The sequence below is a fragment of the Schistocerca nitens genome, chromosome 2 (assembly GCF_023898315.1).
Source record: "Schistocerca nitens isolate TAMUIC-IGC-003100 chromosome 2, iqSchNite1.1, whole genome shotgun sequence".
Classification (NCBI taxonomy): Eukaryota; Metazoa; Arthropoda; class Insecta; order Orthoptera; family Acrididae; genus Schistocerca; species Schistocerca nitens.
In genome coordinates, this window is record NC_064615.1 from 665,757,037 (window position 1) to 665,829,125 (window position 72,089).

Consider the following 72,089-nt stretch of genomic DNA (forward strand, 5'->3'; position numbering starts at 1 on the left):
TTGGTTCTGAACTGAGAATGCAACTCAGACCGCCATTAATGCGGAATTTGATCCCTTCGTGACAATACAGCTCGAGTACAATTTGTTGTTTGTTCAAAACGGCAGATTCCTCAACATCTCCACATATTACATGTGAATGGGTTCGAGACCTGGCCCCGCACTAAAGATTTCATTATGTATTATCAAGCTCTAGAGAACACCTATCTGCTGGTGGATAATAATTTTCATTTTTAATGTTTTTTCATTTTTTGTCAACACCAAGGATGTCAGACGTTTTTGGCTCCCAGTGGGACACAGAACTACACTCCTGGAAATTGAAATAAGAACACCGTGAATTCATTGTCCCAGGAAGGGGAAACTTTATTGACACATTCCTGGGGTCAGATACATCACATGATCACACTGACAGAACCACAGGCACATAGACACAGGCAACAGAGCATGCACAATGTCGGCACTAGTACAGTGTATATCCACCTTTCGCAGTAATGCAGGCTGCTATTCTCCCATGGAGACGATCGTAGAGATGCTGGATGTAGTCCTGTGGAACGGCTTGCCATGCCATTTCCACCTGGCGCCTCAGTTGGACCAGAGTTCGTGCTGGACGTGCAGACCGCGTGAGACGACGCTTCATCCAGTCCCAAACGTGCTCAATGGGGGACAGATCCGGAGATCTTGCTGGCCAGGGTAGTTGACTTACACCTTCTAGAGCACGTTGGGTGGCACGGGATACATGCGTACGCGCATTGTCCTGTTGGAACAGCAAGTTCCCTTGCCGGTCTAGGAATGGTAGAACGATGGGTTCGATGACGGTTTGGATGTACCGTGCACTATTCAGTGTCCCCTCGACGATCACCAGTGGTGTACGGCCAGTGTAGGAGATCGCTCCCCACACCATGATGCCGGGTGTTGGCCCTGTGTGCCTCGGTCGTATGCAGTCCTGATTGTGGCGCTCACCTGCACGGCGCCAAACACACATACGACCATCATTGGCACCAAGGCAGAAGCGACTCTCATCGCTGAAGACGACACGTCTCCATTCGTCCCTCCATTCACGCCTGTCGCGACACCACTGGAGGCGGGCTGCACGATGTAAGGGCGTGAGCGGAAGACGGCCTAACGGTGTGCGGGACCGTAGCCCAGCTTCATGGAGACGGTTGCGAATGGTCCTCGCCGATACCCCAGGAGCAACAGTGTCCCTAATTTGCTGGGAAGTGGCGGTGCGGTCCCCTACGGCACTGCGTAGGATCCTACGGTCTTGGCGTGCATCCGTGCGTCGCTGCGGTCCGGTCCCAGGTCGACGGGCACGTGCACCTTCCGCCGACCACTGGCGACAACATCGATGTACTGTGGAGACCTCACGCCCCACGTGTTGAGCAATTCGGCGGTACGTCCACCCGGCCTCCCGCATGCCCACTATACGCCCTCGCTCAAAGTCCGTCAACTGCACATACGGTTCACGTCCACGCTGTCGCGGCATGCTACCAGTGTTAAAGACTGCGATGGAGCTCCGTATGCCACGGCAAACTGGCTGACACTGACGGCGGCGGTGCACAAATGCTGCGCAGCTAGCGCCATTCGACGGCCAACACCGCGGTTCCTGGTGTTTCCGCTGTGCCGTGCGTGTGATCATTGCTTGTACAGCCCTCTCGCAGTGTCCGGAGCAAGTATGGTGGGTCTGACACACCGGTGTCAATGTGTTCTTTTTTCCATTTTCAGGAGTGTATTTGCGACATCACTGTAAGTTCAAGATGTTATTCCGAGCTGTTGGTGGAGAAAAATTCGGTAGCTGACGTCTCTTTGTGTGTAGTCAGCAACGATATGTGTGGGGCTCTATTCCCAGTGAGCACTGAACTCTTCGTCATATTATTTCTAGTTTAAACATGCTCACATGTCGCTGCTGGTGCAACAAACCCATGTTTATCGTTCGTTTTCTCTAGAATATAACAGTGATAGGTGCCGGGTTGGAGTCCTGGGAAGGAAAAAATTAATATTTCGTCTCGTCATTTCAGTTAAAACGTCTAGCTATTCCCGAGAAAATCCGATATGTCACAGTTGGTTGTGCTTCGATATCAATCCGATTAGTTTCTGGGTTCGAATTCCTGTCGAACACAAAGCTTTGCCTCACGGCCTTTCAAGTAAGTTACTTGTGAACAAGCAATATTTGACATCTCTCGTAGTTCGTTAACAGGGACAATAGATGCTGGGTAGGAATTCGCGTCCGTTAAAAATGTTTGCGTTATGTAATTTAAAGTTGATATTTGCTAACTGATACTGTCTAAAATCGAGGTATATCACTCTCTGTATGCCTTATCAGGAATGACTGTTAGTTTGCGTCAGTCACGAAATCTTTGCTTAGTCTGCCTGACCTGGGTTTGAATCCATAAGCAGAACGAGACGGTTCGTCGTGTCATTTGAAGTTCATACATATTCTCAACTAACTGCACGTGAACAACTTAAATTTTTAATTTCATTTTGTGTTAAATAATAAATACTGTATGTTACTTTGAAGAGGAAATCAGGAATACGACGAACTTACTACGTGCATTACCTATCTGACGTAATAACGAGAGTGGTAGCATTTCAGGTACGTCATTTATTGTAATAAGTGTGAGCTTACAAGCTTTAAGGACAGTCTTATCTGTGATAAGGTGTTCCCTGATTTTTGTAGCATCATGGTATTACTTTACATCTTGAATTACTGCGATACAGAGCAGTGTTTTCTAGTGGTGACATGTTGGAACCATTTTCAATAGTCAAACGACTGTACCAAGGAGCGATTAGAGCACCTGCTAGACAGCCGCGTTATGCCGGTTGCATGTGAATCAGGCGAAATGCAATTCAGGTCGTTCGGATACTTTTGAGCACGACTGTACCTCCATGTGAGGAAACAATGGGTATCTCTAGTACTTTTTGTATTATGATTTTTTAAAATAAGGATGTTTCAGCGCCGCAGCCTGTATTTCATGGAACTGTTCTTAAATCATGCTTATGTCGTTTCATCGGACTCAGAATGCGTTGATATGAAACCTGAAAGTTTCGAGACGTAATAAAAAATATATAAATTTCAGTTTGCTTGCTACATTATTTACTACATTAAAGAGCCAAAGAAACCGGTACACTTCTCTAATATTGTTTAGTGCCCCCGCGAACACACAGAAGTGCTGCAACACAAGGTGGAACGGACTCAACTAATGTCTGAAGTAGTGCTAGAAGGAACCGACGCCATGATCCTGCAGGGCTGTCCATAAATCCGTAAGATACTAGGGGGTGGAGATCTCTTTTGAACGTTGCAAGGTACCCCAGATATGCTCGATTATATTCATGTCTGGGGAGTTTGGTGGCCAGCGAAAACGTTTAAACTCAGAAGAGTGCTCCTGGAGCCACTCTCTAGCAATTCTGGACCTGTGGGGTGTCATATTGTCCTGGTGGAATTGCCCAAGTCCATCGGAATGCTCAATGGGCATGAATGGGTGCAGGTGATCAGACAGGATGCTTAAGTATGTATCACCTGGTAGAGTCGTATATAGATGTATCAGGAGTCCCATATCACTCCAACTGCACACGCCCCACACCACTGCAGAGCCGCCATTAGCTTGAACAGTTGCCTCCTGACATGCAGTGATCATGGATTCATGAGGTTTTCTCCATACCCATACACATCCATCTGCTAGCTACAATTTGAAACGAGACTCGTCCGACCAGACAACATGTTTCCAGTCAACAACAGCCCATTGTCGGTGTTGACGGGACCATGCGAGGCGTAAGACTTTGTGTCGTGCATTCATCAAGGATACACGATTGGGCCTTCTGCTCCGAAAGCCCATGTCGGTGATGTTTCGTTGAATGGTTCGCACGCTGGCACTTGTTGATGAAATCTACAGCAACTGCGGATGGGTTGCACTTCTGTCACGTTGAACGGTTCTCTTCAGTCGTCGTTGGTCCCGTTCTTGCAGGATCTTTTTCCGGCCGCAACGATGTCAATGATTTGATGTTTTACCGGATTCATGATATTCACGATACACTCGTGAAATGGTCGTACGCAAAAATCCTCACTTCTTCGCTACCTCGGAGATGTTGTGTCCCATTGCTTATGCGCCGACTATAACAGCACTTTAAAATCCCTTAAATCTTGATAACCTGCCACTGTAGTAGTAGTAACCGATCTAACAACTGCGCCTGACACTTGTCTTATATAGGCGTTGTACAGCGTAGCGCCGTATTCTGCCTGTTTACATATCTCCGTGTTTGAATACGCATGTCCATACCAGTTTCTTTGGTGGTTCAGTGTAAATGCACCTGTATTACAACAAAGTTGAACGCACATCATTTAAAATTTACTACTAGCTAGAAATCTAGATACTTTAAAATTTTCACGTGGAAGTAAGTAAAATAAACCCATACCTATTTTCAAAATTTACAGAGCAGAACCCACTATCTTTCTGTTCACATGCCATTTTTTCAGTCTTTTTAGAATATTTATACGTTTTCTTGTATAAATATCGTAAAAAGACTGAAAAAGTGGCATTTATACTTTTTGTCCCCCCATGAACCATGGACCTTGCCGTTGGTGGGGAGGCTTGCGTGCCTCAGCGATACAGATGGCCGTACCGTAGGTGCAACCACAACGGAAGGGTATCTGTTGAGAGGCCAGACAAACGTGTGGTTCCCGAAGAGGGGCAGCAACCTTTTCAATAGTTGCAGGGGCAACAGTCTGGATGATTGACTGATCTGGCCTTGTAACGGCCTTGCTGTGCTGGTACTGCGAACGGCTGAAAGCAAGGGGAAACTATAGCCGTAATTTTTCTCGGGGGCATGCAGCTTTGCTGTATGGTTAAATGATAACGGCGTCCTTTTGGGTAAAATATTCCGGAGGTAAAATAGTCCCCCATTCGGATCTCCGGGCGGGGACTACTCAGAGCACGTTGTTATCAGGAGAAAGAAATCTGGCGTTCTACGGGTCGGAGCGTGGGTGGAATTTCAGATCCATTAATCGGCCCGGTAGGTTAGAAAATTTAAAAAGGGAAATGGATAGATTAGATATAGTGGGAATTAGTGAAGTTCGCTGGCAGGAGGAACAAGACTTCTAGTCAGGGAATACAGGGTTTTAAGTACAAAATCAAATAGGGGTAATGCAGGAGTAGGTATAATAATGAATAAAAAAATAGGAGTGCGGGTAAGCTACTACAACCAGCATAGTGAACGCATTATTGTGGCCAAGATAGACACGAAGCCCACGCCTACCACAGTAGTACAAGTTTATATGCCAACTAGCTCCGCAGATGACGAAGAGATTGATGAAATGTATGATGAGATAAAAGAAATTATTCAGATAGTGAAGGGAGACGAAAATTTAATAGTCATGGGTGACTGGAATTCGATAGTAGGAAAAGGGAGAGAAGGAAACGTAGTAAGTGAATCTGGAATGGGGGTAAGAAGTGAAAGAGGAAGCCGCCTGGTAGAATTTTGCACAGAGCATAACTTAATCATAGCTAACACTTGGTTCAAGAATCATAAAAGAAGGTTGTATACATGGAAGAGGTCTGGAGATACTCGAAGGTTTCAGATAGATTATATAATGGCAAGACAGAGATTTAGGAACCAGGTTTTAAATTGTAAGACATTTCAGGGGCAGATGTGAACTCTGACCACAATCTATTGGTTATGAACTGTAGATTAAAACTGAAGAAACTACAAAAAAGTGGGAATTTAAGGAGATGGGACCTGGATAAACTGAAAGAACCAGAGGTTGTACAGAGTTTCAGGGAGAGCATAAGGGAACGACTGACAGGAATGGGGGAAAGAAATACAGTAGAAGAAGAATGGTAAGCTTTGAGGGATGAAATAGTGAAGGCAGCAGAGGATCAAGTAGGTAAAAAGACGAGAGCTAGCAGAAATTCTTGAGTACCAAAAGAAATATATAGAGGGTCTATAAAATGGTTCAAATGACTCTGAGCATTATGGGACTTAAATTCTAAGGTCATCAGCCCCTTAGAACTTAGAACTACTTAAACCTACCTAGCCTAAGGACATCACACACATCCATGCCCGAGGCAGGTTTCGAAACTGCGGCCTTAGCGGTCGCGCGGTTCCAGACTGTAGCGCCTAGAACCTCTCGGCCAAACCGGAAGGGCGATGTACTTGAGGACAATATTACGGAAATGGAAGAGGATGGAGTTGAAGATGAAATGGGAGATATGATACTGCGTGAAGAGTTTGACTGAGTACTGAAAGACCTGAGTCTAAACAAGGCCCCGGGAGTAGACAACATTCCATTAGAACTACTGATAGCCTTGGGAGAGCCAGCCCCGACAAAACTCTACCATCTAGTGAGCAAGAATATGAGACAGGCGAAATACCCTCAGCCTTCAAGAAGAATATAATAATTCCAATCCCAAACAAAGCAGGTGTTGACAGTTGTGAAAATTACTGAACTATCAGTTTAATAAGTGACGGCTGCAAAATACTAACACGAATTCTTTACAGACGAATGGAAAAACTGGTAGAAGCCGTAATCGGGGAAGATCAGTTTGGATTCCGTGGAAATGTTGGAACACGTGAGGCAATACTGCCTCTACGACTTATCTTAGAAGACAGATTAAGGAAAGGCAAACCTACGTTTCTAGCATTTGTAGACTTATGGAAGTGAAACGTGGACGATGAATAGTTTGGACAAGAAGAGAATAGAAGCTTCCGAAATGTGGTGCTACAGAAGAATGCTGTATATTACATGGGTAGATCACATAAGTAATGAGGAGGTATTGAATAGAATTAGTGAGAGAGAAATTTGTGGCACACCTTGACTAGAAGAAGGGATAAGTTGGTAGGACATGTTCTGAGGCATCAAGGGATCACAAATTTAGTATTGGAGGGCAGCGTGGAGGGTAAAAATCGTAGAGGGAGACCAAGAGATGAATACACTAAGCAGATTCAGAAGGATGTAGGTTGCAGTAGGTACTGGGAGATGAAGAAGCTTGCACAGGATAGAATAGCATGGAGAGCTGCATCAAACCAGTCTCTGGACTGCAGACCACAACAACAACAATACTTTTTCTAATAGTCCAGTTCTGTTCTAGACCAAAGCAATAATATACCGTTTATAAAAAGGCCTCGAGGCCGTCGTTGTTCTGCTCAAAATCGCAAATCCCGTTTCACAGATGGGTTCTCTCTCGTTCCGCTGCTGCTCTCTGCTGGCAGTTATTACGAACTCCCAGCTTGCGTTGTTTCATCATGTTGTTCATAGAGTGCAACTCAATCGTCTAATATGCCGTATATTGGTGAGTGGTCATTCTTCGCTACCCGGGATGACCATCAGCGGCCGTTATGGTGGTGATCTGAGGTCAGGTCCCACCATTCTCGCAATGTTGTGGAGAGGCACAGCGGTTTCACTCCGGGAGTCATCGGTGAGGATACATCGGGTCGCAAGTCGCCAATGTGGCGTCACCTAAAAAGGACTTGCATTACGACGACCGAACTCCCCAGAATGGGGCCTCCCGGCCAACAACGCCATACGATCATTTCCATTTCCATCGGTATGACTTCAGACCACAGGTGGTAGTGCTTGAGGGGACTCTTGACGACATGCGTTACTTCTCATGCGACAGTATCGTGGTGCCAATATTCAGCAACACAATGCTCGGTATTGTCCATTGGCATGTGGCTCTATGAACTGTGTGCCTGATGTTATCGTACTCGCACAACCAGCAAGATCCCCAGATCGGCCGCCAATATAGCATGTGAGGAATTGTCTCAAGCATCAAGTCGGTCTCAGTGGCAGTATCCTAGATATGAAAGTCTGTTTAAAACAGATGTGAGCTAGCTTGCGCAAAAGAAATGTGAGGAACTTATCACCATCACAAGAATATTTCCGCTCGTCCACTCCTGTATATTGCCTCCTCCACCAGTCACTGTGCGCGCCGCGTCAGGAAATAGTATAAGAAGGTTCAAACTCGGTACTTATCAAATAAATTGTATAAGAGCATTGCTAACCCACGTCAGGGCAGAGTTCTTCTCTCTGTTTTGCTTCAAGAAAGATGACATCTGTCAGATTTTTTACAAGCATTGCTGTCGCCCCTCCAACGGAACTACGGTTGGTGCAAAATGGTTCAAATGGATCTGAGCACTATGGGACTTAACATCTGAGGTCATCAGTCCCCTAGAACTTAGAACTACTTAAACGTAACTAACCTAAGGACATCACACACATCCATGCCCGAGACAGGATACGAACCTGCAACCGTAGCGGTCGCGCGGTTCCAGACTGAAGCGCCTAGGACTTAGGTTGAGAACAGATAATTTTGTTTTCTTACCATTTGAAATCTCGTTGTCGCCTCATGTTGACATTGCAGTTTGAGGATTTTTTGCTGTAGCATGCGGTGTTAGTTTCATATTTCAGAGCCCACAGTCTGAGCAGCTCGCAACTAACTGCTTCTTTCTGCGTCTTGGATGCAATGTTCATTAGGTTATTTCTCTTCTTAATCTGAACGTGCAAATTGAGTAGATGACGAACTTAATTTTATTCTTCTTTCAGTCTTCCTAACGATGTCAGTCAAAGTTCCGTATAATTAGCTTCAATATTTGACTTTAGTTTTCTGTCCGTTTGTTTTTCAAGAGTCACATTGCAATATTGGTTTTTTATCTGAATAAATGTAGGTAACTGTGATCCCAACTTCCAATTATGATTCCTACTTCCTACAACTTGTCCCCTGATCAGGCAACTTTTATTCAAAAAACCTAATCAGGAATACAATAAGATGCGGTTTTTTCCGTTATGTGCAGTGCACAAATTATTAATGGAATGTTACATGACGCCCAAAGCTGTTTATCGTGCTAACGAGTGGTTAGCACTAGCAAGTTTTTATTTTGGAGCTCAAACTAGTTACTAATGCACATTAGTCTCATTATAACCAAAGTTTTAATCCACCTTTTTGTTTCACATTCGTCGGCCGCTACATTTCACTTTCGTCCTAAATTTATACAAAACAAAACTCTATTTATGTGGCAGTGAAAAGTGAATTTTTGGTGCTCGCAGGTTGGCTAAGTCTGCTAGAACACTCAGCCGTATATTCGTAAAGGAATGAATCTATCGTAGTTTGGCAGAGAAAGTTGACACACAGAAATAACATCACTTTTTTAGCTTTTTTGTAAGATAGTATCCCTTGGTGTCAAAACATTCTCTCCGCTGGCTTCTTCTGCCAGAAAACACGACTATGATCTTGATGTATTTTGCCTCTCCTGACATTGTCGCGCACATACACCGCATCACAAAAAGTTTCCAGCAAGATAGCCGGCGACTCCTGATCACAGGATATACTTGTGATTCCTAATAAGTAACACTGATTTGGTTTCAGCACATCCAGCTTGAAATACACCCTTACCACCACATTTAATTCTCTACAGCCGTCATGGTCACCTCCATCTCGTTTGAGTATCAAATTTGTAGTATAACAATGGTACGTGAATGAACTTAGTACCGCGCACATGGTACGTGTGCTTTCCGGAGTATTATGCACGCGACAATTACTACCTCACCACTTTTTCGCAAAAATTCATAAGTCATATTTTATAGTCACGATGTAGTCATTAGTTCTGCTCTTATCTTCTCGTTGATCGTCACCATGTTACTAAAGATAACATATCAGATTACAGATTAAAGATAACATATTAAACGAGATCACGGCATCGAATTGAACTGACAGTACGGTCTGTCTGGAAGGTGATTTTTTGTTTAATTATTTTCTTCTTTGAGTGTCGTTGTTTCTCAGAAGAGAAACTCCCCATCACACACCACGCAGATTTATTGGTATGATGACCCAGTGGATAGCCCATCACAAACTGAACAAAGACAAAGCGCGAAAACAGGAAGAAGGTGTACTGGACTGTGAAAAAAGAAGCGAAATAGAAACAGTGAACTGTCCAAGAGGTGCAACATCGAAGGAACTACAAGAACCACGGCTCGTGATCCCTTGTTCAAATCTCCCTCGTGCCCATTTTTTCCCACAAAATTATGACCTTGCCATCCGGTCATTGACGTGTCTGTTTTCCTTCTTTAGTGTTGGCTTTCGTAATAAAATACATTGGTCATAGAATATGAGTCATGTGTTAAGATTATATTAAATTTCTTTTTTCTTCACGTCTATGGCCACAAGTTTTTATGTCATCAGACTACCGGTTTCGGTCCATAATGAGCATCTTCAGAATTGCAGCAAAATATGGAAAAACACAAAAACTATTAGCAGCTCGTCTACAGTTTAAAGCAATAAAACAGACAAAGATGAAAAGTATTACTGACATACATGCGCATTTGTGCGCTTTAAATATGATCAGGCATACCTGTTCTATAAAAACATGCCCTTATATATTGGAGTCATAGTGGCATCCTCAAATGCTAAACACAAAATCAGCGTCAGACCGGTAGTCTGATGACATAAAGATTAGCGGCCATAGACGTGAAGAGAAGGAAATTTATTCTATTTTCGGGTCACTGTTAAATTCGCGACCATGTCGCAGCTCCTTAAGAATATATTACTGTCGCAAGTAAAAATGATGAATAGGAAGAGCTGATGAGATAACACGTAGACTTCCAATAGAAATGAAAACAATAAATAAACAGGTGCGAACTATGTTACAACAAAGGAATGCAAGAGTCAAAACTTCCAAAACGGAACGCAAGAGTCATAACATATGGTACTTCCGTAGAACAAATAGGATAGACATACACCTCGCTACTACGAACGGTCGTTACACCATGACACAGACAAATATTTGAATTCAGCGATTCCCCCTGTGCAGTCCAACAGCGTGACCACATAACTACGACGCCATGGCTATTAAGATCAGCTCTTGAGCTTGGATCGTTCACTGCTTCTATTTTGCTTCTTTTTTCACAGTTCAGTGCAGCTTCTTGCTGTTTTCATGCTTGATCAGTTTTTTACGGGCCATCCACTGGGCCATCATACCACTAAATCGGAGGGGGGTGGGGGGGTGATGAGGCGTTTCCCTCTTTAGTATACTTATGATGCAGTCCTTACATACTAATTTTGGGTTTTCCATTTGGCTGGGAGACACAGTAAACGGAAATTTCTTTGTCTCGATTTTTTCAGTCATCTAACTATCCATAGTACAACTGCGAGAAAAGTCTTATATAGAAACATTGTTAAAAGTTAGATCAGTATTTTATGTGTCTCCTCCAGGAGGACCAAATTAACTTACACGTACATGAAAAACTGGCACTTTATTTATTTCACGGCGACTGTACTTACATTTATGGGCGCTCGTGTGGCGCGCAATGAGGAGAACGTTCCACGCCTAGCGATGTTTGCGACACCTGGCAGTGTAAGAGCTCCTCCGTTTAGTACGGTTCAGAGCAACGGTACCGCTGATTGCTGTGTTTAGCATCATGTCTCGCGCACGTTTTAACCTACACAGGAGAAACGGTTCTGAGCCGCGTTCTAGGACAGAATTTTCTGTCGTTTAGAAACAAATAAGGAAACCGAAATGTTTACATTGCTTAGTTTTAACCGAATATCTTGTTAATTACGTTGAAAGCATTTATTTCACTTTAGGTCACCTGCCTTTCTTTAATAACCCACTAAACGTTTCGCCCTTGACCTCTTTTTCGGGCAACTATTGTGATGACACTGAAATCGAATAAAATTATGCTCGCGTCCTACTCAACTAGTCATGCAAATCTATACCCTCTCATACTAAGTATGAAGGAAAGCTGGTTAAAATTTAGCGTTCCAGTGACGTCGTGACCATTGAAGGCGAAGAAATGGCTTATGTGGGCAAGGCTGCCGTACGAACCTCGGTTTCACGTTGAGTGAAAATACGGAATACGTGAGCTGAATTTGCCAGAGGAGGATTTGACCCCCGCCCCTCCCCAATACGAGACGAGTGCCTCAGCTATTGAGAGTTATCACTCAGGAACGTCTTCTCCTGTAGAGAAGACGATGGGAACGCTGTTCAAATGTTTTTCACTAAAGTTCCCGACTGCGGTTCCATAATAACCTCGCGTAGTTCGGAATTTTCAGCAGTTTTACTTACGAAATTAAAGTCTCCTGGTTGGAAAAACGTCAGTGTTTTGACATAAAAACTTACTACAAAGAAGAGAAGAGTTACCTACCTCACTTGAAAGCATGTTTTTTTATCTTTTATTTTTTTAAAGAGTGTTGCCTATGGGAGTTCGGCACATAAGTAATATTCAGCAATAAACTCTAGTCCTATAATTATGATTCTCTGAAACCAACAGCGTTATTATTCGCTTTAATCTCAGAAGAATTCAACTTGTTTGAATGAAGAAGTCGTCAAGTACGTCTTGAAAAGCATGTCTAAGGTGGGTCCTCGATTATTGCTTGGCTAGTTGTTCCCGGCCACGCGTTGCTGCGGCTGTCTTCTCAAATAAAAAAGAAAGGGCATCTTCTTCCCTCCCCCCCCCCCCCGTCTCTGTTCATTCCGCCTTCCCCTCTCTTGTCCACCTCCCCCTCCTCCTCCCTCTCTCTGCCATCACCTCCTCCCCCTGTCGATCTTCTCCTCCCCCTCTCTACTCATCTCCGCTTGACCCCTCTCTCTCCCCCACTTGCTGCCAATCATCTCCTCCCCCATTTCTACGTCCGGTTTCTCCTCCCCCGTCCAGCACCCTCTCAATGTCCATCTCTCCTTTCTACGCCCATTCCCTCCCATACTTCTGTTGATCTCCTCTTTTCCCCCTCTCTCTGACCTTGAGCCTTGTTTATTGTTTTTATGAATTCAGATTCTGTAATAGTATTGTAATCATAAGCCGATAATCCATAAATACAACTTTCCTGTTTGCTAACAGCGTTTCCCTATTACTTTATATTCAGAAAAAACAGAGCACCTTGAACGCCAGGGCAGTACATTAGTATGTTCTGCACAAATGATTAGCATTTGAACAATATCGGCTCGCGGGTTCAAGGTCACCGTCGATATCGCGGCGCAACAACACCCACCGGAAAAATGTGCCTGCGACTCTAGTTGTCGCCATAAAACCGCAGGTAATGGATCAATTTGACTTGAGCAGACGTGCAGGATGCCTCGCAGACTTATGCACGAACCGTACCGTCAAATCAGTGAGTTTGAAAGAGGGCACATTATTGACATCAGAGAATGTGATTTATCCATCCGGGAAATTGATGCTCGTGTGGGACAAAGTGTTTCGGCAGTGCAACGGGTGTATGCAGAACGGTTCACGAAAGAATACAGAGCACGACGAGATGGGTAAGGTCGTACCACCCAGACCCCCCCTCCCCCAGAAAATCGAAACCTCATCCGAATGGCATTACAGGACAGAACTGCGTCCTCCTCGGCTCTGGCGTAACAGTGGAACCGTGTAACACATCGTACACTATCAGGGGTGACAGTCCGTTGCCGTTTATTATGGCATGCCTTACGTGCGCGTCGTCCACTTTTCCGCCTACCTTTGCCGAATATGCAGAAACATGCTAGACGGCAATGGTGTGTGGACCGACATCATAGGGGACAGGGAAAGCATCAGATAATGTTTTCAGATGAATCCATGTTCAGTGTCAGTGTCGTCGTAACTGCCGTCTGCTTCGCGTCTGCTGTGCAGCGAGCTACCTTAATTTAAGTATTAACTGTATTTTTCTTACTTGACACTTCTTCTTCCGTGTGTTTTTGCTTTTAGGAAGCTTTAATTGTCGAATGCTAGTAATAGTGTTCCATAGATTTTGTGTTTGTTTTGAATACAGTCAGAGAGAGGCCCTTTAGTCAGCCATAGTGCCAGTAGTGCTTGTGTTTGTTTTCAGTACAGTCCAGAGACAGGTAGTGCTATTTTCATTGTTTTCTACAAGAAGTGGCTAGCAACCACAGTTTAGTCAACAACCAGCCGCCTTTAGTGAATTAGTAGTCTAGTTAAAAGTTGATTAACTCTCTACAGGAAATTGATTTCTTAGGATGGATAGGATGTGTGACTGCTGGTGTACGGACGCAGGAGGAGCTGGCAACTGTTCGCGAACAGCTGAACGTGTTGATGGCCGCGGTCAGCCGTCTTCAGGCTGCTGCCTCGAAGTGTAGCGGCAGTGGGGAGTCTGGTGCGTCGCATGGTACACCCCAGGTGTTACATGCTTCACCCACTGTCCCTGCTGTCGAGACATCTTCGCGGGTACCGGGCGTGGTTGGGCCACCCTCTCCCCAAGGGGAGTGGCGGGTTCAGCGGCGCACGAGGCGGAGGGTCAATGTGGAGGCTGGCCGTGTGGCATCGCCCGCTCTGCCTGTGAGTGGACACGTGGCCGCTCCTTCAGCAAGGTCCGAGCAGGCACACGGGGGGAGGGGTTTATTAGTTATTGGGAGCTCCATCGTTAGGCGGGTGATGGAGCCCCTTAGGGAAATAGCGGAAAGGTCGGGGAAGAAGGCCAGTGTTCACTCTGTCTGCTTGCCGGGGGGTCTCGTCCGAGATGTGGAGGAGGCCCTGCCGGCGGCGATAGAGGGCACTGGGTGCACCCGACTGCAAATTGTTGCTCATGTCAGCACCAATGACTCCTGCCGTCTGGGTTCAGAGGTCATCCTCAGTTCGTACAGGCGGTTGGCGGAATTGGTGAAGGCGGAAAGCCTCGCTCGCGGGGTGGAATCAGAGCTAACTATTTGTAGTATAGTTCCCAGAACCGATCGCGGTCCTCTGGTTTGGAGCCGAGTGGAAGGCTTAAACCAGAGACTCAGACGATTCTGTGGAGATCTGGGGTGCAAATTTCTCGATCTCCGCTATCGGGTGGAGAAATGTAGGGTCCCCCTGAATAGGTCAGGCGTGCACTACACGCCGGAAGCGGCTACAAGGGTAGCGGAGTACGTGTGGTGTGCACATGTGGGTTTTTTAGGTTAGAGAATTCCCTCCCTAGGCCCGACAAGACGCCTCCTGAGACGCGTCAAGGTAGGAGTGGGCAAAATGCAACAGGGAATAAAAATATTAATGTACTAATAGTAAACTGCAGGAGCGTCTATAGAAAGGTCCCAGCACTGCTCTCATTAATAAACGGTCACAACGCCCATATAGTACTAGGGATAGAAAGTTGGCTGAAACCAGACGTAAACAGTAATGAAATCCTAAACTCAGATTGGAATGTATACCGCAGAGACAGGCTGGACAGTGAAGGAGGAGGCGTGTTTATAGCGATAAGAAGTGCAATAGTATCGAAAGAAATTGACGGAGATCGGAAAGTGAAATAATTTGGGTAAAGGTCACGGTTAAAGCAGGCTCAGACAGGGTAATTGGATGTCTCTATAGGCCTCCTGGCTCAGCAGCTGTTGTGGCTGAGCACCTGAAGGATAATTTGGACAATATTTCGAGTAGATTTCCCCACCATGTTATAGTTCTGGGTGGAGATTTTAATTTGCCGGATAGAGACTGGGAGACTCAAACGTTCATAATGGGTGGCAGGGACAAAGAATCCAGTGAAATTTTTTTAAGTGCTTTATCCGAAAACTACCTTGAACAGTTAAACAGAGAACCGACTCGTGGCGATAACATATTAGACCTTCTGGTGACAAACAGACCCGAACTATTTGAAACAGTTAACGCAGAACAGGGAATCAGCGATCATAAAGCGGTTAATGCATCGATGATTTCAGCCGTAAACAGAAATATTAAAAAAGGTAGAAAGATTTTTCTGTTTAGCAAAAGTGACAAAAAAGCAGATTAGAGAGTACCTGACGGCTCAACGCAAAAGTTTTGTCTCAAGTACAGATAGCGTTGAGGATCAGTGGACAAAGTTCAAAACCATCGTACCATATGCGTTAGATGAGTATGTGCCAAGCAAGATCGTAAGAGATGGAAAAGAGCCACCGCGGTACAGCAACCGAGTTATAAAACTGCTGTGGAAGCAAAGGGAACTTCACAGCAAACATAAACATAGCCAAAGCCTTGCAGACAAACAAAAATTACGTGAAGCGAAATGTAGTGTGAGGAGCGCTATGCGAGAGGGGTTCAATGAATTCGAAAGTAAAGTTCTATGTACTGACTTGGCAGGAAATCCTAAGAAATTTTGGTCTTATGTCAAAGCGGTAGGTGGATCAAGACAAAATGTCCAGACACTCTGTGACCAAAATGGTACTGAAACAGAGGAAGACAGACTAAAGGCCGAAATACTAAATGTCTTTTCCCAAAGCTGTTTCACAGAGGAAGACTGCACTGTAGTTCCTTCTCTAGATTGTCGCACAGATGACAAAATGGTAGATATCGAAATAGACGACAGAGGGATAGAGAAACAATTCAAATCGCTCAAAAGAGGAAAGGCCGCTGGACCTGATGGGATACCAGTTCGATTTTACACAGAGTACGCTAAGGAACTTGCCCCCCTTCTTGCAGCGGTGTACCGTAGGTCTCTACAAGAGCGTAGCGTTCCAAAGGATTGGAAAAGGGCACAGGTCATCCCCGTTTTCAAGAAGGGACGTCGAACAGATGTGCAGAACTATAGACCTATATCTCTAACGTCGATCAGTTGCAGAATTTTGGAACACGTATTATGTAAGAGTATAATGACTTTTCTGGAGACTAGAAATCTACTCTGCAGGAATCAGCATGGGTTTCGAAAAAGACGGTCGTTTGAAACCCAGCTCGCGCTATTCGTCCACGAGACTCAGAGGGCCATAGACACGGGTTCTCAGGTAGATGCCGTGTTTCTTGACTTCCGCGAGGCGTTCGATACAGTTCTCCACAGTCGTTTAGTGAACAATCACAATTGTGTGATTGGATTCAAGAGTTCCTAGATAACAGAACGCAGCATGTCATTCTCAATGGAGAGAAGTCTTCCGAAGTAAGAGTGATTTCAGGTGTGCCGCAGGGGATTGTCATAGGACCGTTGCTATTCACAATATACATAAATGACCTTGCGGATGACATCGGAAGTTCACTGAGGCTTTTTGCAGATGATGCTGTGGTATATCGAGAGGTTGTAACAATGGAAAATTGTACTGAAATGCAGGAGGATCTGCAGCGAATTCACGCATGGTGCAGGGAATGGCAATTGAATCTCAATGTAGACAAGTGTAATGTGCTGCGAATACATAGAAAGAAAGATCCCTTATCATTTAGCTACAATATAGCAGGTCAGCAACTGGAAGCAGTTAATTCCATAAATTATCTGGGAGTACGCATTAGGAGTGATTTAAAATGGAATGATCATATAAAGTTGATCGTCGGTAAAGCAGATGCCAGACTGAGATTCATTGGAAGAATCCTAAGGAAATGCAATCCGAAAACAAAGGAAGTAGGTTACAGTACGCTTGTTCGCCCACTGCTTGAATACTGCTCGGCAGTGTGGGATCCGTACCAGTTAGTGTTGATAGAAGAGATAGAGAAGATCCAACGGAGAGCAGCGCACTTCGTTACTGGATTATTTAGTAATCGCGAAAGCGTTACGGAGATGATAGATAAACTCCAGTGGAAGACTGTGCAGGAGAGACGCTCAGTAGCTCGGTACGGGCTTTTGTTAAAGTTTCGAGAACATACCTTCACCGAGGAGTCAAGCAGTATATTGCTCCCTCCTACGTATATCTCGCGAAGAGACCATGATGATAAAATCAGAGAGATTAGAGCCCACACAGAAGCATACCGACAATCCTTCTTTCCACGAACAATACGAGACTGGAATAGAAGGGAAAACCGATAGAGGTACTCAGGGTACCCTCCGCCACACACCGTCCGGTGGCTTGCGGAGTATGGATGTCGATGTAGATGTAGATGTAGATGTTTGTTTCCAATTATGGCCCCATTTAGGTTCACCACAGACAGGAGAGCGGCATCAGAGTAACTGCATTCACAGAAGGCATACAGTGTCAACTCAAGGCCTTATGGTGTGGGTTGGTATTGGGTACAGTCACAGATCACATTTGGTGCGTGTCCATGGCACTATGACCAATGTGACCTAGGTGCATGACATCCCACGCCGGCCGGAGTGGCTGTGCGGTTCTAGGCGCTACAGTCTTGAACCGAGCGACCGCTACGGTCGCAGGTTCGAATCCTGCCTCGAGCATGGATGTGTGTGATGTCCTTAGGTTAGTTAGGTTTAATTAGTTCTAAGTTCTAGGAGACTGATGACCTCAGAAGTTGTCGCATAGCGCTCAGAGCCATTTGAACCATTTGAACATCCTACGACCTGTACCCATACCCTTTCTGCACAACACCCCGTACACCATTTTCAGCAAGACAATGTACGACAACATGTTGCTGCACGAACACGTGCCTTCTTAGTGTCACAGGATGTCAGCCTTTTGACCTGGCCCTCCAGATCAACAGACTTGTCGCCAATCGAGAAGGTGAGCGATATGGTGAACTGACGGGTGCAGTGCTGGGAACCAATGTCAACCACCACAGATGAACTTTGGAACCAGATGAGTGGAGCATGGATGGCCATACCACAGGACGCCATTGGTACCTTATATGCGTCGAAGCCATCACGCATGGATAAAGTCATCAGGTCCCATCGCGGTCCGTGTGCCTACTAGGCAATAGGACACATGCTGAACCGAGATGACTGAAATGCTAATCATTTCTGCAGAACATACTAATCCTGTGAATATGAACTTCCTATCTCTAGTCGTTCAAGGTGTTATGTTTTTTTCTGAACTATTGAGAAAACTTAGAGAACCAGTATTTTAAGCTGACTGCCGATTGATTCTACAGCTGTTAACATACATTGTGAGTAAGGATACGAAGATAAACACGAGAAATTAGGGCTCATACGGAGGAAATTAGACAGTCGTTCCTCCCTCGCTCTGTTTACGAGTGGAACAGGAAAGGACATGACAAGTAGTGAAACAGGGTAGCTTCCGCCACGTGCTGTACGGTGGCTTGCGGAGTATCTATGTAGATGTAGATATATAATTAGCCTGTACTGTCCGAACGTTAATTACAGTAATATGTAAAAATTTGAAGTAAATCGATCGAGTACTGTTTTGAGGTATTTGGTAACAATATTTACCCTTTATATATTACGTATATATTTATGTATTATGTATACTAAAATGCAGGGCTATTACAAATGATTGAAGCGATTTCATAAATTCACTGTAGCTCCATTCATTGACATATGGTCACGACACACTACAGATACGTAGAAAAACTCATAAAGTTTTGTTCGGCTGAAGCCGCACTTCAGGTTTCTGCCGCCAGACCGCTCGAGAGTGCAGTGAGACAAAATGGCGACAGGAGCCGAGAAAGCGTATGTCGTGCTTGAAATGCACTCACATCAGTCAGTCATAACAGCGCAACGACACTTCAGGACGAAGTTCAACAAAGATCCACCAACTGCTAACTCCATTCGGCGATGGTATGCGCAGTTTAAAGCTTCTGGATGCCTCTGTAAGGGGAAATCAACGGGTCGGCGTGCAGTGAGCGAAGAAACGGTTGAACGCGTGCGTGCAAGTTTCACGCGTAACCCGTGGACATGCTGGAAAATTGGCTCATGCCACAACTGGAGACCGACAGCGCCGACTTCATCTTTCAACAGGATGGTGCTCCACCGCACTTCCATCATGATGTTCGGCATATCTTAAACAGGAGATTGGAAAACCGATGGATCGGTCGTGGTGGAGATCATGATCAGCAATTCATGTCATGGCCTCCACGCTCTCCCAACTTAACCCCATGCGATTTCTTTCTGTGGGGTTATGTGAAAGATTCAGTGTTTAAACCTCCTCTACCAAGAAACGTGCCAGAACTGCGAGCTCGCATCAACGATGCTTTCGAACTCATTGATGGGGACATGCTGCGCCGAGTGTGGGAGGAACTTGATTATCGGCTTGATGTCTGCCGAATCACTAAAGGGGCACTTATCGAACATTTGTGAATGCCTAAAAAAACTTTTTGAGTTTTTGTATGTGTGTGCAAAGCATTGTGAAAATATCTCAAATATTAAAGTTATTGTAGAGCTGTGAAATCGCTTCAATCATTTGTAATAACCCTGTACATAGCTTACGTCCATTTGAATGTTCATTACTGTGCAAAAATTTCAAATAAATCGATCAAGAACATTCCGAAGCTGTTTGTAATAACATTTCCCCTCTATCCATTACATATTTCTTTATTTAGTATATTATATGTATTAAAATAGTTATATATATAATACGTGCGTATTTGAATGCAAAGTTGCGTCAAAATTTCGAAGTAATAATTGAAGGACTTTTAGAGATTTAAAATTTTGAACACAGATCTCCCTCATAATCATTATGCTTGTATGTATATACTGTATGTGGCGCTGCAGTAGGTATATAAAAACACGCGCATACTCGAATGCAACGTTGTGTCAAAATTTCAAAGCAGTTGATGAAAACTTTCAGAGTTTTACGATTTTGTACATACAAAAATTTGCATTTTTATTTATGTAGATTAGATATGGAATAAACGTAAGTCTGACGGGGAAAGAACAGGAGAATACAAGAATTGAGTACTTATCTGCCTACTGTCTTGGAAAGGGTGTACGGCAATATATTGTCATGCTGCAGCAGTGCTTTATGTAGTATGCTCGTGCAATAATTGTTTCATTTCTGATAAGCAGTTCGTAGCAGCTTTCGTTGTCGCACCAGACGGATAATATCGTATTTTGTGGATTAACAACATCTTTCGCAGCAGACGCTAATTTTTGACTAAATCTCAGTCATTCAACTCTTTTTTATGGTGACATGAAACAGCGATGTTAACGGATAACACTTAGAATAAGTCCATGTCATTTGCAAGCTAAATCCTGATGAATCAACAAAGATGCATAAATAGTAGCCAGCAGATTTTTGAGGTTTACAATAAAATCGTATAGTATGTATGATGATCAGGTCCCATACTCCTAGAAGCGTAGGGGACGATGCGGGAGACCCGCACCGCCTAGCGGAGGTGGTTTGCCGTTGCCTTCCTCCGACCGCAATAGGGATGAATGATGATGATGAAGACGACACAACGACACCCACTCATCTCAAGGCAGGGAAAACCCCTGACCCCGCCGGAAATCGAACCCGGAACCCCGTACGCGAGAAGCGAGACGCCACTGCAGACCACGAGCTGCGGACCATAAAATGTTCAAATTAAATTATTTAATCCTCCAGTCCTCTAATTTGTAGCATGCCTGCTGACGCAGGTCTGAAGAAAGGGGAAAGCGTCTCATCAGGCAACGACTCAGTGGTCGTTGGGTATCAAAATGAGCTTTAGGTCAGGACGATAATGCATTACGGAGGACGTAGTCTAAGGACTCCGACGTTATTTACGACTTTGCAGGACACGGAGTTAACAATTCTGAAAAAGATATACAGGGTGTTTGGGGAGGAAAGGTCAATATTTTACACACTGATAGTATAAGTAATTCTGAACAAAATATGTTATATGAACATAGGTCCGCAAATGCTTTGTTAGGGAGGTATGGGTATTGAAAGGAACTTTAATTCTGCAAAATTGATGTGCACAACGTGAACATATACGCAATACAACTGGACCGTAACGTGATTTTCTTGAAAACAATGTTACAGAGAAGTACAGTTATGTTTATTTACTCTGCATTTAGTGCATAATGCATCACAACATGCATGTTACGTGGACTCAGTTGAAAGAGACGTACCATGTCTTTTACAAACGGTTTTAACAGTTGTCGTACAGATGTTGTACAGTTCACAGAACAGGTTCGAAAATGAACGTCAATGCACTTTGCGCTCTAGCGATAACATGTTGTGTTGCTTGTTCAGTTGCCTGTGGTTGGTTCCTAATCAATTCAGCAGCGTCCATGATGCGACGAAGCACTTCATCTCGTGTATTTACCTTCACTTTGTGCACCTCTGATTTCATCCAACCCCATAAACGGAAATCTAAAGGTGTAAGGTCAGGTGATCTTGGAGGCCAGTTAATAGCACCGCCATCGATTAGGGTAGGTGCGGTTGAGATGGTCCCTGACACGTAAGGTAACATGTGGAGCGGCTTCATCATGTTGAAAGTACATTCCAGTGCGCTTGGGTAAAGGAACGTCTTCCACTAGCTCCATAAAAGAATTTTCCAAAAAATGCAGGTACCTCTCTCCCGTCAGTCGCTGATTGATAATAAATGGACCTATCAAAAGGTTACCAATCATGCCGCACCAAACATTTATAGTAAAACGAACTTGGAAATCGCTATCCACTGAAGCCTGTGTATTTTCCCGTGACACTCGATGATTATTGCGTGTGTTGCTTATTGCATGTCGTGAAAACTTCGCTTCGTTAGTGAAAAGTAAGTATGGAAGCAAATGACTGTTCTGTTACCCAGTGACAGAATTGAAGTCGTTGGGCATTGTCGCCAACGTGGAGATTTTGGACACGCTGAATGTAAAATGGATACAGGTTTTCCGCATGTAATGTTTCCCATACACTTGTCTGTGGGACATTCATGCGCAGGGACATTCTTCGTATGCTCGTACCGGGACTTCGCTCTCAACACTTGATGTAATTTCGTCCTGTTCTTGCAAAGTTTGCTGACGTGCACGCTCGGACGAAAAATGTGTACTTGGAAGAGAGCCTGTTGCACGCAAAGCGATAAACACTTTGATAAACACCCTGCGATCAGGTAATCGTCGAGTCGGAAAGCGCCTGTGGTATTATTCTCTTGCAGCGGTAGCACTACCGTCGCTGAAGCCATAAACATACACCATATCCGCGTATTCCTTATTACTGTAGACGTGTGCATTGTTAGCAGCGCTTGTACGAACACAGTTAACACCACACACTACACAGCTAACCGATCTGTCGCCGTTACACTACACAATGCGGCTTACACGGCATAAATGCGCAAACAACGGGTGATTGTACTACGTACGTTACATGACCATAATACGTAGTAGGTTGCATAGTGTAAACATGGCATGTACCCGTGCGTTGTTTGTAACAAAATCACGTTGCAGCCCAGTTGTATTGCGTATACGTTCACGTTGTGCACATCAATTTTGCAGAATTAAAGTTCCTTTCAATACCCATACCTCCCTAACGAAGCACTTGCGGACCTACGTTCATATAACATATTTTGTTCAGAATTACTTCTACTATCACTGTTTAAAATATTGATCTTTCCTCCCCAAACACCCTTATATGTTTGATTCTTTAAGCACACAGAAGAAGGACGTTTTACGAGAGTAACGAAAGTTGGTACACAGGTAATTCGAGGAGATCAATATATACAGTATCACCCAAGGTTAATACGCGGGACTCCAGGGGAAAGGGAGTGTACCATGAATCCCGTAAAACATCAAATCTCCGACATCGCTGCGACTGGAGAAAAATGCTGCAAGAACGGGACCAACGACGATCAAAAAGAATCGTTCAATGTGACAGAAGTGCAACCCTTCCGCAGATTGCTGCAGATTTCAATGCTGGACCATCAACAAGTGTCAGCGTGAGAACGATTCAACGAAACATCATCGATACGGGCTTTCGGAGCCGAAGGCCCTCTCGTGTACTCTTGATGACTGCGCGACACAAAGCTTTGCGCCTCGCCTGGGACCGTCAGCACCGACATTGGACTGTTGATGATTGGAAACATGTTGCCTGGTCGGACAAGTCTCGTTTCAAAGTGCATCGAGCGGATGGACGTGTACGGGTATAGAGATAACCTCATGAATCCATGGACCCTGCATGTCAGCAGATAACTGTTCAAGCTGGTGGAGGCTCTGTAATGGTGTGGAGCGTGTGCAGTTGGACTGATATGGGACCCCTGATACGTCTAGATACGACTCTGACAGGTAAAACGTCTGTAAACATCCTGTCTGATCACCTGCATCCATTCATCTCCATTGCGCATTCCTACGGACTTGGACAATTCAATAAGGACAATGCGATACCCCACACGTTCAGAAACGCTATAGAGTGGCTCCAGGAAATCTCTTCAAAGTTTAAACACTTCCGCTGGCCACCAAACTGCCCAAAAAATAACTTTATTGAGCATATGTGTGATGGCTTGCAACCTGCTGTTCAGAAAAGATCTCCACCCTGTCGTTCTCGTTCGGATTTATGGACAGCCCTCCAGGATTCATGGTGTCACTTCCCTCCAGAACTACTTCAGAGATTAGTCGTGTCCACGCCACGTCGTGTTTCGGCACTTCTGCGTGCTCGCGGGGGCCCTACACGATATTAGGCAGATGTACCCACTTAATCGATACCTCGGAGATGCTGTGTCCTATCGCTCGTGCGCCGACTATAGCACTACGTTCAAACTCACTTAAATCTTGATAACCTGTAGCAGCAGAAACCGATCTAACAACTTCGCCAGACACATGTTGTCTTACATAGGCGTTTATGACCGCGTCGCCGTTTTCAGCCTTTTTACATATCTCTGTATTTGAATACGTGTACCTATACTAGTTTCTTTGGCGCTTCAGTGTATAACAGCTGCAGTTCAATATGAGGACCGTATCATTTGTCAGGAATATATTTCCAACAAACCCTTTGCCTCAGGAGTGTTTAGTAATAATTATCAGACTGGATTATTATACAATATCAAGATTGTTTCACATTTCCAAACAAGGGCTTCCTATATTTAAAAGGGTTATTTACATCTAAGAAGGCTTCAGCCGTTGCGAGATCACACCTTACAAGTAATGTATTCTCCTTTCTGTCTCAAAAAATAAAACGTGATATTAGTGGTACTGTAATCGACCACACCAGAAAAGTTGGAATCATATCGACCCTCAAGACATTTATCCCTGGATCAATATCGGATCTAAATGCCCCAAAAAACGCTGGATGATTCACAGATGGATCGATAAATAACTCCTTTTGTGTGTGCATCCCACTCAAAATGAGATTCTTTGAAGAACACTGAACACTAAACAGGAGCTGATTCTAGTTCGAAGTGCTACTGATAATAGCTCATACATTCTAGGAGATGGAGAAGAAGAGCATAAACTTGTGCTGGATAAATTGATATAGAAAGTACCGTCTATTACTTTATCAGACAAAGAGAACCCGAGATTTTTACATGTACAGAAATCTGGAATCCAGCTGCCATTAAATTGCGGTTCTATGAAGATCTTCTTCCATACCAGCGATGACAACAGCTTGAATCGGAAAGGGATTTTTTAAAGAATACAATGAAGGTCAATGGCTATGACAGTTTGTCCGTAGTCAGGGCTTTTAAGTGAAAGATTAGTTATGCTAATAAGAAGTTGTTTGCTTCTGTGATCACTGTACGGATAAGCAGAATTCTAAGGAAAAATTGTATTCAAATTACTTTCTTCACTCTAAACAAAGTAAAAGACTTTCTGACGCAAAACGGATGCACCTGATTGCCTGCACAGTGCGGGCATCTATGAAATGAAGTGTGGCAAAATATATAGGCGAAACTGGAAGGACTGTTAAAGATCGTATTAAGGAACACGAACGTCACACGCAGTTGAAACGAAGTATGAAATCGGCTGTAGCGCAACGTCACGAGAACTGTGTGCTGGCTAATGAAACCAACGTTTGTATAAGTAAAGTCGGAAAAGCGATTGAAATTTGTAAGAACTCATGTAACTTCAATAGAAAGGGCGGCGAGCCTATAGGTTTCCGCCATCGTGGCTCCCTGCCATCAAGGAAGTGAATATGTGGCCGGGGTGTGCGGATAAAACAAACGACGCCCTGGAATCCACCTCTGCGGTCAATAATATTTTGGATAAACATTCCTGTTTCATGCTCTGCCCGTTTCGTTTCTACCAATGATGTGGACCCACCAATAGCACCAGGAGGAATTTTAACCGATAACTCTTATTGAGCATAAGTGTTGTAACCTCCCCACAAAAATTTTAAAAGTCAATATTAGTGAAATTGTAACCTCCCAGCAAGAATATGAAAGTCAATGTTAAGTGAAATGTTGTCTTCCCACAAAAGTGAATAATAAAAATGAGCCAAGCGTAACCTCCTTGCAAAATTAAAGAATAAAAATTGCGCAAATGTAAACTCCCCACAAAATATCGTTAAGGGATGAAGATTGATCACAAACCCACAATAACATTAATTAAATAATGAACCATGAACAGAATGTAACAACTCAACAGCAATAATTAAACCTGATAAATTTTATAAGGGCAGCTGCGCTGACCTTCGGCCCTGTGAAATAATTAAACCTGATAAATTCTTACCTCAGTAACACTGCATCTATATCTGCTCTTATTTTTCGGCACAGCTCCGTGCAATGCTGGCGTGTATTTAATTTTGATTCTTGGAGGAAATGCATAGGAAATATTCTTTAAACTGAAATGAATGCTTTTTCTTCAACAGAGTGGAAAAATTCTTTAAATTGAAATGATTACTTTTCTTTAAAAGATTTACTTTATAAAAAAAAATTTTATTGGGGCATTTTTTTGAACAAATTAATTACAATTAACATACGTTATTAGCTGAGCGCAATGCTGCTTCACTACCTTCTACAATAATATACATATCGTCCACCACATTCCTGACCAGACTCGTGGGCAGAGCACACCGCGGACGCATGCCGACTCGCCACACACAACTGTATCCGACTTCTACTACAGACAGAGTGCAACTCGCAACTGAACTCTCGCGCGGTCAAGCGCAGACTAGCAACGATAAATAACTCTCTGGTCAGAGATTCTGTCATGCCTCGCCATCGCTGGTAATGAATACATACGTGTTTCAGTGTAGGAAAAATCCCTTTCTAGTGGTTGGCCCACCAATGGTAGCCGCAGGAGTTTCAGCCAGTAACCCCCTTCTTCGGAACTAGAGCGGCAAAAATTCCCTTACTACTCAACGGCTTTGGCCCACTCATGGTAACACAATAATCCCACTTCTCCAGCACGAGCGGAGGAAAACTCCCCTTTACTGGAGACGGCGACACTGGTCTCTGACAGTACTCAAACTACAGTTGACACCACAGGATCTTAAGAAGATCACAGCAGAGGAGTCGAAACGTCGACTGTTTGAAGAATTGTGATGTGGGCTAACAACCCAGAAGACTTTAACTTCAATTTATTTAAATGTTGGGAAACCTACTTTTGAAATATTTCTCCTTGTACGTAAGTGAAACATGGACGACAAACATTTCAACAAGAAGAGAAAAGAAGCCTTTGAAAAACAACGTTGGAGGTTAGATGGGCTGATCGAATAATTAACGAAGAGGTACTGCACTGAACTGGGGAAAAAAGAAATCAGTGGTACAGCTTGACTAAAAGAAGGAATAGGTTGAGAGGAGATGTCCTGAGGTATCAAGGAATCGTCAAATCAGTCGTGTAAGGGAGTGTGTTTATGGGGGAATGGGGGAGGGGTGAACTGTAGAGGGAGATCAATGCTTGAGTACAGCATGCAGGTTCAAATGGATGCAGGGTGCCATAGTTACACTGAAACGAAGACGCTTTCACATGATTTTTCAATATCCACATGTTATTCACGTTGATATAAAAACTGTAAACTACATCCGCTCAAATGTCGAAAACTACCGACAGTTCAAATCCTTCGTAAGAGAAGTATAAAGTAACGAGCTTCTTGGTACACCTTGGGAGTGCTTAGAGAGATGGCTAACGGTACGCAATGTTCTAGGCAGATTTTTTCCAATTACTAGCTCGATTCAAACAATTTCTGCAAGAAAACAAAATATTTTCCTGTACTTGATGTCCCACATATTTCCTATAGTACAGATTTTGTTCAGCATATTTAAACACCAAGCATGACATTACGATGGAGTGTAGGCTTATTTGTGGTACAGCACAGAGAGTGTTGAGCTTTTATAACAAATTAAAATTGTTTCTAAAAGACCTTGAGACTAAAAAATTCTCTCATTTCAAATATCTGAAGAACTTCAGGTGAAATGGAAGAGCATATGTGTAAAATGCCTGGCCTTACTCAAAAGAAAGGGCAGATTTAGTGCTTTGAAGACATTTCGACCTTGATTAACAGTCCAGGAATGTCCGTTTGATGTTGGTGTTGCGCGGGTTGACCGTCCCGTTCCATCGTCATTTATGAAGGATTCAGCAACCGTAGCGTTGGGGCTACTGAAACTGGAAGTGGAAGGAGGACTAAAAGGACTGAAACGACTTAATTTCAACTCCCAATTATTTTTCGAAAGTGGTTACAGAAGAGAAGTACCCAGTAGCTAAAGACTGTGCTTACAAACGTCCACTTGTATGTGAATAACTGCTTAACATTAATGTTCATTAAATCTAAATATGATCTGAACTAGCTGCTGAACATGTAAGTGAACTTGTGCAAACTGCGCTAACCAGTTATCAGCCAAATTTACAACTCACAGCAAAAACACACGAAACAATATATCAAAAAACTAACCGCTTATTTGTTGCTATGTAATGAAACGTTGTAAATGATTCAAGGTTTAAAATGAAAAAAATCATCTTAATCATAAATATTAACTGTTAATCTGTAAACAATGTGGTTCCCGTCTAATGAGTTCGATAAGTGAGCGACTCCGAAAGATATAGTGGCCATGCCGGATGCAAATCAAACTAGGGATGCTCTGGTAAGATGTACTTGAGCGCGTCAACAACCACAAAGGGCTGCCAAAGCACCGGACAACTCATTTTCCCTGAATGACATCGAGTACAAACACAGCTCTTAAACTACCTCAATAAAGAGAATGTCACATTGCTGCCAAGCAAGTGTGCCATCTATGTGTTGTGTTTGTGGTTGAGGAAGGAAGAGAACATTTCAGTCGCCACTTTTTTCTGAAAAAGACACTATAAGAATTTGTATAATAGCATCTTTTGGAAACTGTTACATGCCAATGTGTTCTGATAAACCTTTTTCATCGCTGTTTTGTTGGTTTTGATTTTACTGTGTCCAGCCATCTGCAATATACGAAAAATACTCTTTCTGAAATAGAGAAAGGGGAAGGGGTAGGTGCATAATCATGACTCTCAGGGGCACAGGGATTTGTGGTACTGCAATGGCGTAAGTTGAAAATTTATTCTGGACAGGGACTCGAACCCGAATACGTCGCTTCTATAGAACCTTTGCGTCAACCACGACACTCGTTGAAGTTCGTTATTGATCCGTTCACTCAGTTTTTTTATTGCAGGGGGCTGCTAACCCTCCGACCGAACACGCTGAGCTACCGTGCCGGCGACCATCTCGGCCACCCGGACGCACAGTCTGGTCCCTTTGATCCCACAAACCAATCAACCAACCAACCACCCGGACACAGCTTCCGGCCGCCCCAAATTCTCACTTACCACACGCTGCATTGCAGGGTCTCTCATCCATTACAACCTCATACTCGGAAATTCTTTATTCCTGCCGGGGTTCGAACGATGTTTGTGGATACGCAACGAAACGTGATTCCATTCACAACCGGCAGGTTGCCATGACATACCTGAAAAACGCTGGGCAGGTTCATCGTGTATCGTACTGACACGGTGACACATATAAATTCTAAAAACATGCAGTATCATGTACATAAATGAATTAATGAAGTAAAGTTCCTTTAAGGCTTTATCTCTACTATGGAAGAGCAAGGAATTGTTAGACTTCTACCGCCTCAAAGTAAATAATAATTTTGAAAATCTTAATGTCTGCTGTTGCCAGGAACGTTTTCAAGCTAAATTATCCGCTATGCCCCACGCATCTCAGTTGTAGGAGAGGGGGCCCATTGCTTGTTTTTGTCGTTGAGACCCATATGGTCAAGATCGTCCATGCACATTCACAGTAGCGAAAGCCCGTTCTGCTGAGTTTTTTTGTAACATACTTGCTTAAATTTCACTCGTACCACTGAAAAAATTAATGAAACACCTTCTTTCGTTGCTCCAGGTTAACGTTTGGTCTCCAGAGTAAGAATATCCCCTACAAATGTACACGGTGTAGTATGTGTCGTGTACGACAAAAGTGAGAGAAGGAAACAACGAACAATGATGACGCACTAGTTCGCCAGCCAGGTCAGATATCTGTTCGATCGGGAAAATGTCTGACTAGTATTTCCCTTCAGCTAAAACTCCTGAGATGAACTGACTGCCACCATGTCCACAAAGAATAGCATATTCATACTTGTTTACATACGAGTCACGAAGCAAGGGAAGATTTCTAATTAAATGTATTGAAGAATTCGTCGTAAAAATGGGTGGCTGCTCAGCTGTGAATTGCACTAACCACGGCAGAAACTGTTTTCGCTTGTTTAGATTTCCTAGGACCCCAAACGAAGAAAAATTGGCCATAACTTGGCGCAGTGACAACTGGGAACCAGGACCTAGCGCTCAATTGTGTATAGCAAGTATATGCTAAAGAAGTAGTTATAAACGTATACAGTGAGGTTTCTTACACCAATCGAAAACTATACTGAAGCAGTTCGTCTCAACATTTTTCGATGCCTGGGATATTTTCGCAATTGGCAAAGTGGAAAACAATATTTAATGCGATGTATTTACAGGTCGTTATCATAAAGATACATACACTAACTGAATAACACTTAACCCTGTTTCTTGTTCAGGTACAGTAGGACAACTGGTATATACTGGTTTTTATAGCGGATTTGCCATTTTGAGGGAACCTGCACAAATAACATAAACTTCAAAGCATAAAGTTTTGACACACAACTCAAAAGAAGCAACAAATTTCCTGTCTTATTTCTGTGCCAATGATATGGATATGTACTGAACACAAGCTTTACTGCAAAGACAGAAATATACAAGCCAAACAAAACACAGGTAACAAATGGTTTTCTGTGTCACAATGTTACAGATACTAATTCTGTAAAGGCACTACCACTATGGGCTGCGCACTCACCGGAACCCTTATTACTTGCTTATGTTGTACCTAGATTGAAGACAGAACAACAAAACTGTTTGCTGGTACTTCTCATTACTCCCTCATTGAGTTGTACTAACCTATCATAAATTACGCAAAATGAATGCCTGTTCAGTGATAGGTGAAACTATTAATAAACATTCATTTCAGTGTTACACAAAACTACACATTTTCCCTCCTCTGTACAATAAAAATGCCGCATTTCTTAAACCTACGTATGATTAAAAAATAGCCATCACCTTTGCAAGTACCTGTGTACGGGAAAAATTAACAAATATGCACTGGTTGTTACTGCATAATGCCCATATTTGAAGGCATTGGCGCTGACTTCTTAATATTTACACTGAAGAGCCAAAGAAACTGGTATAGACATTCGTATTCAAACACACAGATATGTGAACAGGGAGAATACAGCGCTGCGGTCGGCAACGCTTATATAAGGCAACAAATGTCTGGTGCACTTGTTAGATCGGTTACTGCTGTAACAATGAGAGGTTATCAAGATTTAAGTGAGTTTGAAGTTGGTGTTACAGTCGGCGCACGAGCGATGGGACACATCATCTCCGAGTTAGCGATGAAGTTCGAATATTCCCGTATGACCGTTTCACGAGTGTACCGTGAACACCGGGAATACGGTAAAACATAAAATCTCCGACATCGCCATGGCCGTAAAATGATCCAACAAGAACGGAACCAACGACGACTGAAGAGAATCGTTCAACGTGACAGAAGTGTAACCCTTCGACAAACTGCTACAGATTTCAGTGCTGGGCCATCAACAAGTGTCAGCGTGCGAACCATTCAACGAGACATCATCGATATGGACTTTCGCAGCCGAAATCCCACTCGTGTACCCTTAATGACTGCACAACACAAAGCTTTACGCCTCGCCTGGGCCCGTCAACTCCGACATTGTACTGTTGATGACTGCAAACAAATTACCTGGTCGGACGAGTCTCGCTTCAAATTATATCGAGCGCATGGACGTGTACGGGTATGGAGACAACCTCATAAATCCAAGGACCCTGCATGTCAGCAAGGGACTATTCAAGCTGGTGTGGGCTCTGATGGTGTGGGGCGAGTGCAGTTGGAGTGATATGGGACCTCTGATACGTCTAGATACGACTCTGACAGGTGATACGTACGTAAGCATCCTCTCTGATCATCGACATCCATTCATGTCCATTGCGCATTCTGCCAAACTTGGGCAATTCCAGCAGGACAATGCGACACCCCAGAATTGCTACAGAGTGGCTCCAGGAACACTCTTCTGGCCACCAAACTCCCCAAACATGAACATTATTGAGCATATCTGGGATGCCTTGCAACGTGCTGTTCAGAAGAAATCTTCACCGCTTGTAGTCTTCGGATTTATGGACAGCCCTGCAGGATTCACGGTGTCAGTTCCCTCCAGCACTAAAATGTTCAAATGAGTGTTAATTGCTATGGGACCAAACTGCTGAGGTCATCGGTCCCTAGACTTACACACTGCTTAAACTAACGTACGCTAAAGACAACACACACACCCATGCCCGAGGGAGGACTCGAACCTCTAGTGGGTGTGGGCGCCCGATTCGTGACGTGGCGCCTCTAACCACGCGGCCACTCCACGCGGCCCCCTCCAGCACTGCTTCAGACATTAATCTAGTCCCTGCCACGTCGTGTTGCGGTACTTCTGGGTGCTCGCGGGGGCCCTACGCGATATTAGGCAGGTGTACCAGTTGCTTTCGTTCTTCAGTGTAATATTTACAAACTACCAGTTAGACAGTCAGCGAGAGCAGCATCGCTAGTTCCCGCTACTAATAAGGCGAGTACACTGTTCGCTTGTTACATATATTTTTACGAGCTTCAAACAGGAGCGACTTATTTTCAGTTATCTGGGTAGTTACTAGTTTATCGACCCTCGTATCATACAGGCTTTTGTTTGTTTGGTTAGAACAGTTCAGTGTCGGTTAGACCGTCAAAGAGAGCAGCACTGCTAGTTCCTCCTACTAATAAAGCGAGTACACCGTTCGCTTGTCACATATTTTTATGAGCTTCAAACAGGAGCGACTGCAGTAATGGATAGGAACTGTGATTGCTGTGTACAGATGCGAGCTGAGATGGTGACTCTTCCCTCACAGCTCCAGGCTGCTTTGGCTTCCGTCACACAGCTTGAGGCAGCTGCCAAGGGGCGTCACTTTGGGAGACCGAACGCGGGGATGTGACAGACATCGAGCATGTCCCACGTGTCCTCCAATCGGTCCACTGCTGTGGCTGCCCCAGGTACTGCCTGCACTGAGGTTGACCCCTCACCCGTGGTCGAGTGGGAGGTCATTCCAAAGTCTGGCAGGCAGCGAAAAACTTTCCGAGGAGCCAATCGTAGGGCCTCACCAGCTCGTTTGACGAACAGGTTTCGGGCGTTGTCAGTGGCTGACGATGTCTCTGAGTCGGATGCAGTCGTCCAGCCTGTTCCAGAGGAAGCTTCTCGGCCCACAAGGTCTGGGCATTCACAGAGGGTGGGTTTGCTGGTAGTTGGGAGCTCCAATGTTTGGCACGTAATGGTGCCCCTTAGGAACATGGCTGCCAAGGAGGAGAAGGAAGCCAGCGTACACTCCAAGTGCATTCTGGGGGGAGTCATTCTGGATGTGGAAAGGGTACTTCCAGATGCCATGAAGAGTACAGGGTGCAGCCAACTGCAGGTGGTGGCTCATGTCGGTACCAATGACGTGTGCCGCTGTGGATCAGAGCAGATTCTGTCTGGTTTCGGGTGGCTAGCGGAAATGGTAAAGACTGCCAGGCTTTCTTCTGAGATTAACGCGCAGCTCACCATCTGCAGCATCGTCGATAGGACCGACTGTGGTCCTTTGGTGCAGAGCCGAGTGGAGAGTCTGAATCAGAGGCTCAGACGGTTCTGTGATTGTGTAGGCTGCAGATTCCTTGACTTGCGCCATCGGGTGGTGGGTTTCCGGGTTCTGCTTAATATGTCAGGAGTCCACTACACACAGGTGGTGCCTACGCGGGTAGCGGGGGCTGTGTGGGACTGGGCGGTTTTTTAGGTTAGAGGGTCTCATGCAACCACAGAAGGGACGCCCGTCTAAAAGTGGGCAGGTAAAACACAGTACGGTAGTTGTAGAACCGATTGGTACTGTAGTTGTAAATTGCCGAAGCTGTGTTGGGAAAGAACCAGAGCTCCAAGCCCTAATAGAAGGCACTGAAGCTCAAATAGTTGTAGGTACAGGGAGCTGCTAAAGCCGGAAATAAGTGCAGCCCAAAATTTTTCAAACGATCTAACAGTGTTCAGAAAGGATAGATTAAACACGGTTGGTGGTGGAGTATTTATTGCTGTCAAAGGTAGTTTGCCCTGTAGCGAAACTGAAGTAGACAGTTCGTGTGAAATAGTATGCGTAGAGGTTATACCTGACAATCGGACTAAACTATTATAGGATCGTTTTACCGACCTCCCGACTCAGAAGATATAGTTGCTGAACAGTTCAAAGAAAACTTGAGTCTCATTTCAAATAAGTACCCCGCTCATAGAATTATAGTCGGTGGTGACTTTAATCTACCCTAGATATGCTAGAAAATTATACGCTTAAAGCCGGCGGCAGGGATAAAACGTCATCCGAAATTGTACTGAATGCTTTCGCAGAAAATTATTTTGAACAATTAGTTCATGAGCCCATTCGAAGCGTAAATGGTTGCGAAAGCATACTTGACCTTTTAGCAACAAATAATCCTGGACAAATAGTGAGTATTGTGAGGAATACAGGAATTCGCGACCACAAGGCAGTTGCTGCTATGCTGAATACCGTAACACCTACAACTATCAAAAAGAAACACAAAGTATATCTTAAATGAAACAACAAGTTTACTGTTACCAGTCACCGTTTTATTTTATTTTTTCCACGACGCGTTTCGAAGGTTTAAACCTCCATCATCGGGTGGATTTACATTAGTTAGTATTACATATGTGTGTATGTTGTGTTACGATTTTCCAAAATCGTAACACAACATACACCCATATGTAATACTAACTAATGTAAATCCACCCGATGATGGAGGTTTAAACCTTCGAAACGCGTCGTGGAAAAAATAAAATAAAACGGCGACTGGTAACAGTAAACTTGTTGTTTCATTTAATGTCAGTAACAGTCACGGTAAAGCCTAACCTAAAAATGTTCGTATTTAAACAAAGTATATCTATTTAAAAAAGCTGATAAAAATGCTCTTAACGCCTTTTTAAGAGACAATCTTCACACCTTCCGATCTGATCATGTAAGTGTAGAAAAGTTGTGGAATGTTTTCAAAGATACGGTATCGACAGCAATTAATAGATATATACCACATAAATTAATAAGTGATGGTACTGATCCCCCACGGCACACAAAACGGGTCATATCGTTGTTGCAGAAGCAACGAAAAAGCACGCCAAATTTAAAAGAACGCAAAATCCCCAAGATTGGCAAAGTTTTACTGAAGTTCGAAACATGACGCGTACTTCAATGGGAGATGCTTTTAATAATTTCCACAACGAAATTCTGTCTCGAAATATGGCAGAAAACCCAAAGAGATTCTGGTCATATATAAAGCACACCAGTGGCAAGACGCAACAAATACCTTCACTGCGCAATAACAACGGTGAAGTCACTGATGACAGTGCCACTAAAGCAGAATTATTAAACACGGTTTTCCGAAACTCCTTCACCAAAGAAGACAAAGTAAATGTTCCTGAATTCCAATCAAGAACAACTGCCAAGATGAGAAACATAGAAGTAGATATCCTCGGAGTAACGGAGCAGATTAAATCACTAAATAAAGGCAAGGCCTCCGGCCCAGGTTGTATACCAATAAGGAACCTCTCAGAGTATGCTAATAAAATAGCTCCATACTTAGCAGGTGAATACAACCACTCGCTCACAGAAAGATCCGTACCTAAAGACTGGAAAATTGTTCAAGTCACACCAATACCCAAAAAGGGAAGTAGGAGTAATTCGCTGAATTACAGGCCTATTTCACTAACATCGATTTGCAGTAGGGTTTTGGAACATGTACTGTATTCGAACATTATGAAGCACCTCGAAGAAAACGATTTATTGACACATAGACAGCACGGTTTCAGAAAATATCGTTCTTGCGAAACACAACTAGCTCTTTATACTCATGAAGTAATAAGTGCTATCGACAGGTGATGTCAAATTGATTCCAAATTTTTAGATTTCCAGAAGGCTTTCGACACCGTTCCTCACAAGCTTCTTCTAACCAAACTGCGTGCCTATGGAGTATCGCCTCATTTGTGCGACTGGATTCGTGATTTCCTATCAGAAAGGTCACAGTTCGTAGTAATAGGCGGAAAGTCATCGAGTAAACCAAAAGTAATATCCGGCGTTCCCCAATTAAGTGTTATAGCCCCCTATTGTTCCTGATCTATATTAACGACAGAGGAGACAATCTGAGTAGCCGTCTTAGATTGTTTGCAGATGATGCTGTCTTTTACCCTTTTACCATCTTGTAAAGTCGTCAGATGATCAAAACCACTTGCAAAATGATTTAGATAAGATATCTGTATGGTGCGAAAAGTGTGAAGTTATCCACATGATTACTAAAAGAAATCATTTAAATTTCGACTACGCGATAAGTCACACAAATCTGAAGGCTGTAAATTCAGCTAAATACTTAGGGATTACAATTACAAACAACCTAAATTGGAACGACCACATAGATAATATTGTGGGTAGAGCAAACCAAAGACTGCGATTCATTGGCAGAACACATAGAAGGTGCAACAGGTCTACCAAAGAGACTGCTTACTGTGGTGTCACCGCCAGACACCACACTTGCTAGGTGGTAGCCTTTAAATCGGCCGCAGTCCATTAGTATACGTCGGACCCGCGTGTCGCCACTGTCAGTGATAGCAGACCGAGCGCCACCACACGGCAGGTCTAGAGAGACGTACTGGCACTCGCCCCAGTTGTACAGCCGACGTAGCTAGCTACAGTTCACTGACAAATACGCTCTCATTTGCCGAGACGATAGTTAGCATAGCCTTCAGCTACATTTGCTACGACCTAGCAAGGCACCGTATTCAATTGATATTGAGATTCTATTAATGTATCATCAAGAGCGATGTTCTACAAATGTGGATTAAAGTTAAGTATTCCAGAAGCTACGTACTTTTCTTTATAGCATTCATTACGTATCCTGTTTCAGACCTCACGCCAGCCTGCGTGAGTTTAAGCGCGCGCCTTTCGGCTTCCTCTCATTGTGTCTAGGCTGTCTTGTCTAGACACAACACTTAAACCACGCTTGTCCGCCCTATTCTGGAGTACTGCTGCGCGGTGTGGGATCCGCATCGGGTGGGACTGACGGATGACATCGAAAAAGTACAAAGAAGGGCAGTCGTTTTGTATTATCGCAAAATAGGGGAGATAGTGCCACAGACATGATACGTGAATTGGAGTGGCAATCATTAAAACAAAGGCGTTTTTCGTTGCGACGGGATCTTCTCATGAAATTTCAATCACCAGTTTTCTCCTCCGATTGCGAAAACATTCTGTTGGCACCCACCTACATAGGGAGAAATGATCATCACGATAAAATAAGAGAAATCAGGACTCGCACAGAAAAATTACGAGCTCGTTTTTCCCCCGTGCCGTTTGTTGTGTCTAGCTCATACAGCATAGACACAATAAGGTAGCTAGGTGCACGCTAAACTAACGCAGACGGGCTTGAAGTTCTGGAACATGAGACTTATTAATGAATAAGAAGAAAAGTACGTAGATGTTAGTTACTTAACTTTTATTCTCTTGTTGGAATACATCTCTCTTGAATATTAGGAAGCTATAAGCACTGATACAAATGGCGCCTTGCTAGGTAGTAGCTAGGGACTAAGCTGAAGGCTATTCGATCTGTCTCTCGGCAATTGAGAGGAAAGCTTCGTACGTCTGGTCGCAAGCTATGTCGTCCGTACAACTGGGACGAGGTCTATTCCGTGTCTTGTGACCTGCCATGTGGTGGCGCTAGGTTTGCGATTACACAGTGGCGACACGCGGGTCCGACATGTACTACAGGACCGCGGCCGATTTAAGTTACCACCTAGCAAGTGTGGTGTCTAGCGGTGACACCACACCGTTCGAGTGTGGAACGGTAGAGAGACAGCTTGAAGATGGTTCATTGAACCCTCTGCCAGGCACTTCAATGTAAATAGCAGAGTAATCACTTGGATGTAGATGTACCACGCAAGTTCTGAGCCCATGTTTCTATAGCCGTATTTCAGTTTTTCTATTACATGAAAAGGAGATTCTACATATCTCCATACATATTAATTCAGGTAATCAATAACAAATATTTGATAAGAAATATTGTAAAATGTTGAGTGAATAGGTGAACCACCCACAAGATAAGCACTGTTGAGTTCTCAGTGTTGCGGAAAACATAGCGGACGATTCAGCATATTACGTAGGAGCTCCGCCTATGGTCCCTGCGCTGGAAGCCATGACGCCTATTTGAGAAAGCCGCAGTGTGGATTTCGATGGCTGCACTTCTGGTGAATCGAAGTGTTGGGCTGTCGCGTGCTGTGGCATTTAACCTAGACACGAGCCTTGATAGCTGCGGCGGTGAGACACGCGAGCGCATCGAGCGAGCCGCTGCTGCGCAGCCCTTCTGGGAACTCGTAGCGCTAAACACCACCTCCTAGAAAGTAGACCCAGACACGCGCCCACAGAGGCTGCCCGCAATGTCGCCACGACCTACTTTCTTCTTCCTTCATTTATATGCCACTAAATTATTTCTCTGGAAGAGAACAATAAAGTTTACTGGAGGGCTTGTGATCCCCTTGCGCAGCTTGCTTTCAAAGCATTGTGATGTGATTTTTTTGTAAGTTAAATGAGGCGTGATAGACCATCGCAGCAAGAACGTAATTTCCTGTCTCTGAAATTGGGACAGGTGTTTCTACAGCTAGCCAGAGAGAGTGCAGGAAGCCTACGAACAGCTTGTTAGGTAAGAGCTAAGATTCAGTTAAAGCGTCTTAAGGAAATGTAATACATCGACGACAGAAGTGGCTTACAAAATACAGGTTCATCTGATTCTTGAGTATAGCTGAGTTTTGCTATTTGGGGAGCAAAATAACTGATGATGGTCGAAGTAGAGAAGATATAAAATGTAGACTGGCAATGGCAAGGAAAGCGTTTCTGAAGAAGATAAATTTGTTAACATCGAGTATAGATTTGTTAGGAAGTCGTTTCTGAAAGTATTTGTATGGAGCGTAGCCATGTATGGAAGTGAAACGTGGACGATAAATAGTTTAGACAAGAAGAGAATAGAAGCTTTCGAAATGTGGTGCTACAGAAGAATGCTGAAGATTAGATGGGTATATCACATAACTAATGAGTAGGTATTGAATAGAATTGGGGAGAAGAGGAGCTTGTGGCACAACTTGACTAGAAGAAAGGATCGGTTGGTAGGACATGTTCTGAGGCATCAAGGGATCACCAATTTAGTATTGGAAGGCAGTGTGGAGGGTAAAAATTGTAGAGGGAGACCAAGAGATGAATACACTTGGCAGATTCAGAAGGATGTAGGTTGCAGTAAGTACTGGGAGATGAAGAAGCTTGCACAGGATAGAGTAGCATGGAGAGCTGCATCAAACCAGTCTCTGGAATGAAGACCACAACAATAGCTCATCACTCAGAGAGCTTTATCCTGCTGGAGTAATATCAGGGGCTTCAGTAAGAAATGCAACATATTTTTTTCCTGAAAGCACGTTGTTTTTATTCGGGAGTGCAATACACCATATTATTCCCCACACTCTTGCCTACAGAACCATACTTATCAACAGACTCTCCGTTCAATGTGATGGCCTTACGGCACCTTACTGCGAGGGACTGTATGCCCGCGTGGTACCGCTCTACTAGTCGACGTCGGAGCCAGCGTCTTCTTGCATCAATAACCTACCTGTCATCCACGTACTGCTGCCCACAGAGAGCGTCCTTCATTGGACCAAATAGATGAAAGGTGCGAGATTCGGGCTGCAGAGTGGCTGAGGAAGAACAGTCCAATGAAGCTTTGTGGGCTCCTCTCAGGTGCACTGACTTATGTGAGGTTTGCTTTGTCGTGGAAAAGCAGAGGTTCGTTTCCAATTTCTGAAAATTACCTTGAGCAGTTAAACAGAGAACCGACTCGTGGCGATATCATATTAGATCTTCTGGTGACAAACAGACCCGAACTATTTGAAACAGTTAACGCAGAACAGGGAATCAGCGATCATAAAGCGGTTACTGCATCGATGATTTCAGCCGTAAATAGAAATATTAAAAAAGGTAGGAAGATTTTTCTGTTTAGAAAAAGTGACAAAAAGCAGATTAGAGAGTACCTGATGGCTCAACACAAAAGTTTTGTCTCAAGTACAGATAGTATTGAGGATCAGTGGACAAAGTTCAGAACCATCGTACAATATGTGTTAGATGAGTATGTGCCAAGCAAGATCGTAAGAAATGGAAAAGAACCACCGTGGTACAACAACCGAGTTAGAAAACTGCTGCGGAAGCAAAGGAAACTTCACAGCAAACGTAAACATAGCCAAAGCCTTGCAGACAAACAAAAATTACGTGAAGCGAAATGTAGTGTGAGGAGGGCTAAGCGAGAGGCGTTCAATGAATTCGAAAGTAAAGTTCTATGTACTGACTTGGCAGAAAATCCTAAGAAATTTTGGTCTTATGTCAAAGCGGTAGGTGGATCAAGACAAAATGTCCAGACACTCTGTGACCAAAATGGTACTGAAACAGAGGATGACAGACTAAAGGCCGAAATACTAAATGTCTTTTTCCAAAGCTGTTTCACAGAGGAAGACTGCACTGTAGTTCCTTCTCTAGACTGTCGCACAGATGACAAAGTGGTAGATATCGAAATAGACGACAGAGGGATAGAGAAACAATTAAAATCGCTCAAAAGAGGAAAGGCCGCTGGACCTGATGGGAAACCAGTTCGATTTTACACAGAGTACGCTAAGGAACTTGCCCCCCTTCTTGCAGCGGTGTACCGTAGGTCTCTACAAGAGCGTAGCGTTCCAAAGGATTGGAAAAGGGCACAGGTCATCCACGTTTTCAAGAAGGGACGTCGAACAGATGTGCAGAACTATAGACCTATATCTCTAACGTCTATCAGTTGTAGAATTTTGGAACACGTATTATGTAAGAGTACAATGACTTTTCTGGAGACTAGAAATCTACTCTGTAGGAATCAGCATGGGTTTCGAAAAAGACGATCGTGTGAAACGCGGCTCGCGCTATTCGTCCACGAGACTCAGAGGGCCATAGACACGGGTTCCCAGGTAGATGCCGTATTTCTTGACTTCCGCAAGGCGTTCGACACAGTTCCCCACAGTCGTTTAATGAACAAAGTAAGGGCATATGGACTATCAGACCAATTGTGTGATTGGATTGAAGAGTTCCTAGATAACAGAACGCAGCATGTCATTCTCAGTGAAGAGAAGTCTTCCGAAGTAAGAGTGATTTCAGGTGTGCCGCAGCGGAGTGTCGTAGGACCGTTGCTATTCACAATATACATAAATGACCTTGCGGATGACATCGGAAGTTCACTGAGGCTTTTTGCGGATGATGCTGTGGTATATCGAGAGGTTGTAGCAATGGAAAATTGTACTGAAATGCATGAAGGTCTGCAGCGAATTGACGCATGGTGCAGGGAATGGCAATTGAATCTCAATGTAGACAAGTGTAATGTGCTGCGAATACATAGAAAGAAAGATCCCTTATCATTTAGCTACAATATAGCAGGTCAGCAACTGGAAGCAGTTAATTCCATAAATTATCTGGGAGTACGCATTAGGAGTGATTTAAAATGGAATGATCATGTAAAGTTGATCGTCGGTAAAGCAGATGCCAGACTGAGATTCATTGGAAGAATCCTAAGGAAATGCAATCCGAAAACAAAGGAAGTAGGTTACAGTACACTTGATCGCCCACTGCTTGAATACTGCTCAGCAGTGTGGTATCGGTACCAGATAGGGTTGATAGAAGAGATAGAGAAGATCCAACGGAGAGCAGCGCGCTTCGTTACAGGATCATTTAGCAATCGCGAAAGCGTTACGGAGAAGATAGACAAACTCCAGTGGAAGACTCTGCAGGAGAGACGCTCAGTAGCTCGGTACGGGCTTTTGTTGAAGTTTCGAGAACATACATTCACCGAGGAGTCAAGCAGTATATTGCTCCCTCCTACGTATATCTCGCGAAAAGACCATGAGGATAAAGTCAGAGAGATTAGAGCCCACACAGAGGCATACCGACAGTCCTTCTTTCCACGAACAATACGAGACTGGAATAGAAGGGAGAACCGATAGAGGTACTCAGGGTACCCTCCGCCGCACACCGTCAGTTGGCTTGCGGAGTATGGATGTAAATGTAGATGTAGAGATAAACACGCCGAAGTCGTGTCTTCAGTTTTCTGAGGGCAGCACTATACACTTCGGAGTTGACCATTGGAGGACATGAAACAGAATAATCCCTTGAGAGTCCCAGAAGACCGGCGCCATGATTTTACTGGCTGAGGGTGCGGCTTTGAACTTTTTCTTCGGAGGAGAGGTGGTGCGACGTCACTCCATGGATTGCCGATTTTTTTGGGTTCGAAGTGATGATCCCATGTTTCATCGCCCGTGACGATGTTCGACAAGAAAATTGACACGACCTGTCTCGTAAGCAATTTCTCACAGATGGTCCTTCGTTGCTCTTTATGGTCTTCTGTTAGGCGATGAGGAACGCAGCGGGGACATATCTTTGAGCACTCCAAGTGGTGGACGAGCGTATCCGCACGACCAACAGGGATTTCCATTTGAGCAGCGAGGTGTTTTGTTTGTGACCCGTCGATCACCTCGAATGAGAGTGTCCGTACGTTCCAGTATTGCAGGAGTCACAGCTGTGTGCATTCGGTCGCCGCGAGGGAGATCGGGTAGACTTGCGCGACCTTGTCCCGCTGAAGACAGACGCATCTCCCAACCACTTACCACGCCTTCGTTCACTGCCAGGTCCCCGTAGACGTTCTGCGAACGCCTATCAATATCAATGATGCTCTGGTTTCCCGCCAAAAGAAGCTCAATGACAGCTCTCCGTTACAAACACCATTTTAAAGGCCACCTAAAGCGCCGTCAGCAATCGGAACTTCATGAAACTGTAGGGGCTGAAATGGGAGTATTCCATGATGTCCCACAACAAATGCTGCACTTTTTCAACCGAAATTGCCGAGAAAAAAAGGGTTACATTGGTTATTGAAAGCTCCTCGTAGAATAGAGAGAGAGAGAGAGAGCAAATATATGTTCGACGAACAGTGACGCGTTTTATCCAGATAGCGTTAGGGGGATGTTCAACAAACGCCTGTGGCTGATGCTGCAAGAGACGCATTGGGCATCACACAGAGGCTTACTAAGGAAGTTCCGTGAGGCTGTGTCCTAAGAAGACTAAGGCATTATATTACTGCCTCCAACATAGGTCTTGCGAAATGAGGACGGTGAGAAGATCACAAAAAATTACAGCTCGTACGGAGGTTTGTAGTTTACCATTCTTCCCACACGCCACTCGCGAATGGAACAGGGAAAGAAGAGCAACTAAAATAGTGGTATCTGAGGAGCTCTCCGTCACGCACAGTAAGGTGGGTTGCGGAGTATAGCTTTAGATCAGCCCGTCCTCGGCGTACCCAACTTCACGCGGGCGGCGCGGCGTGTGCGGGCCAAGTCCCGGGCTGTCACTCGGCTTTGCTCCGCCGTTCTCAGAAGTACCCAGACCTGTACGACACTTCATTTAGAATTGCGGTGCGGCATTTTTCGTTCGTCACAACTCCTTGAGTTCTGCAGAATCGTGGTGTCAGCGCTGTTTGCCCTTTACTATCTGTTCACGGTATGAAGGACGTTCATAGGCCAGTAGCTGTCTGCACAAAAAGTGATACGTGGGTTGGAACTTTAATAGTGGCAACTATTTATTTACAGCTCGTACAAAATAGATACCTTCAGAGTGGTCACCAGCATTGTGTGTAACCGTTGCCAGCGATGTGGAAGTCGTAGATACTCTTAGCAGTGTCAGCTGTGTTGACAGTTCGAGCGGCGCGGTCTATTGTTCGATGAACAGTTCTGAAGCGAATGCCGTGTAGTGTTCCGTTCAGTTTAGAAATCGAGATGAACTTACGAGAGCTTAAGTCAGGGGAGTGCAGTAGGTGGTATAGCTCTTAGCAGCCCCATCAGTCAAATAAATCAGTAACCAAAAAAAAAAAAAAGGTTCGAATGGCTCTGAGCACTATGGGACGTAGCTTCTGAGGTCATCAGGTCATCAGTCCCCTAGAACTTAGAACTACTTAAACCTGACCAACCTAAGGACATCATACACATCCATGCCCGAGGCAGGATTCGAACCTGCGACCGTAGCGGTCTCGCGGTTCCAGACAGCGCCTAGAACCGCTCGGCCACCCTGGCCGGCAAAATCAGTAGCAGCTTTCACTGTACGTTCTTGAGCATTGCCCTGCAAAATGATGGTCAGGTCCAGCGGAAAGTGTCATCACTTCTGTCTCTATGCTGTTCATTTTTGGAACACAACCTACGACCAGTTTAGAGACAGAAGTGATGACACTTTTTGCAGAACCTGACCATCATTTTCCAGCACAATGGTCAAGAACGTACATTGCAAGCTGTACCTCATTTGCTTGACCCTGATGGTGCTGGCCGCTTCAGAACTGCTACAAATTCATCGAGCAATAGACCGCGCCGCTCGGACTGTCAATACAACTGGCACTGCTGAGAGTATCCAAGACTTCTACATTGCTGGCAACAGGTTATACACAATGCTGGTGACTACTTGGAAGGTCAGTAAAACTTTGAAGCACGAAACATGCATGTATTTTGTACGAGCTGTAAATAAATAGTTGCCAGTATTTAAGTTCCAATCCTCCTAGTCAAGCAATCCGTCATAACAATCCTTTAAAATGAATGTGAATGACAGAAGAGGCGAGTCAGAATTCTCAATTCGCATAAGCGTTGGGTACTGCTTGTCTGCTACGAAACGACATTATAGTACCATGCAGAAAAATTTAAGCTTTTAGGCCACAATGAAAGTGCAAAAAATTACAACGATCGACAAACGGGCTCCATTGTTCTGTACATTCTGAAGCCCTTTGTGCTAAATTTGCAGGCATGGAGCACTTGAAGAAATTGGTGGTATGAATAATAAAATTTCTGAAGTCGCATCGATTATTCGATATTCATTTGCAAGTTTTCAATGGAACACTAACGAAGGGCATGGAGAATTAATATATTACTGAAAAGTGCGTTGATTGAGCTAAGGAGTACACCTGGAACGAATTTTCAATTAAAATCTCGCTGTTGTTAAATTTCTGAAGGAAAATGATGTTAAGGGACGAAAATTGGAGACGTCGCATTTTAAGTAGACTTGACTGCACACTACCCACAGTAAGGCATTGTAAGGTAACTTCTTTTTTATTTGAAGGGGATGCATTTAGAAAGAAAATCGCGTTGCAGAGGAGACACATTCTGACAAAGACAGTACAGTTCCCTAAGATCACTGGCATTAAAGAGAGCACGAAGTTTGAAGAATTCATTGTGGTCTTTTTTAGTTTTATAAAGTTTTTGGGGACACTGTCAAACTTACATCTGTATTCGAGCTATTTTCTAGACCGTTTGCCGTTGCAGTTGAAAGCACCCTTGTGCATGTGCAGATGTAACTGACTGACCTGTAAGGTTCTTCCCGTTTTAATTACAGATCTATTTACGTTAAAACTGTCTATGATATCTACATTGGTTTTTGTCAGGTAGATTTTCCAAGTCTCCACAATAAAGTTCCAAAAGTGCCACAATATTTCGATCGACGTATTTGTGTGAAAGACCTTTTTTCGATTATGAAACAAAGTAAGTCACGATTTCGTGGCAACTTCAGTGCTAAACTCTGTGAAACAGTCTGCACATACCCACATTTTGTATGAGATAAAAATTATGTTATGTCTTCAGTGTGACAAGAATAATTAATTAATACTGAAAACTGTACTGCCATTTAAATGCGGCGTGTTCGCTGTTTACCAACGTTCCCTCTCCTCGCGCTTCGACGGCGCGGCGTGGTTGTGGGGCGAATGTGAAGCGATGCTGAGCGCTTTGGCAGTCGGGCATAGGCATGGCCCGCTAGCCGAAATCTAGGCCACCGCTGTGTTAGATGAACATACGAAGGCGTGCTGAAAAGTAATTCCTCCGAATTTTTATGTGAAAACTCTTAAAACTTTTTAAATAAACAAACATTATTAACATTCTACCTATTTATTCTTCACATCTACACATTTATTTTTCAACACAGTCACTCTGGCGACTAACACATTTCTCCCAGCGAGGGACCAATTTGTTAATGCCATCACCGTGGAATGTCTGACCATGTTAACAGAGCCACAACCTCACCTCTGCTTGCACTGCTTCATCCCTATCAAAGTGAAATCCTCCAAGGTGTTCTTTAAGTTTTGGAAACACATGAAAATTGGGTGGGACCAAGTCGGGACAGTACGCAGGATTATCCATGACAGTGAGCCCAAGGCGTCGGATAGCTGCAGATGTCGCAGCTCTCATGTGTGGAATGACATTGTCGTGCTGAAAGAGAGGGTGCTCCACAAGAGCACAGACCCTTTGGGTCGAGCCTTTATTAAAGCACGCTGTGTCTCACGCGTCAACGTAATTACGTTACACATTGACATGTTACACACTACAACTCGGAGACCGCTAGTGGCAGAGGGCTGTAAATATATAGAGTGTGAACAGTGAACATGTAGAATGTAAGTAACGTTAGTTTTACTTAAAAAGCCTTAACAGTTTTTGTATAAAAAATTCGGAGGCATTACTTTTCAGCACACCCTCGTGTATTCCCTTTAGGGCAAAGTAGATTTCCCCAAACCACATATAACTTTGCTCTCAGGAAGGTCTTGAATGCTTTCAGAATACTCTTCTAAGGGTTTTCTAGTTGGCCTAAATCTCAGAAGGTTTTCCATGTTAGCAGTGAAATCTTACCTGAATGTTATAATGTAGCTAATAATGAGAAGAATGTAACTGACGTATTAGGGGGCAGAGCCACTATTAATGCCTATCACAGAGGCCAGAAGGTCTTGAATGCTTTCAGAATACTCTTCTAAGGGTTTTCTAGTTATCAGGAGAAAGAAAACTGGCGTTTTACGGATCGGAGCGTGGAATGTCAGATCCCTTAATCATGCAGGTTGGTTAGAAAGTTTAAAAAGGGAAATGGATAGGTTAAAGTTAGATATAGTGGGAATTAGTGAAGTTCGCTGGCAGGAGGAACAACACTTTTGGTCAGGTGAATACAGAGTTGTAAATATAAAATCAAATAGGGGTAATGCAGGAGTAGGTTTAATAATGAATAAAAAAATAGGAGTACGGGTATGCTACTACAAACAGCATAGTGAACGCATTATTGTGGCCAAGATAGACACGAAGCCCACGCCTACTACAGTAGTACAAGTTTATATGCCAACTAGCTCTGCAGATGACGAAGAAATTGATGAAATGTATGATGAGATAAAAGAAATTATTCAGGTAGTGAAGGGTGACGAAAATTTAATAGCCATGGGTGACTGGAATTCGGTAGTAGGAAAAGGGAGAGAAGGAAACATAGTAGGTGAATATGGATTGGGGCTAAGAAATGAAAGAGGAAGCCGCCTGGTAGAATTTTGCGCACAGCATGACTTAATCATAGCTAACACTTGGTTCAAGAATCATAAAAGAAGGTTGTATACCTGGAAGAATCCTGGAGATACTAAAAGGTATCAGATAGATTATATAATGGTAAGACAGAGACTTAGGAACCAGGTTTTAAATTGTAAGACATTTCCAGGGGCAGATGTGGACTCTGACCACAATCTATTGGTTATGAACTGCAGATTGAAACTGAAGAAATTGCAAAAAGGTGGGAATTTAAGGAGATGGGACCTGGATAAACTGAAAGAACCAGAGGTTGTAGAGAGTTTCAGGGAGAGCATAAGAGAACAATTGACAGGAATGGGGGAAGAAATACAGTAGAAGAAGAATGGGTAGCTCCGAGGGATGAAGTAGTGAAGGCAGCAGACGATCAAGTAGGTAAAAAGACGAGGGCTAATAGAAAACCTTGGGTAACAGAAGAAATATTGAATTTAATTGATGAAAGGAGAAAATATAAAAATGCAGTAAATGAAGCAGGCAAAAAGGAATACAAACGTCTCAAAAATGAGATTGACAGGAAATGCAAAATGGCTAAGCAGGGATGGCTAGAGGACAAATGTAAGGATGTAGAGGCTTATCTCACTAGGGGTAACATAGATACTGCGTACAGGAAAATTAAAGAGACCTTTGGAGAAAGGAGAACCACTTACATGAATATCAAAAGCTTTGATGGAAACCCAGTTCTAAGCAAAGAAGGGAAGGCAGAAAGGTGGAAGGAGTATATAGAGGGTCTATACAAGGGCGATGTACTTGAGGACAATATTATGGGAATGGAAGAGGATGTAGATGAAGATGAAATGGGAGATACGATACTGCGTGAAGAGTTTGACAGAGCACTGAAAGACCTGAGTCGAAACAAGGCCCCGGGAGTAGACAACATTCCATTGGAACTACTGACGGCCTTGGGAGAGCCAGTCCTGACAAAACTCTACCATCTGGTGAGCAAGATGTATGAAACAGGCGAAATACCCTCAGACTTCAAGAAAAATATAATATTTCCAATCCCAAAGAAAGCAGGTGTTGACAGATGTGAAAATTACCGAACTATCAGTTTAATAAGTCACAGCTGCAAAATACTAACGCGAATTCTCTACAGGCGAATGGAAAAACTGGTAGAAGCGGACCTCGGGGAAGATCAGTTTGGATTCCGTAGAAATGTTGGAAGACGTGAGGCAATGCAGACCTTCCGACTTATCTTAGAAGAAAGATTAAGGATAGGCAAACCTACGTTCTAGCATTTGTAGACTTAGAGAAAGCTTTTGACAATGTTGATTGGAATACTCTCTTCCAAATTCTGAAGGTGGCATCGGTAAAATACAGGGAGCGAAAGGCTATTTACAATTTGTACAGAAACCAGATGGCAGTTGTAATTCTGTCAGAGACAGCAAAGGACTTGGAAGAGCAATTGAACGGAATGGACAGTGTCTTGAAGGGGGGGGGGGGGGGGTATAGGATGAACATCAACAAAAGCAAAACGAGGATAATGGAATGTGTTCGAATTAAGTCAGGTGATGCTGAGGGAATTAGATTAGGAAATGAGACACTTAAAGTAGTAAAGGAGTTTTGCTATTTGGGGAACAAAATAACTGATGATGGTCGAAGTAGAGAAGATATAAAATGTAGACTGGCAATGGCAAGGAAAGCGCTTCTGAAGAAGAGAAATTTGTTAACATCGAGTATAGATTTAAATGTCAGGAAATCGTTTCTGAAAGTATTTGTATGGATGTAGCCATGTATGGAAGTGAAACGTGGACGATAAATAGTTTAGACAAGAAGATAATAGAATCTTTCGAAATGTGGTGCTACAGAAGAATGCTGTAGATTACATGGGTAGATCACATAAGTAATGAGGAGGTACTGAATAGAATTAGTGAGAGAGAAATTTGTGGCACACCTTGACTAGAAGAAGGGATCGGTTGGTAGGACATGTTCTGGGGCATCAAGGGATCACCAGTTTAGTATTGGAGGGTAGCGTGGAGGGTAAAAATCGTAGAGGGAGACCAAGAGATGAATACACTAAGCAGATTCAGAAGGATGTAGGTTGCAGTAAGTACTGGGAGATGAAGAAGCTTGCACAGGATAGAGTAGCATGGAGAGCTGCATCAAACCAGTCTCTGGACTGAAGACCACACAAGACAGATTAAGGAAAGGTAAACCTACGTTTCTAGCATTTGTAGACTTATAGAAGTGAAACGTGGACGATGAATAGTTTGGACAAGAAGAGAATAGAAGCTTTCGAAATGTGGTGCTACAGAAGAATGCTGTAGATTACATGGGTAGATCACATAAGTAATGAGGAGGTACTGAATAGAATTAGTGAGAGAGAAATTTGTGGCACACCTTGACTAGAAGAAGGGATCGGTTGGTAGGACATGTTCTGGGGCATCAAGGGATCACCAGTTTAGTATTGGAGGGTAGCGTGGAGGGTAAAAATCGTAGAGGGAGACCAAGAGATGAATACACTAAGCAGATTCAGAAGGATGTAGGTTGCAGTAAGTACTGGGAGATGAAGAAGCTTGCACAGGATAGAGTAGCATGGAGAGCTGCATCAAACCAGTCTCTGGACTGAAGACCACACAAGACAGATTAAGGAAAGGTAAACCTACGTTTCTAGCATTTGTAGACTTATAGAAGTGAAACGTGGACGATGAATAGTTTGGACAAGAAGAGAATAGAAGCTTTCGAAATGTGGTGCTACAGAAGAATGCTGTAGATTACATGGGTAGATCACATATGTAATGAGGAGGTACTGAATAGAATTAGTGAGAGAGAAATTTGTGGCACACCTTGACTAGAAGAAGGGATCGGTTGGTAGGACATGTTCTGGGGCATCAAGGGATCACCAGTTTAGTATTGGAGGGTAGCGTGGAGGGTAAAAATCGTAGAGGGAGACCAAGAGATGAATACACTAAGCAGATTCAGAAGGATGTAGGCTGCAGTAGGTACTGGGAGATGAAGAAGCTTGCACAGGATAGAGTAGCATGGAGAGCTGCATCAAACCAGTCTCAGGAGTGAAGACCACAACAACAACAAGAGAGGCAAAATCTAATTAGACTGTAACGACACAGCTGAGCCTTTGAAATGAGGAATATTAAAGAATTTTATGCAGATGCTCTGGCCTCTATACTGTGGAGAGTCAGTCTGGAAGCCTAAAGAAGTGTGAAGAGAAAGTTTTTGCGTCCCACTGAACGTGGACGAAATTTAGAGTTTTCAGTAAGTTTGGTTTGGAAAGTGAGTCTTGTGATTTGATCACGATCAGACAGTTAGTTCCAATGACTTATTTGTTGACATCACAATTGGTATCTGCTTGAAATAAGGCAGTTATGAAATGGAGAATGCTACTTGTTTCGGTGTTGCAAACTACACCAAGTGTGACTTAGTACAGATTTGTATTACGTTTCTGTTGCAACGGTGTGATACGTTGTAGGGTTACGGCTATGTAGGGGAGGTAGTAAGGAAAGATCAGACAGGGGTTCGATAAAGTGGAAAAAAATTTATTTAATTGTAAACCCGTCTCAGTTCTGTGATGTAGTTATGATAAGTTAACGTTCCCTCATACACGAAAACGAGTTTTCAATAGTTATTAAAATTATATGACAAGTGTAGGAGAATAGAAAGAGTGTTGCGACAAAAGGGAAGGGACATCGAAATAATTACAGACGGAGCCCCAGCTCGGATTGTTTGAAGGATGGGGAAGGGAGTGGGCCGTGCCCTTCCAAAGGGACCTTCCCGGCATCTACTTGGTGCGATTTAGGGAAATCATGGAAGACGAAATCTGTATGGCCGGACACAGATTTGAACTGTCGTCGTCCCAAATGCGAGTCCAGTGTCCTAACTGTTGCGCTCGGTAAGAGTTGGAGCAGCGGTGAAAGTTCTTCCCTGTCGACGGTAACGTAATTACACTGCATGGCGAAATCGCGTGCATCGCAGATCGACTGGTGCGTAAAGATAATGTAAGCCGGCGTTGTTTCGTCCTAGCGAAAATAGGAGTAGAAATAACAAAGATAAGCACTAGAGATTATAAGGATTCACGCAACAACAAAAAAATGGCTCTGAGCACTATGGGACTTAACATCTGAGGTCATCAGTCTCCTAGAACTTAGAACTACTTAACCTAACCAACCTAAGGACACCACACACATCCATGCCCGAGGCAGGATTCCGTAGGGGTCGCGCGGTTCCAGATTGAAGCGCCTAGAACCGCTCGGCCACACCGGCCGACTTCACGCGACGGCTTGATGCTCTGTTGTGAATGGTGAATGCGTGCCATTGGTAAGAGAATATGATACGTTGTAGGATTCTCATTATATGCACTACAGGACAAAAAAAAAGAAAAGAAAAACAAAAACGCATCAAGAATGAATTAGGCGAATGGGACGGTTGGTATATGTGATGTACATGTACAGACAAATAAATGATTACAGTTACAGAAAACGAGGATGATTTATTCAAGAGAAAGAGCTTCACAAATTGAGCAAGTCAATAACACGTTGGTACAAAAAAAATGGTTCAAATGGCTCTGAGCACTATGGGACTCAACATCTGTGGTGATAAGTCCCCTAGAACTTAGAACTACTTAAACCTAAGTAACCTAAGGACATCACACACATCCATGCCCGAGGCAGGATTCGAACCTGCGACCGTAGCAGTCGCGCGGTTCCTGGCTGAGCGCCTAGGGCACAAAAAAAAATGTGTGTGAAATCTCATGGGACTTAACTGCTAAGGTCGTCAGTCCCTAAGCTTACACACTACTTAACCTAAATTATCCTAAGGACAGACACACATACACACCCATGTCCGAGGGAGGACTCGAACCTCCGCCGGGACCAGCCGCACAGTCCATGACTGCAGCACCTTAGGCTGCTCGGCTAATCCAACGCGGCATACGTTAGTACACCTCTGGCCCTTACGCAGGCAATTGTTCGGCCTGGCATTGATTAACAGAGTTGCTGGATGTCCTCCTCAGGGATATCGTGCCAAATTATGTTCAACTGGCGGGTTAGATCATCAGAATCCCGAGCGAGTTGCAGGTCCCTGCCCATAATGCTCCAAACGTCCTTATTTGGGGAGAGATCGGCGATCCTGCTGGCAAGGTAGGTTTTGGCGAGCATAAAGACAAATAATAGAAACTCTTGCTATATGTGTGCGAGCATTATGTTGCCAAAACGTAAGCTCAGGATGACTTGCCGTGGAGGGCAACAAAACGTGGTGTAGAATATCGCAGACGTACCGCTGTGCTGTAAGGGTGCCACGGGTGACAGCCCAAGGGGTTCTGCTATGGAATGAAATCACACCCCAGAGCAGGACTCCTGGTTCTCGGGCCGTATAACAGGTGACAGTCATGTTTGTATCCCACTACTGTCTAGGGCGTCTCCATTCTTCGGCTTGGAATCTCATTGACTGGAGCCGAATCGTCTTCAGTGATGAGCCCCGCTTAGACGTGTCAGGAGACGCCCCGCATAGCATTGGGACGTCAATCTGTCACCCGCTATATGGTCCCACAGCTGGGAGTGATGGTCTGGAATGCCATTTCTTTTCATAGCAGGACCGCTGTGGTTGTAATCGACGGCACCCTTACAGAACAGCGGCACGTCGCAACGTTCTACGTCCCATTGTATTGACCCTCGTGGCAAGCCATCGTAGGCTTATACTTCAGAAAAAAAATGTCAACACACACACGGCGAGACTTTCTACAGCTTGTCTTCGTGTTTGCCAAACGCTGCCATTCCAGTAAGGTCGCCGGATCTCTCCCCAGTTGAGAATGTTTAGGGCTTTATGGACAGGTCTGTTCAACCAGCTCGGGATTTTGACGATTTGACGCAGTAATTGGACAGAATTTGGCACGATATCCCCCGGAAGGACATCCAACTACACTACTGACCATTAAAATTGCTACACCAAGAAGAAATGCAGATGATAAACGGGTATTCATTGGACAAATCTATTATACTAGAACTGACATGTGATTACATTTTCACGCAATTTGGGTGCATAGATCCTGAGAAATCAATACCCAGAACAAACACCTCTGGCCGTAATAACGGCCTTTATACGCCTGGGCATTGGGTCAAACAGAGCTTGGATGGCGTGTACATGTACAGCTGCCTATGCAGCTTCATCACGATACCACAGTTCATCAAGAGTAGTGATTGGCGTATTGTGACGAGCCAGTTGCTCGGCCACCATTGACCAGACGTTTTGAATTGGCGAGAGATCTGAAGAATTTACCGGACCTGCAGCATGCAGTCGTGCATTATCCTGCTGAAATGTAGGGTTTCGCAGGGATCGCATGAAGGGTAGAGCCACGGGTCGTAACATATCTAAAATGTAACGTCCACTGTTCAAAGTGCCGTCAATGCGAACAAGAGGTGACCGAAACGTGTAACCAATTGCACCCCATACCATCACGCTGGGTGATGCGCCAGTATGGCGATGACGAATACACGCTTCCAATGTGCGTTCACCGCGATGTCGCCAAATACGGATGCGACCATCATGATGCGGTAAAAATAACCTGGATTCATCCGAAAAAAAGACGTTTTGCCATTCGTGCACCCAGGTACGTCGTTGAGAACACCATCGCAGGCGCTCCTGTCTGTGATGCAGCGTCTAGGGTAACCGCAGCCATGGTCTCCAAGCTGATAGTCCATGCTGCTGCAAACGTCGTCGAACTGTTCGTGCAGATGGTGGTCTTGCAAACGTCCCCATCTGTTGAGTCAGGGATCGAGACGTGGCTGCACGATCCGTTACAGCCATGCGGATAAGATGTCTGCATCTCGACTGCTAGAGATACGAGGTCTTTGGGATCCAGCACGGCGTTCCGTATTTCCCTCCTGCACCCACCGATTATATATTCTGCTAACAGTCATTGGATCTCGACCAACGCGAGCAGCAATGTTGCGATACGATAAACCGCAATCGCGATAGGCTACAATCTGACCTTTATCGAAGTCGAAAACGTGATGGTACGCATTTCTCCTCCTTACACGAGGCATCACAACAACGTTTCACCAGGCAACGCCGGCCAACTGCTGTTTGTGTATGAGAAATCGGTTGGAAACTTCCGTCATGTCAGCACGTTGTAGGCGTCGCCACCGGCGCCAATCTTGTTTGACTGCTCTGCAAGGCTAATTATTTGCATATCACAGCATCTTCTTCCTGTCGGTTAGATTTCGCGTCTGTAGCACGTCATCTTCGTGGTGTAGCATTTTTAATGGTCAGTAGTGTAGTCTGTCAATCAGTGCCAAGCTGAATATCTGCTCCCATATAGTCCAGAGGAGAACGAACGCGTTACTGACTTGCTCAATTTATGAAGCTCTTTCTCTTGAATCATCCAATTTTTCTGAAATTTTAATCATTTTTTGTCTGTACGTGTACATCACGTCTACCGAAATTCCATCCCATTCGGATAATTCCTACATGGTGCGTGGTTTTCTTTTTTCATAGAGTATACGTGAAAGGTGAAAGAAAATCTTACGGCCAGATTGGGTGGAAACTCCTGTACCTTTTCAACTGCCTAAATGGAAAAAAGCTTTCTTTAGTCGCACCTCGCAGATCACCCTAGCCTTACGGCGTATGAATGTTGATTCTTCATAGTAACTGTCTACTTCAGGTTATTGGTGGACGTGCGTAAACTGTAGAGTACAATATTTTAGTGGTCTACATCTACATCCACATCTACATGATTACTCTGCAATTCACATTTAAGTGCTTGGCAGAGGGTTCATCGAACCACAGTCATACTATCTCTCTACCATTCCACTCCCGAACAGCGCGGGAAAAACGAACACCTAAACCTTTCTGTTCGAGCTCTGATTTCTCTTATTTTATTTTGATGATCATTCCTCCCTATGTAGGTTGGGCTCAACAAAATATTTTCGCATTCGGAAGAGAAAGTTGGTGACTGAAATTTCGTAAATAGATCTCGCCGCGACGAAAAACGTCTTTGCTTTAATGACTTCCATCCCAACTCGCGTATCATATCTGCCACACTCTCTCCCCTATTACGCTATAATACAAAACGAGCTGCCCTTTTTTGCACTCTTTCGATGTCCTCGGTCAATCCCACCTGGTAAGGATCCCACACCGCGCAGCAATATTCTAACAGAGGACGAACGAGTGTAGTATAAGCCGTCTCTTTAGTGGACTTGTTGCATCTTTTAAGTGTCCTGCCAATGAAACGCAACCTTTGGCTCGCCTTCCCCACAATGTTATCTATGTGGTCTTTCCAACTGAAGTTGTTCGTAATTTTTACACCCAGGTACTTAGTTGAATTGACAGCCTTGAGAATTGTACTATTTATCGAGTAATCGAATTCCAACGGATTTCTTTTGGAACTCATGTGGATCACCTCACACTTATCGTTATTTAGCGTCAACTGCCACCTGCCACACCATACAGCAATCTTTTCTAAATCGCTTTGCAACTGATACTGGTCTTCGGATGACCTTACTAGACGGTAAATTACAGCATCATCTGCGAACAACCTAAGAGAACTGCTCAGGTTGTCACCCAGGTCATTTATATAGATCAGGAACAGCAGAGGTCCCAGGACGCTTCCCTGGGGAACACCTGATATCACTTCCTGACAGGAAATCACGAATCCAGTCGCACAACTGAGACGATACCCCATAGGCCCGCAGCTTGATTAGAAGTCGCTTGTGAGGAACGGTGTCAAAAGCTTTCCGGAAATCTAGAAATACGGAATCAACTTGAGATCCCCTGTCGATAGCGGCCATTACTTCGTGCGAATAAAGAGCTAGCTGCGTTGCACAAGAACGATGTTTCCTGAAACCATGCTGATTACGTATCAATAGATCGTTCCCCTCGAGGTGATTCATTATGTTTGAATACAGTATATGCTCCAAACCCCTACTGCAAACCGACGTCAGTGATATAGGTCTGTAGTTCGATGGATTACTCCTACTACCCTTCTTAAACACTGGTGCGACCTGCGCAATTTTCCAATCTGTAGGTACAGATCTATCGGTGAGCGAGCGGTTGTATATGATTGCTAAGTAGGGAGCTATTGTATCAGCGTAATCTGAAAGGAACCTAATCGGTATACAATCTGGACCTGATGACTTGCCCGTATCAAGCGATTTGAGTTGCTTCGCAACCCCTAAGGTATCTACTTCTAAGAAACTCATGCCAGCAGCTGTTCGTGTTTCAAATTCTGGAATATTCCATTCGTCTTCGCTGGTGAAGGAATTTCGGAAAACTGCGTTCAATAACTCCGCTTTAGAGGCACAATCGTCGGTAACAGTACCATAGGCACTGCGCAGCGAAGGTGTTGACTGCGTCTTGCCACTTGTGTACTTTACATACGACCAGAATTTCTTCGGATTTTCTACTAAATTTCGAGACAATGTTTCGTTGTGGAACCTATTAAAGGCATCTCGCATTGAAGTCCGTGCCAAATTTCGCGCGTCTGTAAATTTTAGCCAATCTTCGGGATTTCGCGTTCTTCTGAACTTCGCATGCTTTCTCCGTTGCCTCTGCAACAGCGTTCGGACCTGTTTTGTGTACCATGGGGGATCAGTTCCATTGCTGACGACGATGATACACAGGCAGAAGGTAGAAAAAAAATGGTTCAAATGGCTCTGAGCACTATGGGACTTAACATCTGAGGTCATCAGTCCCCTAGAACTTAGAACTACTTAAATCCTAACTAACCTAAGGACATCAAATACATCCATGCTCGAGGCAGGATTCGAACCTACGACCGTAGCAGTCGCGCGGTTCCGGACTGAAGCGCCTAGAACCGCACGGCCACCGTGGCCGGCCAGAAGGAAGAGACTGATTATACTTTTTAAGCTTATATATGTTCATCCATACCAGTGTTTCTTAAGCCCTTTCAACATATATTTTCTTTCTTCCATAAGATAACTGTTTACGATCATAATACATCTATCTTGTAGTCAGATGCCAAAACGTGTTTTTGTCAAAGAAATCTTGCAGTTATATTTCAATGACGCGCATCTGCATCATCTGAGATGTATCTGAGGTTACGCCATATCAAAGACATAAATACGAAACACTGAGTGTCCATGACACATTCCCTGGAGCACAGCTGAAGTTGTAACCAACAGTCTGGTAAGTTCCCGCACAGGGCAGCGTCCGCAGCTCCGTGTCTTTGGGAGAAAAAGAGGGAAAGAGTGGAATCAGGCGACAGAGTGGTCCGCCATTAGAGCAACACGGAGCAACAGCCGTCTCGCGGGAGGCGGAGGTCGCTGACTCGGGAGAGAGCAGTGGCCAAACTCCAGAGGGCGCTCACTCCGCCCACTGGTCGATAGCGCGAGGGCGCTCCGCCGTGGTCAGCAGGCGTGGCAGGGGCCGCCGCTGCCTCCCCACTTCGCAAAATAAGCCCTGGTTAAATAATCATGTCATATTATCGTTTATAGGCGATAACAGAGCTTTCATTCTTGTTATTTATTCATGATCTCCATTTATATGGGGAGTGACAGAGAAATGGTCAGATTTGGACATAGCGAAACTTGCCGAGGATTATATTTTCAATCACAACAACGAAACCCTTAGGTATTGCCATTTCACGCACTGTTCGTGTATTGAAAATGATGTCTTGCAGGTGGTCACCATTCTTACATCACGGGACGTTCAAGCATCTGTACATGAATGTTTCTGATTTCTGTGCGATGGCGTCTTTCAGTCAACCTTTTCGTATCAGAATAGCAATTATAACCTACGTCCTCAGCTATTTACTGGATGTATCACAATCTCTGTCTTTCTCTACATTTTTTACCTTCTACGGCTCCCTCTTTTACCATGGACTGCAACTTATTCCCTGATGTCTTAATAGATGTCCCATCTTCCTGTCCCTTCTTGTCAGTGTTTTCCATGTATTACTTTCTTCGTCGATTCTGCGGAGAACCTTATCAGTCTAGCATACACTTAGTGATTCAGTAAACCACCAAAGCACGTAATCACAGACCGGTAAGTTAGGATATCTGGGAGGCCACAAACTGTCCCCATCTCCTGAAGCAAAGTGAGACGTAGCTCTACCGTGCTGAAACCAATACTAATTTGCAGGTAATTGTTCAAATTCAGATGCGAGGAATGCAGCAGCATACCGCTAAGATGTGGCTGTGATTGTTCGTCCATGGTCATCCTAAAAAAGAAAGCGCCGATTGAAGAGACTGTGCACCACACTGACTTTCTGGCTGTGTGAAGAGCGTTGATGGATTTCGTTAACATTAATCTCGCTCTAGTAACGGCAGTTTTGTTTGTTGACATAACCACTGAGATGAAAATGTGCCTCATCACTTTTCCCCTAACTTTAATCAACAGTTCAACAGTAATTCTCCTTTCGTAATAGCTTTCATTTAACTGTTGCACAACCTGTACCTTGTACAGTTGCAACTTTAAATCATTCCGTAAAATTACGTGCATACTTCTACTGGACGTTCCCACTACTGCTGCAATTAGTATCACAGAACGCGTTTGCACCTCTTCTATATGTTCCTGTGAACGTAAACTTCTGGGCCTCCCTGACGGTATCTGTTTAAGTATGCTTCCTGCTACTTCAAATATTTTCATCCGTAATCTGAGTGAATGTGCCAATGCTAAAGGATAATTCTGTGTAAGATTAAATATTCCCGTATAGCAGCAGAAACACCGTCACCGTTTTTGTAAAAAGCGTCCACAGCCCACTCCAGCGCTCCATCTTAGTAAACCTACCTGGCGAACCTACCTGAAACATACGACAAACGTTCAGTGTTCCCAACAATACCATTCCACTTCTAAAGACTCATTAAAATAGCCCGTTTTTCTACCGCACCCTGTACGTCAAATAAGTGCAATCAGTTTCCTAAGCTGTCGCTACAAATTACAGACAAGTCCGGTGCAAGTTTCATGACATTAAAGAAACTAAAAGTTTTTAGTTTTTTTTGTTTTTAGTTGTTTGCAAGAGACCTGTTACTAAATCTGGACAACACGGCTCTGCACGAAAGCTGATCTTACACCTACCAGTAAAGCAAGGAAAAAAAAATTCTGTATGCGCAGTTCGTGTCCGCACCATAGATTTTTCGTGGTAACGTCGGCGTAGTATCATAGCAAATGTTTCGTATTATTATGTAATTTAAATCTCAATCTTTTTAATAAAATGGTTAAACAGAGTATTATAATGGTTAAAAAATATATAGGGTGATTTCGTCATGATGTTACAAACTTTTAGGAATGATGGCGAAGGGAAAATGTATCGATTTGAGGTAAGGGACGTTGGTCCGGAAACTATCTAATTGAAAGTTATAAGAGAAAATCGTCCTGATACCCCTGGCAGTAAAACACATGTGTCGGTACTGTTGCTGTTAAGATTGTAGGGTAGGCAGTTCCAATGAACACAGATTGCGATAATAACTCAACTGATCTATTGTAGTTAACACAGCATACACTGACATGAGCAGTCTTGGTGTACATGTACTGTAGTAGACTGCAGTCTGTGTTTATAAACTGAAGCACGAACGTCTACGGAATGTCCCTAACCACATGGAGTTTTACTCAATAGTGGAACTTGCAGACATGATAATATTGTGGGTAGAGAAAACCAAAGACTGCAATTCATTGGCAGAACACTTAGAAGGTGCAACAGGTCTACCAAAGAGACTGCTTACACTACGCTTGTCCGCCCTATTCTAGATTATTGCTGTGCGTTGTGGGATCCGTATCACGTGGGACTGACGGATGACATCGAAAAAGTACAAAGAAGGGCAGCTCGTTTTGTATTATCGCGAAATAGGGGAGATAGTGTCACAGACATGATACGTGAATTGGAGTGGCAATCATTAAAACAAAGACGTTTTTCGTTGCGACGGGATCTTCTCATGAAATTTCAATCACCAGTTTTCTCCTCCGATTGCGAAAACATTCTGTTGGCAACTACCTACATACGAAGAAATGATCATCACGATACAATAAGAGAAATCAGGTCTCGCACAGAAAAATTTAAGTGCTCGTTTTTCCCGCGTGCCGTGCGAGAGTGGAACGGTAGAGAGACAGCATGAAGGTGGTTCATTGAACCCTCTGCCAGGCACTGTATTGTGAATAGCAGAGTAATCACCTAGAAGTAGATGTAGATGTAGACGTATGCAAATGGCAAGCAAATGGAAGCAGCAGAGAAACGGAAAGGTTGCACAGGACCAAATATCCTCCTAGAGGACACCTGGCTCACACCATGTTTCCAAGACTGTTCCAACGATTAAGCGAAATACGACAGTTGGTACCAAGGACTCCTGACCCATAAAATGCAGTGCTTCCTCGAGTGGATGAAGCGCCTGCAATCAGTTTAAGGTGCAGGTGACGTAGTGGTTAGCGCATCTGCCTAGTGAGCAGGAGACCCGGGTTCTAATCCCGGCCATCGTACAAATTTTCATCCGTCGCTTCAGTCTGTATATACACAACAGCCTAAGTCCTTTTCAGTAGCTAAGAATGCATCTTTCCACAGCACTCAGCGCTTGTCTCATGAAACTATCCCGCTACATAATCAATGGAATCACAGACGTATCAGTGCAATCAGACTGTCATAGTCTGTCCTCTGGTTAGTGCGAAAACTGTAGCAATAAAGTTCATTCAAAAACGTCATGTAACAACACTGATTTCATTTCAAAAATCATTTTAACGCAAATTTTCTTTTTCCTGTGTGAGAGTCATCAACTGTGATTAATGCTTCTTTTTCGATAAAAAAAGGGCCATGTCCCATGCCCGCGCTTGTCGTCTACTGAAACCAAGAACCTACTTAGCAAATCAGGCGCTACGTCTGGCCGTTTGAATGCATCGTCGTGCCGACCAAATCAGTTAGTCTGTAGGTCACTTAGACCTCATCCAGTGTGAGCTGGAATTGTGACACGTTGCAATGCTGCCGGATTTCATTGCCCAGAAGCCACAGATCCCCAGACAACAAGTGGTACACTAATTTCAAGTCTACTCTGCCACCTCGGAAAACAGCAGACCTATGGAGAACGTCGACGACTTTAGCGGTGTCCACATTCATATGACAATTAGTCTCCACATCGAGAACCGTTTTGTAGATGGTAGACAATCTTACCGAGTCCCGTAAGAGTTGGGGCAATACGTGTGCATCCGCACAGAAGAAGAAGGTAAATGACCGGTTATCCTTAACTATATAAAGATGGTATCTGTTCTTTCGGAACAGAGGGAAGAACAGATTCCATCATGGTACGACTATATGCACGATGTACACGACGGCAGCGTATACCTTGTCGAGGTCTTGGAATTGATGCGAAATTTGATTTTGTTGATGATATGACCGTGTACATAGTGCATAGGAAATGTACATCGAGAACCGGGTGCTCTAGGAGGCAACAGTTTTGTTAATAAATCATATTGATCTGTCAAAAAAGTGTATTAATTTGTCTTGACGGAGTATACTGATCCCTGTTCTCTGTGTGTAAACATAGTAGTTATATAATCAATGGCAACGAGCTGTCAGACCGACGACCTGGGCGGCTATCGCTCCCCGGCAGAGGACGCGAGTACTAACCGCAAACTGAGACGCGTATAGCACGTGTGAAGTGGTACGACAATTAACAGCGTGACGCGAACTTCCCACAGGTGCTGCGCAAATCTCCGCGTGCACATTCCGACGGACTTCGGTGACAGAATGGGAGCGCGCACCCTGTTATCTACGTCAAACGACTTTGTGGAAACTATTCGTAAAAATATTTGATTTTTGTAGCGTTCTATGCCAGCTTCGTGGTGAAGTGCCCATCATCTCGCTCATGATCATAGTTGTGACATACACATTTAAGTAAGACACTGCCCGAAATTAGGAAAAGTTTGCTATGAGAAATAGGGGTCTCTATTAATTAAACTACAGTGTCTCCAGTCTCCAGAAAATGCATCGTATGTACTGCGCTCACTCCCGATCGTGTGCCCGGAAAAACGAAATATTCATAACATCCCTCATTACTCCTAAACAGCTTGAGACGTCGAAACGAGATTTTGGCGAATGATAGCGCACAGGGAGGACAGTCTTTTGCCACATCGCTAACACACAGAATTTTCTTATCTCTGAAATGATAATTAAATCAAGACCCTACGCTGCCAACAGGCGTTGATATACATCAATAGGGACAGTTGAAAATGTGTGCCCCGACTGGGACTCAAACACGGGATCTCCTGCTTACATGGCAGACGCTCTATCCATCTGAGCCACAGAGGGCACAGATGATAGTGCAACTGCAAGGACTTATCCTTTGCACGCTCCCCGTGAGACCCACATTCCCAACTTAACGTCCGTACACTACATTCGTAGTGCCCCTGCATATTACACTCATTACTCGCGGCAGACAATCTTACCGAGTCCCGTAAGAGTTGGGGCAATACGTGTGCATCCGCACAGAAGAAGAAGGTAAATGACCGGTTATCCTTAACTATATAAAGATGGTATCTGTTCTTTCGGAACAGAAGGAAGAACAGATTCCATCTTCATACACTACTGGCCATTAAAATTGCTACACCACGAAGATGACGTGCTACAGACGCGAAATTTAACCGACAGGAGGAAGATGCTGTGATTTGAAAATGATTAGCTTTTCAGAGCATTCACACAAGGTTGGCGCCTGTGGCGACACCTACAACGTGCTGACATGAGGAAAGTTTACAACCTATTTCTCATACACAAACAGCAGTTGACCGGCTTTGCCTAGTGAAACGTTGTTGTGAAGCCTCGTGTAAGGAGGAGACATGCGTACCATCACGTTTCCGAATTTGATAAAGGTCGGATTGTAGCCTATCGCGATTACGGTTTATCGTATCACGACATTGCTGCTCGCGTTGGTCGAGATCCAATGACTGTTAGCAGAATATGGAATCTGTGGGTTCAGGAGGGTAGTGAGGAACGCCGTGCTGGATCCCAAAGGCCTCGTATCACTAGCAATCGAGATGACAGGCATCTTATCCGCATGGCTGTAACGGATCGTGCAGCCACGTCTCGATCCCTGAGTCAACAGATGGGGATGTTTGCAAGACAACAACCATCTGCAGGAACAGTTCGACGACGTTTGCAGCAGCATGGACTATCAGCTTGGAGACCATGGCTGCGGTTACCCTTGACGCTGCATCAAAGACAGGAGCGCCTGCGATGATGTTTTCAACGACGAACCTGGGTGCACGAATGGCAAAACGTCACTTTTTCGGATGAATCCAGGTTCTGTTTCCAGCATCATGATGGTCGCATCCGTGTTTGGCGACATCGCGATGAACGCACATTGCAAGTGTGTATTCGTCATCGCCATACAGGCGTATCATCTGGCGTGATGGTATGGGGTGCCATTTGTTACACATCTCGGTCACCTCTTGTTCGCATTGACGGCACTTTGAACAGTGGACGTTACATTTCAGGTGTGTTATGACCCGTGGCTCTACCCTTCATTCGATCCCTGTGAAACCTTACATTTCAGCAGGATAATGCACGACCGCATGTTGCAGGTCCTCTACGGGCCTTTCTGGGTACAGAAAATGTTCGACTGCTGCCCTGGCCAGCACATTCTCCAGATCTCTCACCAACTGAAAACGTCTGGTCAATGGTGGCCGAGCATCTGGCCCGTCACAATAAACCAGTCACTACTCTTCATGAACTGTGGTATCGTGTTGAAGCTGCATGGGCAGTTGTACATGTACACACCATCCAAGCTCTGTTTGACTCAATGCCCGGGCGTATCAAGGCCTTTATTACGGCCAGAGGTGGTTGTTCTGGGTACTGATTTCTCAGGATCTATGCACCCAAATTGCGCGAAAATGTAATCACATGTGAGTTCTAGTATAATATATTTATCCAATGAATACCCGTTTATCATCTGCATTTTTTCTTGGTGTAGCAATTTTAATGGCCAGTAGTGTATATTTCTTATCTATGGTGATATATCAGAAGTTACAGTTTTATTTTATTTTTTTCGCTTTTTAAGAGTGATCGACAGCTAGTGAAACGATAATTTTTAATACGAAAATAAACATGAAATTTCTTCTCTTATGTTAGTTCAAACCGACTCAACGAGGTTTTCCGTAAGCTATTGACCGCTCTGGTCGCCAGTTGCTTGTTTCATGAGACACAATGTTTCAGAGTTCTATCGCAATAGCTGCCGCTAGGTGAGTTTGTGCAAATTATATTGTGTTTTAGCAAATGAAGCAGAATTAAGCTTGTCAACAAGAGAAATGTGGCCGTTACTCGTAAATGGTGATGCTTCTTCGAATGAGGAAAGATTAACTAATCACACAAAAATAAGTCGCCAATTCTGTTGCAGTTTTCGTGGAAACTCCGTAACCGTCGTATTTTTAATAATGAACGACCACAAGCGAAACTTATCAAAGGATTTTCTGTGTGTTGATCATCAGAGCAATATTAAAATAATGACCAGCGTGGCTTGCCACACTGACAGTGTGTGATTCGTGAATAAAAGAGTCGTTACTGAGAAAAGTAAACAATTGATCAATCGCACAACACGATGGTTAGCGTACCGGTACTGTTGGTAGCTGAGAATAATTCGCGCAACAGGAATGCGGAAGGTAGCCAGGTGTGTCTTGTATCCGGAAGTGTTCACGTCGTTCGAAAAAACATTTTCATGAATATGGGCCTGCCATTGTCGGAAACTGATTTCAGCAAATTACATGTATTACCAGGCTCTTTCAGGATACTCAGACTTTCGGAGGAATACCGATCGCATTCTTTATTTGAGTAGCCTGTTGTGTAATTTATCGATGCTGATGCCGTGTATGCAATCAATAAAATGCTTTTTCTCTACCCTACGCAGCAATTAATACATCGTCATTTTGGGAGTCTCATGACTCTTTCTAGCTTACACTAAAATGTGATGTTTGCATGGATGTAGTATAAAGCCCCTTATTATATCCATATCCCAGTAATCACAGTGAATCTCATACAAACGTTTTTCAGATCTTGGACGCTTTTTAGCCGGAGCACACAGAGGTTACATCTATTAAAATTCCCACTTTTAGGATTTTTGTAACAGACAGTACAGAAATGTTGGCATAGGCAGCATGTAGACTATCTTGTTTCACTGTGTAATATTTAAAATTTCGCCGGCCGAAGTGGCCGAGCGGTTCTAGGCGCTTCACTTTGGAACCGCGCGACCTCTACGGTCGCAGGTTCGAATCCTGCCTCGGGCACGGATGTGTGTGATGTCCTTAGGTTGGTTAGGTTTAAGTAGTTTTAAGTTCTAGGGGACTGATGACCTCAGGTGTTATGTCCCATAGTGCTCAGAGCCATTTGAACCATTTAAAATTTCGTGCCTTGCTCCTTGATCACGTGATTTATAGTATTGCTTCATCTTTCACTACCCTCTCGATGAATCGTCTGTCCCTTCTTGCAATTTAAAAACACTGTGGAGGCAGAAGATACAGTCCCAGTGGCTAATGGCTCACTATTCATTGAATTGTGCATTGTGCTCGCCAAAAGAAAAACAGGTACGAATTACAACAACAAAACTACCTAGATATTAATAACTGAAAAATATAAAATCTTAAACACGGCTGCGAAACAGCAACTGTGCAGATCTGAAGAGACTGAAAAATCAGCCAGCCAGCTGCAAAACAACTGTTTATTGACCCTTGACCAGGTTTCGACATTTTTAAAAATATCTTCTTCAGAAGGAGTGGGTCTTGTTAGATCGCCCGCATCTCGTGGTCGTGCGGTAGCGTACTCGCTTCCCACGCCCGGGTTCCCGGGTTCGATTCCCGGCGGGTCAGGGATTTTCTCTGCCTCGTGATGGCTGGGTGTTGTGTGCTGTCCTTAGGTTAGTTAGGTTTAAGTAGTTCTAAGTTCTAGGGGACTGATGACCATAGATGTTAAGTCCCATAATGCTCAGAGCCATTTGAACCATTTTCTTGTTAGATCACATGACGCTACATTAGATTAAATGAAGTCGAGCGGCTCTTATCATATACAAAAAATTGACAAAACAAGAATTATTCCCAGCCATGGGTTTAGATAGCAGCCAGATTACATACATTGTACTTTAGAATGAATGCACAGTAGTAAATGCCCACAGGTAGAGGCTCTCGTCAACATGAAATTGTGACAGGAATCACAGGATAAAATATTACGCGAACATCACGGCAGAGACTAAGGCCTGTGACTCCTATAACAATTTTATGTTGACGAGAGCCTCTATCTGTGGGATTTACGAGTGAGCACTCATTCTGAAGTATGATACGTGTAATCTGGCTGCTATCTAAAGCCACGGCTTTGCATGATTCTTGTTTTGTCAATTTTATATATGACAAGATCTGCTCAGCTTCATTTAATCTAATATACCATCATGTGTTGTAACAAGGCCCACTCCTTCTGAAGATATTTTTAAAAATATCGAAACCTAGATCAAGGGCTAATAAACCCTTGTTTTGTAACTGGTTGATTTTTCAATCTCTTGAAAAATACAATGTACTAATGAAAAAAGATCGAGAGATTAAATGCCGAAAAACGAAACACTACCCAGTAACAACAAAGTTCAGTAGTAAGGCAATATATTTCGAACGGCCAACTTTACAACTGCACACATGCGTGATGCCGAAGGTAGCACATGGCAGCACTGCTTTCCCGCTCCCCGCCTCATCCCTCGTTGTGCCCGCATGGCGCGCGGCGCGAGAAACTGTGTCACAACCACAAAGCGGCGCGACGTATTGCACTCAAGTGTCACTTCCCCATTGCGTCGCACCCCAATTTGCATGGTCCCATTTGAACCTGTGAAGTTGCAAAAAAAGCGCGCTGTCCTGCACCGAGCCACACGCGCTACACGCATCTCAATTTGCGCCTAGCGATTGTGCTCGTGTCCAGGATAACACGCGCTGCGGCGCCGCGGCTGCAAGATATTAACTTTGCGTATAAGTTCTGTTCCATTACGTCCTATAGTGATGAATCAATACTTGTTTGACACTGATGTGAGAACTGAAACCTGGGAACCGGCGTTGCTGAAGTGTGATGATTTGGAGGTCCATTGCATATACCACACTATATCGATTTTTATGTTTCGAGGACAACCTGGAGAACAGACGCTACATTAGGAATGTTTTACAGGGACGTTCAATAGATAATGCAATACATTTTTTTTCGGCAATTTCGGCTGAAAAAATGCAGAATTGGCTGTGGCACATCGTAGAATATTCTCACTTCAGCCCCTGTATTTTCATAAAGTTCCGATAGATGACACCTCTATACAGGTATGTAGTCTTTCAAATGTTGTCTGTAACAGAGGTGCATTCCAAGCAAAAGAACTGCCATTAAGTTTCTTTTGTCGGAAAACCAAAAAAATGGTTCAAATGGCTCTGAGCACTATGGGACTTAACAGCTATAGTCATCAGTCCCCTAGAACTTAGAACTACTTAAACCTAACTAACCTAAGGACATCACACAACACCCAGCCATCACGAGGGAGAGACAATCCCTGACCCCGCCGGGAATCGAACCCGGGAACCCGGGCGTGGGAAGCGAGAACGCTACCGCACGACCACGAGATGCGGGCTTCGGAAAACCAGAGCATCGCAAATATTCATAGTCACTTGCAGAATGTCTACAGAAACCCGTCAGTGAATAGAGAGACGGTGAGTCGTTGAGCAAGGCCTCTGTCATCTTCGCAACAAGGTCGCCCAAAACTGTTCGATGTCCCGTGTGCCAGCCGGTCACACGTAGCTGTGACTCCTGCAGTCTTGGAACGTGCAGACACTCTCATTCGACAGATTACAATCAGACAGCTCAACAGGACATGCCTGTTTGTGATGCTGAGACACTCGTCCAATAGTGGGGGTCCTCAAAAGTGTGTGCTCACTGGGTTCCTTGCCGCCTAACAGAAGAGCATAAAGACAAAGGACCATCTTTGCAGAATTGCTTGTGAGTTACGGGGTTGACCGTGACAATATTTTTCGAACATCATCGCAGATTATGAAACATGGGGTTGTCACTTCAAACGGGAAACAAAACAGCAACGGACGGAGTGGTGCCACACCATCTCTCCTCCAAAGAAAAAGTTCCAAGCTGCACCCTCAGCCGGTAAAGTCATAGCGACGGTCTCCTAGGACTCTGAAGTGGTTATTCTGTTTGGTGTCATCCCTCAGTGGTAGCATGTGCGCTTACAGGGGCCCTGCCAATAAAGAGGCCCTAATTCCATCGCGTTGAACGGAGATTTGTTGAAAAGTAGGGCTTTGTAGCCAAAAGAATTTTGAGTGATATGGCGTACTGAAATCCTGAATAAAATCAACCTGCTCTAAAAAAAAAAAAAAGTGTTTTATTACTCATTGAAAGCCCCTCATACTACCTGAGCTACTGTCACTACTTTGGATAAGTCCAGATGGCGTATTTCAACAGGAGACAACACCTGGCTACATGTAGTTCTAGAATGATTGTGTAAGGCATCCAGAGTTTACGGACCTTACATGAGCTCGATCTATAATGACAGTACGATACAGTATGAGTCCCTTACAAAACAATAATTACATTATATCAACAAAATGCAATTGCAGTTAATCTCATGCACCGAAAACTAATAAAACGAATTCTACCAATATATGGACAGGGACATGAATAAATAAGTTAAAGTGAAACGCATTTTGGAGACGAACTGAGCAGGTGGTTAATGGCATCGGAAAACCCCATTTAACAAGAGAACGGCGAGCTTCAGGGCAGAAATGGATAAGGCCAGAACAATACATTATTCCTTTTCATGTAAATACGGCCGCGACTGAGGGTAAGTGGCTGCACGGCATTAACAGGGCTACGCTGCGACCCAGCAAGAAAAATAAAATTCACCTCTAGCATGATGGTGATTGGCTGAAGCCATACTGGGCGAGCAGAAGCGATATGGAGTTCCCCATTATATAAAAGCATTTTGAGAACTAAAATGGCTAGATCTCTCTCTCATTTCGCGGTGGACCACACAAGTGTGTGGAAATAAGCAAGGGCGTTGAGAGCTTTGCTTTCTATGAAGTGAGGACTATACGCTTCATGTATCGTGGCGACAGATAGGAAAGAGGTAGATAATTATTTCTGCGTGAATTTTTGTGAGCAGAGTGCATGTCGCTCCAACCCTTAGTGAGTGTGAAATAGCCATTATTTCGACTAGGGAAAGTTTGACGTTCTACAGAACGCAGGAAAGTTGAGACAGTGAATTCAGTCAAGGCCAGAGTAGGGAATTAGCGTTTCTGGTCCAGCATGGAGAAAACGGCGTTGCAGATGCCGCTTGGTAAAGTACCATCGCTCATTAGGCCACAGTAATTGTTGAGTCTAGAACTGATCTCTCCAACTTGCGTATGCTTTGACAATTGAATATCAAAAATTAGGATACTAACCTACCCTCACATTCAGTACATGAGAGTTTTGTCACTGGTAAAAAAGTAAATTTATTTTCCACCAACTTATTGCATTGAACAGTTATGACAGCATAGATGCAAATGAGTTAATGGAGATTTTTAGTCATTCTTTCCTGTGATAAAAAAATTTTTATGTGTAGAGATTACGACTTCAGTAATCGTCAGTTCAATATATCCAAGACTTAAAATATTTTGTTATTGAGTGCCAAAAGTAACTGAACATGATTGTCGTGTATCACTTAACCCCTGAAAGCACAGTTGATAAATGATATGTAGAATAAAAAGGGGAATAGCTGTTCCGTCTTTCTAGAATAGACCCCAAACTCTCACCTGTATTAATTCATGCATTCTAGTAATGGGACAGCAGCATTTCTACTGAGCTTTTCAGCGATCCGCACCTGATATTAGCTGCGTTACTGGGCCAAGTTCATATTTATTTAGAATGTCTGTTTAACACCCTGGGCTTGAGACTACAGTTCAGATGTTTTGTCCATTTGCACAATAAATGGTAAGCTAAGTTTGCACACATTAGGGCACTCATTGTGCAGATACAAAGGTCGGGACATGACAATTGCACTGTTGCTACTGTAACCTGCAGGTTTGCATAACATGTAGCCTATCGAACATGTGTAACATTTAAGTGGACGTTAAGTTATGCATCACTGTGCTTCAGCACCTACTGTTAATGCTTTGTGGAGCAGCGACAAACTTTCAGAGGAACATACCTGCGCTCTAGTTGCTTCCACAGAACACACCCAGATATTATGGTAGCAGCACGTCTTGGTCCCACATCAGAATAAAATGTCATAGTCGTAGGTCACGCAGAGTTACGTAACATTTTTATCGGTATATGATTCATTTGATGTTCATTTCAGTGATATTACTCCCATAGATCCTCATTAGTGTTGGATTTTCGCAAATGTTAATTTGTATTTATTGTGAAGCTTTTATTTCGAAGTAATTACAGAGCAATTGTTAAGTTTTTTTCTTTTTAAGAAAACGTATTTTTAAATATTTAGAATATTCTGCTGGAAAGCAAAATAATATGTTGTGTGAATTTGACTACGAAGGTATGTGGAGGAGACGAAAAAAATAGCACATGTGTTATTTTTGAAAGGTAGCAGATATCTCAAGAAAATAGTTAGTGCGAAGTAGACGCCGATCATGACTGTCTCCATGAAGGATCGCGCGCTGCTGGTAAAACTCTTCGACACGAACGATGACCGTGGGCCAGTACCCCTGGAAAAGTTCGGACATTCGTGGGTATGAAAAACGGCATTTGTTCGATATCCGCTACGGGCCTGGAGACAATGATTACACAGGTTTTTTGAAATGCAATGTGGCAGAGGGAAGAAAGCAGTTGGCTTCCATACAAAATCACCCACGTTCAGAAGTTGCTTCCTGCTGACCTGCCACCAAGAAAAGCGTTCGATCTGGAATTTATTGCTCGCATGGGAGTGGACAATGAATGGCGGTGACACATTTTGTACACAGACGAAGCCAGTTTCGATCTACAAGGACAAATTAATACGCAGAACTGCAAAATAAGGACAACGGAAAATCTGCACGCACATCAAGCGGTACCACTCCATTCTGCAAACGTGACTGTGTTGTGCTGGTTGACGGAATCGTTTAACGTAGGGCCATAGTTTTTCGAAGAGATGAGTCCAACGGCTCCTGTCACCTGTACCATCATTGGTAAACACTATAAGAGTCTTTTGCGCACCAACGTTCATTACAGTCCTTCAGCAACGTGAATGTGTGGGTAGATCATTTTTATGCAAGATGGCGCTACTCCACACACTGCACAGCCAGTGAACCGGCTGCTGCAAAATAATTCCGGAAATTCTACAGTTATCAGCCGTCATTTCTCTACAGCCTGGCCGTCCAGATCACCTGATCTTAATCCGTGTGAATTTTGCCTGCTGGCTTATCTGAAAGACGTTGTGTTCTGCGCTCCAATTACGAACGTAGCTGAACTGAGGGCGTGCACTGCGCAACGCATTCTGAACGTGACCCACGACACACTCTGAGCTGTTGTGAAACATGCTGTTTCTCGATTTCAGCCTGTGGCAGAAAACGGTGGACAGCATATCGAACATGTTTTGACACCAGTCTTGTGACAATTAGAAACCGATGTCATTTAGCTTTTTATGCGGTTTTTGACCTCAGGAGAATTATAAACCGATTTTCCGATCCGATGTGGTACCACCTTGCCGTTGTGGATGGGCTTACATAGCTAACAGTGTCACAACTGCTGACTGCCGAAGTTGCGCATTCATGCACACTGAACAGT